Source organism: Asparagus officinalis, chromosome 5, assembly GCF_001876935.1.
Source record: "Asparagus officinalis chromosome 5, Aspof.V1, whole genome shotgun sequence".
Classification (NCBI taxonomy): domain Eukaryota; kingdom Viridiplantae; phylum Streptophyta; class Magnoliopsida; order Asparagales; family Asparagaceae; genus Asparagus; species Asparagus officinalis.
Genome location: NC_033798.1, coordinates 95,032,015 through 95,104,103, shown reverse-complemented (window position 1 = coordinate 95,104,103; position 72,089 = coordinate 95,032,015). Strand labels below are relative to the sequence as shown.

Here is a 72,089-nt window from a genome sequence, read left to right as displayed (position 1 = left end):
ATAGTTAGCATAATGTTGTGCGCGTCGCGGAAGCATGACAACCAAACGGGCGTGCTTCGAGAACCAAATCAAACAAACGTCGAGATAAAGGCCAAACAAATCAAAACAACGGCACAAATCCAAACACAATAGTTTTACGTGGTTCAGCAAGTTGCCTACGTCCACGGGGCAAGAAGGGGATGAGGTTTTCACTAATAGAGAAAGAGTACAAACTGAGATTACAAATCACTCGAAGGAACAAACTAATCTCACCAACAAGCTCTTAATCTCTCCAAACAAAACCCTAAACAAATAGCTCAGAAAATACCTCTTTTCTGTGCTCCAAATATCCCCAATTTTTCTTCTCCACCAATTTTCTCTTCCAATTGTTCCATATATATAGAAATCCTAAAATCATAAACATACTAGGAATTCTAAACCAAAACCAAATCAAATTAGGAATCCTAATAACCTATTACCAAAATAGATTAGGAATCCTAATAACCTCATGTTACTAAAATAGACTAGGAATCCTAATAACCTCATGTTACCAAAATAGATTAGGAATTCTCTATCCAACAATTCTCCACCTCGGCGAAGTTTTCCCAAAACTGAGCCGACACCGACCAAACCAAATGCCTCACATATTGTGTCCAGTACGAAGTGAAACGATCCACAACAACGGACTCAATCCACAATAAGTCGAGACCCAAACGGGAGTACGAACACTCACCCAAACGTCGGTATCTACTCACCAAATCGGCTGCATCATAAATGACTGCCTACGTATCCTCTTGCCCAAGGAATCAAGCCTTCACGTAGTTCACCCAAATGGCCTCAAAAGGCCTCAATCCACTAGAAGAGTTCGCAACCCTTCTCCAATATCACGATCAAGTCTGCGGCTGATAGCACCTCCAATGGCTCCAAACTGAAATAATCCAAACATCTCCACCTGAGATGAACCAATGGCCATATCTAGACTACATCCATCAGTTGTACTCGAATCAATCAACCTATCATCTGCATCCAAATCAACATGATTCCCGATCTGTGTCACATCAGCTGGAATCCCAAATGATGCAGTATGATCTGGAGTTTTCTCCCAATGTGGAGTAGCATCACTCTCCACCCACTGCGATGTTCCAAAGATCTGATCACCACTCTCCACCTGCCGAGAGTCAAACATGACATACCTGCTCAGAACAAAGTCAAAAGCCAATACCTGATAATCAAACACGCCTCTGAATCCCAAATGTGCTATCGGATCAAATCTCACATCCACGATGTGACCAAGTACTGGGTAGCCAAACATCCGACGCAACCCAAAATCTGAAGCAGCTCCACCAGCTCCCATATCTATACATGCAGCAGTCGGCAACCTATACATGAGACGGCCCAAACATGTCGTAGCCTGCACACCAATGCTAATGCTCGACATCAAACGCCGATCCTCCTCCAGAAAGGAACAGCTGCCCAAATCTGCCATCTCGCCTTGTCGCCTCAAAGTTTCCACACCAATAAAGTGTCTCCTATTGCCATGAGCTCGGCACAAATACAGTAGGTCCCTCTTGTACCTTCTTCTACAACCAGAATGAAGTACCTTCACCTTACCCCCAATACACTTCTTCAACTGTTGTTGACTACTAGGACTTCAAAACCAACGGGATTTGGTTGCAACCCACAAATGCCTAGAATAATCCCCAACATAGGAAACCAAAATACCAATTTACCTTCCAATGATGCCTCCTTGGAAGGCCCCTAAATGCCTGAATGAACACCAAATAGAAGACCCTTAAGTTTTTAACTGAGATAAGAGTAATGCTAACGAAGCACAACAAAACAATACGAGATAAGAATTAGAGATGCAAACCGATTTCAATATAAACAGATCTGAAAGTATTTCTCCCTTATCTGATGGAATCTTATACATCTTTTATTATTTAAAAAAATTGTGATCACAATCTATATACTTCTCACTTTCGTACTTGTATCTAATGAACACGACCTTTTATTTCCTAACTGTGCTTGCTAGCAGCTAACTAGTGGCATTCGCAGCCAGCAGTTGCACATTAAACCTACACAAGTTACTTGAGTTGTGAACAATTTGTTGTGCGCGTCGCGGAAGCGTGACAACCAAACGGGCGTGCTTCGAGAACCAAATCAAACAAACGTCGAGATAAAGGCCAAACAAATCAAAACAACGGCACAAATCCAAACACAATAGTTTTACGTGGTTCGGCAATTGCCTACGTCCACGGGGCAAGAAGGGGATGAGGTTTCACTAATAGAGAAAGAGTACAAACTGAGATTACAAATCACTCGAAGGAACAAACTAATCTCACCAACAAGCTCTTAATCTCTCCAAACAAAACCCTAAACAAATAGCTCAGAAAATACCTCTTTTCTGTGCTCCAAATATCCCTAATTTTTCTTCTCCACCAATTTTCTCTTCCAATTGTTCCATATATATAGAAATCCTAAAATCATAAACATACTAGGAATTCTAAACCAAAACCAAATCAAATTAGGAATCCTAATAACCTATTACCAAAATAGATTAGGAATCCTAATAACCTCATGTTACCAAAATAGACTAGGAATCCTAATAACCTCATGTTACCAAAATAGATTAGGAATTCTCTATCCAACACATAGAACTTGAATCTCTTTTTGTCATGCATAGGTGGTTAAAAGTTCCATGCTAGCTAGCACTTTGGATGAAGTTTGAAATTGCTGCATCCAAAGCCTCTATTGCTTCATGCACGTGTGATATGTGAGCTTCAACCTGAAGTGACAATGAAACTCTCCCGTTTTATATCATTCTCACGCTTGCTCAAAGAGCTCCTCTATTATTGACTGTTCTGTCTACAATTGTCATAAATATATGCTTCTTCATGAGGATGTCACTTTGAGTTTTGCTACATGGACGTAAAATATGGGACCAATAAGGGGGACAAGTGAGGTGTCCCCCTCCTATTGGATAATGAGTTGGCCGTCATTAATAATGGCCAACTCATTATCCAATAGAAGGGGGACATCTCACTTGTCCCTCCTATTGGTCTCTGAGGAATTTTTCTGCCACTTTGGTTATTGTTGAGAATGAGCATTAATTAGATGGAGTGTTTCAAAGATGTAACCACAAGCACTTGCTACTGGTGATGTCCCTTCCACGTGGTTAGCGTCAAGCATTAATATTGTTGGGACGTCAACTCTATAGTTAGCATCAAGCATCTTAGCAGTTTGTTATTAGATTTTTAAGTCATCATGTTTATCTCTGTATTCATCATTTTTATCATCAACACAACTAGTTAGTACTGTTATCGCCTTACACAATCATTCATTGGCTACATCGATCTCATGTTTGTTGAGGTTGCTATTACGTGTTTATTGTTCCAAATCGGATAGGATAAGAAAGTTTTATAGGGTGTTTTGCATGGCAACTACCTAGCCAAAGACTTAGGCACTAAACTCTAGTCTTCTTATATATAGATTAATAATAATTAGAACCATGCCGAAAGAAATTAAGGATAATAATTAATAATAATACCAGCTTTCACTGAAGTCTTGCAAAGCCAACTATATATACTAATCCCAACAAAATAACAAACTCCGAACCTCCCAAAGTCTAAATTGACTACACAAATTAATAATATTTTGCACGAAAAGGACTAAGCAATGTCTTCAACAGCCTTAGCTCATCTACCATGAAATCCATATCCTACCGACCAAACCTATGCATGGCTACTAAATTCGTGGAAGATGCTTAGGTTGTCCTAAACAGTACCATGCACTAATTATTTGAGCCCTAAGCTTGCAATGCCGACGACTCAAAGCCCCGGAAGCCGACAACTGTCAAGGACGAACAGGCATCGAACAGAGCGTGCAGCACCGAGAATCAGCGAAAACTATCCAAATCTTGCCGTGTCTCTCGAATGCGGGAGCAGTCTGATGAGGTGGGATCATGTGCGGAGAATTTCAGCTTCGTTCAGGGGTACTTTCTTCGGCTCACGGGGGAGGAAAGAGGTTTCCCTTGGGAATGTTGCTGGGAGAGGGGGAGATGTTGTTTTACGTGATGCTGATGGAAGGAAGAGATGCGGTTGGGTTACTGAGTTCAGTGGTAATGCTAAAGTTTTGTCTAAATTGCGCCCAACTTGTATAACTACTTACATAATTAATTATGTTGAATCCCTATTGGGCAAAAGCCAACCAATTCAATAAAATGGGCTGCTAATTAAGAAATAGAGGCTTTTGCTTTCTTGCTGCTCACATTGATGTAGGATGGAGAGCTCACAAGTCCGTAAGAGCATCTCCAACAGCTTCCCCATTTCCCACTTTTGGAGAATTTAGTTAGATTTTTGGTCCAACAGATTCCCCATCTCGTTCCCCAAAATAGGGATGAAGGAGAAAAAATAGGGAAGCTTCCCCAAATCTACAACATTCTTCAAATTTTGGAGGAAACAAGTGATTCTTCAAAATGGGAAAGCTGTTGGAGTTGGTGTAAAAAATAATTTGAAGAATATGACTTTTGCTTCCCCATTTTGAAGAAAATTTTAGAGAATCTGTTGGAGATGCCCTAACTTGCAGCTCGTTTTTCTAAAATAAATAGACTGTCCGCCTGTACCCAGTGTCATCATCTTGTTTACTTCCCACCTCCCCTAATAAATGTCGGTAATATGTCATGATTTCCTCGTCATAAGCTGCACAGGGCTTTACTTGCTTTTATTAATTTTCCTTTCGGATTGATTGTTGTTACTAGTATCGTTTTATGTATTTTTTTTTCCCGAATAATTTTTCAAAACAGGCCCATTTAGTTTTTTATTTTTTAAAATCGACCGATTTTTCTTTTATTTATCAAAACCGACCCGATTTTATGATTAGCAGGCTAATTACTATCCTAAATAGTCGGGGTTGCCAACCCCGACTATTTAGGATAGTGTTAAACCCTAATTAAAGGCCTTAAACCCTAAAAATTAATGTCCTAAATAGTCGGGGTTGGCAACCCCGACTATTTAGGATAGTAATTAGACTGTTAATCACAAAATCGGGTCGGTTTTGATAAATAAAAGAAAAAACAGTCGATTTTGAAAAATAAAAATCTAAATGAGACTGTTTTGAAAAATTGTTCATAAAAGAAAAAACAGTCGATTTTGAAAAATAAAAATCTAAATGAGACTGTTTTGAAAAATTGTTCTTTTTTTCCCATGTGTAGTTAACAAAATCTACTACAGATAAGTTTCCAAGTTCTTAAAATTTTGAAGAAGGACGTATTAATTAGGTACGTACGACTTTAGCCTCTTCATATTCTCATAAAATAATTTGATGTTTTTGACTGCTTAAATTTCACTTAATTGGTTGAGATCCTCGATCCTTCGCCTCTTGATAAGATTACACTTATGGGGGCGCCCTTATAATACGAGTCACGAATTAAAATTGTCTGTCTGCAAAGCTTTTTAAAGTAAAAGGGTATATCCAAACATTTTTAATTGCTTCTTTCAAATGAGCAGGTACATATGGTTTCGACGTAGTCACGTACGGTTACTAACTCATCGATCCGAACCACCATTATACTTGAAGTCCTTAGTCTTGGGAAGGGAAAATTCTAGCCTATGAATATTAGAACTTTTGATAGTAGAGAGGATCAAAATCTAAAAACAATAATTAAAAACAAATATAGATAAGTATCCTCGTTACAAAAATGATGAATTTCTTTACTGAAAAACAATCGATTAAATTATTATAGTGTCATTTAACATATATTTTGCTCTTGTTTTTGATAAAATATTATGGTGCAGATGAAGTCTACGTTTCTTTCCATGATAAATGCTGGGGTGTTCCGGTTTTTCATGATAGGTGAGCCTCCGTTTTTATTTGCATGATTTTTTTTTCTCAATATTTTATTTTATTTTATTTTATTTATTAGCATGTTAATAATTTGTTTGTTTTTACACAATCAATCCTCTTAGTCTCAAATTTTATAAAGAAAATTAAGGTAATTTGGAGGTGTGAGCCTCCCTAACAATATTGAAGGAGCTCACAAGTTCTAGCTAGGTAGGAGTTTTACAATTTAGAGTCTTTTTGTATTAATTGGATGTTGCTAGGAATTATCCTCCTTATTAGTTCTTATGAAAAAACAATTGTTGAATCGTTACATCTAACACACTTTTTATAATGAATTGGTCAATAGCCAGCTATTTGAGCAGCTAACACTATCGGGAATGCTCATTGATTTCAATTGGACCCAGATTCTAAAGAGAAGGGAGTGGTACCGGTATGTCGTCTCATCTGGTATTAGAACTTTTGATTCCGTAGTGCTATCTTTGGAGGGGTTAATTTGCAAATAGATCACATATAGTTCTATTGTTGCAGATAGACCCCTTTACTATCTGCAATTATAGATTTCCAATTATAGATAGACCCGGAGTGTTTTTTTTTTGTTGAACCCTTTCACTCTCAAAAGAGCTTTTTGTCAAAAAAAAAAACTAATTTTCTTTTACTCTGAGGGTGAAGGAGTCAGAAAAGTTCGTGTGCGGTCTCTACCAGCAACAATAGAACTATCGGGATCTATCCACCATTGGGCGATAGTAAGGTGGTCTATCAACAATTGGGCCTTTTTGAATAAGATTGACCCCTTTTTGTAATGTTAGAAATGTTCCATCAAATCTTTTTTTTTAATAAAAAACCTTCCATCAAATCTTTAATTCAATATCTACTGTAATCTTGTTAATGCTTCAAGATAGACAAGATTATTCCTCTAAAATTTCTAGTATTTTTAACTTCTTGCCACCTTTATCACAGATAACTTGGCCTTACCCTCAACTAATCTTCAAAAGCATATATGTTTATTTCCTTACTTATTCTTTTCTTTTGTTTTTCTATGGGCATATTATGAGGTTGAAGCAGGGAGGTGTTTGCAAAGTTTGATCCTAATGTCGTGGCCAAGATGGACGAGAAAGATATAATAAAGATAACTTCAAAAAAGAAGTTTGGATTAGCCAAGAGCAGGGTTAGGTGCATAATTGACAACGCCAAGTGCGTACAAAAGGCAAGTATTTGGATTTCACATAAAATGGAACTAAAGTAAAAACTAAAAGAAAACCATTATTCTTTAATAAAAAGTCTTAGATTTCTTAGAAAACTCTAATCAACTCGTTACTTAGTGCAATGTATAAAATGCTAGAGATGACAACACCCCAGCTACAACCTAGAGGTTAGCTGAGAAGTTATTTTCAAACAAGGCTTTCTTCTGCATTAATTTCTTTTCGTTTTGTATGAGAAGTAAGAATAAATGAAAACATATATATATATATAAATATATATATTATGGAGAAAAGTGAATCTAAGGTGACACCCTAGGCCCCACCTAAAAACCGGCCTAAATCATCATTTCTTCTTTTGCGATCCGCTCCGTTGACTTGATCTACACGTTCTTTAACCTAAACACACCAATTTTGGGGTGAACCCGTCGTGTTTTGACCCTTTATCCACTCACTGCAATTTTAACGGTTTCGAATGAAATGAATTTTGCACGGCTCAACGAATGGTCAAAACACAACGGGTTCACCCCAAAATTAGTGTGTTTGGGTTTAAGAACGTGTAGATCAAGTTTCAACGGAGCGGATCATAAAAAAATTTAGGAAATGATGTGATTCTAGGCCGCGTCCTTAGGTGGGAGCCTAGGGGTGTACCTTAGATTCACTTTTCCATATATATATATATATATATATATAATATATAATATATATATATATATATATTATTATATATATATATATATATATATAGAGAAGAGAGAGAGAGAGACGAGGAAGAGTAGAGAGAGATGGAGAAACTTGGTACCAAGTTGCTCCAAGCAACTTGGTAGTGATGTGGCCTAATCTTATCCCTACATCTACATTGGAGTTTGTGAAGGGTAGTTGAGGCTCTATCTTCGAGGTGTGATGTAGGGGCAAGATTAAGCCACATCACTACCAAGTTGCTTGAAGCAACTTGGTACCAAGGTTCTCCATTTCTCTCATATATATATAGGGAGAGGTTTTAATAAAAACCTCCTTAGCCTAAAAACTAAAAACCAATATCATCTAATGGCTAGGATTCAGTCAAACAGTCAACAGACACATGCATTAATTACCTCATTAAAAACATGCATTAATTACTTTAACGCAGTGAATCCAGATTCACTACAGTGATTCCAGATTCATTACCTCAACGAACACGTCCTTCACTGCAATGAATCCATATTCACTGTAGTGAATCCAGATTCATTACCTCAACGAACACGTTTTTCACTGCAGTAAATCCAGATTCATTACCTCAACGAACACGTTTTTCACTGCAGTGAATCCAGATTCACTGCAGTGAATCCAGATTCACTGCAGTGAATCCAGATTCACTGCAGTGAATCCAGATTTGTGTTCGTTGAGGTAATTAATGCATGTGTCTGTTGACTGTTTGATTGACTCTCAGCCATTGGATTCATCTAGATCCAATGGATGATATTGGTTTTTAGTTTTTAGGCTAAGGAGGTTATTATTAGAACCTCACACACAAATAGAGGAAGCCACTCCTAGATTTTAATTTTTCTTAAGGTTTTTACATCAAAACCATCTTTACTTTTATCCAAATTGATACTTATCACCTTTAAAGTTTTTTTAATGTAAATCATCTTTACTTACTAACATATTTGGAATATCACACCTTTTTTTACCATTCACCCACAAAAAGTCAAATATTCTCATTACCTCTATCTTATTCCTTCCAACCCCTAACCCTAACCCTGGCCTCCTCCGTCCTCCTCTTCTACAAACCCTAACCTTAGCACATGGCCGCAACCTCACGCAAAACCATAACCTTAACCCCTAGCCGCCACCTCCTCCAAACCCTAACCCTAACCCTAATTCTAGTTCCTACTTGGAAGGAATGGGAGAGCAGGACGTCAGGGAGGAAGATGGAGGACGAGAGAGAGGGGGAGGAAAGACTGGGAGAAGAGAAGGATGAGGAGGTTAGGGTTAGGGTTACGGTTAGGATTTTTGCGAAAGGAGATGAAAAAATAAGAAAATACTGAGGGTAAAACGGTGATTTCGCATATTTTTTAGGTTGACAACTGGATTAGGTGTGATATTGCAAATATGTTAGCAAGTAAAGATGGTTTATATCTGAAAAAACTTTAAAGGTGGTAAGTAGGGGTGCTAAGCCGTATCTGTATCCGAGGAAATATTTGTAATCGTATCGTTAGGATACAGATATGGTTACTCAAATCTATAACCGATATGATATGAATGCGGATATGGTTTTGTAGTGAAATATCTGTATCCGTATCCGAAATATCCGAATACATATTAGTCATACTCTTACGATAGTTTCGATTCTTAGATTATGTATTTGTGGTTAATTTTGATGATCAAGATGTCTACTCTTAATTTTTCAGCTATAATAAACATATTAACGAATTTTTTTGTATCACATGAACTATGTTTTTCTCAATACTAACTAGTTTTCTCATATCCATTTTATATCTGCATGCATATCCGCTTATATATCTGCATGTATATCCGTAACTGTATCCAATTTTAGCGGATATGGTTATGAATTTTCTTTACCGAGGTATATCTGTATCCGTATCTGTATCCAAGATGGGTATGCGGAGATATGATAAGCATCATATCCGAGCCGTATCTGGATCTAAGTATCAATTTGGGGAAAAGTAAAGATTTTTGATATAAAAACCCTTTTTCTTATGCTGTTGGGCTTCATCGTTGGATCCAAATCACTATTACCATTTTATGGGCCTCCCATGACAAGAAGCAAAGAGCAAGGGCGACCATATTTAAATGCCCAAATGCCAAGCCCGTATAATGTCCACATTAGCTTAGCCCATGCAAATTTAACCATCCTAATCAATAGCAGTCTTATACAGATAATAATCCTCTAAAAGGCCCTTAAGAACAAATACGGGATCCAAGGCAATCATCTTCCTTTAAAAAAAAATCCCCCCTTCGTGTTTAGACTTTACGCTCAGTGAGAAAAATCATGTAAAACTATATTTTGTTCTCTTCCGTAGTTTGTTGTTATTGTTGACAAGCTATTTTTAATTTTAAACAAGCGTAGTTTGAACAACTTTACTGTACTTTATTTGTAACATATGTAGCAGTCTATCGAACTTGAGAATTTTTGCTTAAAACATAAGGCTAACTTCTCAATCCTTCCTTATAAATTATGGGATCTACTTTAGATTTTCTTATAGTATAAATACAGTATGAGATCTATAGTGTGATTATCTTACTTGATGCAAAACCCCAACACACTTCGCCAGCTACAGCTAAGCAACACTATTTAATATTAGATACAAACATGTAGCTTTGAGAATAATTAATATTTGTAATTAGTTTAGCATTAATAATACTGTTGCATAAATACCTAAATTTCACCCTTACGCGTGCCCCCAAACAGGTTGTTGGAGAATTTGGATCTTTCAGTGGGTACATATGGAGCCATGTGAATCACAAGCCTATTATAAAAAATCGAAGGCAACATTCATAGAGGAGCTGCACAAATATGGACAAATTTTCAAAACCAACCTATTTGGACTTTTATTCCCAAAAAAAGACCCGTTTCACATTTATTTAGAGAAACCGACCTGGTTTCAGCCTCAGCGCTGAAACCAGGTCGGTTTTTGAAAAAAACTCTCCGAAACTTCACGGGAGTTGAACTCCCGTGAAGTTTTTTGAACTACGAAACTTCACGAGAGTTCAACTCCCGTGAAGTTTCGGAGAGTTTTTTTTAAAAACCGACCTGGTTTCAGCACTGAGGCTGAAACCAGGTCGGTTTTTGCAATTATTTTTGAATGGGGTCGTTTTTTGGGAATAAAAGTCCAAATAGGTTGGTTTAGAAAATTTGTCCGCACAAATATTCCTTCGAAAACCCCAAAGTCTAAAGCCATAAGCAAAGACCTAGTGGGCAGAGGGTTTAGACTTGTGAGTCCAGTGACAGTTTACTCCTTCATGCAAGCTTCAGGCATGGCGATCGATCATGAACTTGATTGCTTTAGGTTCAGCGAGTGTGTCAAGGCGGCAGAGAGATCATGGGGAATGACTAGCTTAGGAAATTAACTAGCTAGTTAGTTTATCTTGAGTTATGAGTATGTATTTTAAATATAAAGCCATGTGCATAAATATATATATGGTGTACGATATAGCGAGATGCATGTATTGCTTGTTATATTTGTTGTTTGCAGAAAATTTTTAAATCTTTTATTATTTTAATGCAAATCACACGTCAATAACCCAACCACCACCACATAAAAAATGCAACACCTTCAGTTTGCTTCATGTTTCCGAAGTCGATCAGTGGACTTTTCCCCGCTACAATTTGAAAAAAATTAGCGCAGAACAGTAAATTATAGCTGCGATACTGCTATCCGTTAAGGCAGGAGGTCACGCTAAAGTCCCTAGAGTAGGACTTAAGCGTGCAAATTGGACCCATTAACACTCATTGCCATGATAATAAACCCCCAACTAATTAAACACACTAGCTAGCTAGTTCTGCTTTTGTCTTTCTCTTCTCGTTGCTTCCATTACATTTCTCTTAAGAATTTCGGTGTTTTTGATTTAGTGTCGACGATGCAAACCTAGTCCGTATGTAAGTACAGAGATCAGTTCATGACAGAGTTTGTACGAAGTAATTGTTGCTGAAGATAATAACACCCATGATGTCGAATGTGAAGACTCGCTCCTAGCGCTGATCTAGGTGTGCTTCTGGACCAACCCTTGATTACTTGAGATTTTTCTTGAACCAATGCTAACAAATTTTGCAGTAATTATGTGAAACTTCAACACGAGATTACTGACTTGGAAATCTAAAAACATAAATCTCAATTCTCATCGCAACTTCAGAGTTTTGATGAAGTAGCATGACTTTTAAGATAATATCAGAGCATTCCAGATTCGATATGCATGAGTCCAGCTTTATGTCCATAAAAGAGTCTTCAACCTGCAAGAGCATGTGAGAGTATAAAAATTAATAGGCTAAATGGCACTTAGATACCACAAAGTTTCCTTGTTTTGGCACTTATATGCCATGAGTTATTTTTTTGTGATAAATAAATATCATAAGTTGTTTAAAATTAGCATGTTAGTATCCTTGAGCATTCAAACGTGAGAATTTTCATCCAAATGTTTCTCTATTATACCTATGTACTAATTTTAGAAACTTTTAACTATTAATACCTATTAAATTGGCTATTAAATCTACCAAATTTCTTTTTTAAACTTATCTTACTTCTACTTTAAAGTTGGGTTGGAATATGTTTAATGATTTAATAAATATTAATGGTTAGAAAGTTATAAATTTAACATGCTTGTATCATAGGGGAACATTCAGACGAAAATAATTTTCATGTATGCATGATCTAGGGTGCCAACGTGCCAATTTTAAGTAACTTATAGTATTTATTTGCCTAAAAACAACAACACGTAGTATATAAGTGTTAAAACGAGGAAACTTTGTGATATTAAATGCCATTTAGCCATAAAAATGTAATTATCACCGTAACTTCGGAGTTTTGAAGTTTTGACGGAGTAACAAGCCTTTAAGCTATAAATCTCCTATATTAAAACCTGCAAATACCCCCGAATACAATCATTGCCTCAAAATATTAATTTTGCCTAGTAAGCTCAACAAGCTAATACGCCTTCCACTTCCAAAATCAGTTAGATCCTCAATCCATTTTACCAAAAGAAGCAAAGTTGCTTTCACTAATCTACCATGAAAACCATATATCTTACCAAACGGAGGAACCAACCTTAAGTCCACACTTTAGCAATTAGCACCTCAACCTCCAACCGTTTATTAAACCACCACCACCACTTCACCCATCTCTCTCACTTCAACTCCTCCTCCTCTCCGACACAATGCCGGCCCCAAGTTTTGGCCGACACTCAATCGAGCGGAGCCCGAGCTTTCGAGACGTCGAAAAGAGGCGAAATGCTGCACAAGGGAAGTGCTCTCTTTCAAGGCATTTACAGAGAGTTTATCCCCTTAGTATACACAAGAGCTCTTCAAGTCTCACCCTCTCTTCTTTGTCACTCTCTCAGAATTCAAATGATTCTTCCCTCAATAGCTCTGTTTCTAGCTTGGATCGGAGGATAAATGCGGTGTCATTTCGGGGCATGTTTCGGTGTTTTGAGAGGAGGGAGTTTGGAAATTATGGGAGAGAGTTCGAGTCGGGAGATGACGGAGGATATTTAGATTATGATGATGATGTTGTTGTTGTTGAGGAGGTCAGGTGTGTAGGAGAGGATGGGAGTTTGAAGAGGTGCAATTGGATTACCAAAACTAGTGGTAAGTTCAAAAAAATAAAAATAAAAAGATTGGTCTTCTTGCATTTATGTACCCCCACACATGTCGTAGTTACCAATTTATCCTCCAATTGTGGGTATTTAGCAAATTATCCTCTCAATTCTCCCACATGGATTTTTTCCCCTCAATTTTAAAATATTACTAATGTATCTCTGATAAGTTCATTGATTTCTTTAAATTTTATAATTAATTTGCAGAGAGAGGAGGCACCACTTATGATAAGGATGGGAAGGGTCCAGGTTTAATTAACTTAATCGGGTTTATATTAGTGATATTTGAAAACTGAAGGGAAATTAAAATTGCCTAGAAAATATTTAAATTTGAAGGATAGATTAGTGAATACGGTAGATTTGGAATGATATATACAAAAGACGCAGAAAGCTTTTATTAGCAAGCTTACCGTCGTACATTGCTATTTTGATAATAGGCATATCATTTCTTAAAATCATAATCGTTCAATAAATATCCAGATAGTTGTGATTTATTCTATTTTATAAATCTTTGCTACAGGGACCCAAAATATGAGACCAACATGGGGGACATATGAGGTAATTTCCCCCTCCTATTGTATAATGAGTTGGCAATCATTAATGATGATCAATTCATTATGCAATAGGAGAGTGACACATCACATGTCCCTCCTGTTGGTCCCATATTTTAGGTCATTGGGGAATTTTTTATTTTATAATTCATAAACTGTATTTATTATTAAAGTTTATCGAGGAATCATGATATTGAATTAAATGGGCGAAGCTTATGATTAAACAGGGGACCTTAATTTGTATTGTCTCGATATACCTATATCTAGACCGTCGGTATCATTAATCTCATAAGTGGTTAATAGGGAAGGCCTCTTTTGTAAGTCATTATAATATTAGCATTCGTAGAGATCGAACCATGTCTATATGTTTTATTGGAGTCATGCATAGAGAAAAACATTTGGAGTTAGGTAGTTAATTATGCATGCTTTTGTTGATGCAGATGAAGTTTATGTTTCTTTCCATGATAAGTGTTGGGGAGTCCCAGTTTTCAACGACAGGTGAGCTCGATCACAAAACTATGCATTATCATCACGCAAAGCATTAGTAATTGGTTGATCCACGTACAGTCGTCTCTTTGAGCTGCTCGCTTTATCCGGAATGCTCATCGATCACAATTGGACCGAGATTCTAAAAAGAAGAGAGCAATACAGGTATTTATTTACAATATTAATTAGACTTTGTAATTTAGACTTCTTCGAAACATTGGCACAATCAATAAAGAGAGTTTGATGTTTTCGTGAACGTAGGGAAGTTTTTGCAAATTTTGATCATCACGTTGTAGCCAAGATGGATGAAAAGGACATAATGGAGATAAGTTCCAACAAGGAGCTCATTTTAGCTGAGAGCAGAGTGAGGTGCGTAGTTGACAACGCCAAGTGCATACAAAAGGCAAGTGTTTCGGACTTTTTCTTTTGCTGGATACGTTACACGCAAAATTTTTGATGTGACGTGTGTATGTATTTAGTTCAACGCTGCTATTTGGCTCGGCGGCCGCCCAGCTCGCGCGCAGCACGCAAGAGAGAAACAGGGGTGGGACCCACCTGTGGTCCCACAGGTGGGACTCTCCAACCCCCTGTTTCTCTCTTGCGTGCTGCGCTCGAGCTGGGCGGCCGCGAGCCAACATCATTTTCCTATGTGAAATGCTATTTGGCTTCGCAGGGGGGCTGTGAGGAGGGGGCAGGCCAGTCGGCCCACAAAGCTGCTGGCACACTGGCCTGTCGCCTCCCTCCACGCAGAGTTGCTCGCGGCGGGCCATTGGCAAGCAAAATAGCAGCGTTGTTTTCCTATTTAGTTAGTGATTACACGGGGTCAAGTCACACGGATGGGGGGCTATACTGGGTCAAGCAGCCAAGCTCACCCGTATAATAATATGGAGATTTTTTGAAAGATCAACATGAATGTATATATCAAACCCTTTTTTTTTTTTGAAATATAAATATGTCAGCAGAATGAACAACAAATCATAAAAAATGCATAAAATAAACAAAAATACTTAAAACAACTAGCAATATATATAGAAGAGTAAACTATATATGAAACAGATAAACGAAGTGAACTACAACACAGAAATCAATTTTTTATAGACGGACTTTAAACTAAAAAATTACAACAAAAAAAAAGCTATAAAATCAAACAAAAGTTAATAGGAAACAACACTAAAGTTGTCAAAAGCAGATCCTAAATTCAAGCACCGCGGGCGATCCGGATGGTTGGGAGGTTTCAATATGGCGCTCACGGTCTTCGGTTCGATTTCCGGTCGCTTAATTATTAAAAAAAAGATCCTAAATTCTTGTAACTTCATAAACCATACGCTAACATAGTTGAGTTACGATATAGAATACTTTGCGATGACCTCTCCAATGATACTAATAGAAAGTCCAAACATACCTAATCCCTTCTCGGGAAATCATAGGTGATCCAATTTAAAACAAAAAGGCCCGTGACTAACACAAGTATCTTGCTTTAATGATGTTAGTGTAGTTGTTAATTATTCTCAAAAACAGCTTTATGCGGTTGTTGAAAGGCGTGTATGTATGCTTCAAAAGTGTATATGATATAAATTCTACTAGATTCCATTATGGAGTAATTCTACTAACAGTACCCTATAGAATTAGGTAGAAGAAAACTTCATGGTTAATTATAGTAGATGCATCCTCTGTGCTAGGAGAGAACATCCATTAATTTGTACTTCCAACGATCTGTAGCACTTATATATACCTGTCGGATTCGAAACCATATATTATTTCTTCTGTTAGATCGAGATATCAGATGATAAACTGAAATCATATGACGATAAATTATCTGGAAAAAGAAAAAGAAGATCAAATTGTCCTCTAAATAAAATGGTTTATGAAGTATAAACCACTGTACAGTCATGGACAAAGAAGTGTATTTTCAATCAATCCGAAATTTGAAACTACTTGTTATACCTGCATTCTACTTATTATATCTGTGACATTAGGTTGCAAAGGAATTTGGATCCTTTAGCGGGTACATATGGGCCCACGTAAACCACAGGCCGATGATCAACAAGCACAAGCACCCAAGAAGCATCCCTCTGAGGACCCCCAAGTCCGAAGCCATCAGCAAAGATCTCGTCAGGAGAGGATTCCGACTAGTCGGACCGGTCATCGTCTACTCTTTTATGCAAGCAGCCGGTATGGCCATCGACCATCTTGCCGACTGTTTCCGGTTTCACGAGTGCGTCAGGCTCGCTCAGAGGTCATGGGGCATGACTAATGTAGCCATGTAGTTAATTTCCTGCATTAATTTTTTTGCGTATGGGTTGCCGTTAAATTATGTAATGAGTAATGAAGAAGAAATTTGTTCATTTAATGCTTTTGTGAGCAATGCATGACATGATATGGAAACACATAGCCCCATCTTGTGCTGTCTCTGATCAAGCCAAGGGGAGGTAAATCTTCGTCTGTTTGTTAGTCGGCCAACTGCACGTTTTCAGCAAGTTTGCTCTTTATTGAAGCATGCATGGTCACGCTTCATTAAAAAAAAAGAGAAAAAATACGTATGAAAGGATGCTTCGGCTGTGTTCATCTATCAAATATACCGTCCCAAAACTCATGTAGTGTTCTTAACTTCCCATCGGTTGACCAATGAGCTTGTGTCGGTCGACCGATAAGAGGATTTTTGTGTTGTTTGTAATTTTCAATTCCATGTTTGGTTCTACACTCCCGAAACCAACAGTTTCTTTCCGATAACGGGTTTAATATTGGTCTAGAAAATGGATCCAATCCTAGAGTTACAATGATTTTGCTTTCCTTTGGCTGATTTTACTAAGAAAACAACTAAACAAGGGGTATAAAGGTAATTTAACCCTAAGAACTGCTAGAATTTTAACAGAATTTTAGGTGAACGGTATATTTGACTCAACGAAGCAATTTGATGGGGCCAAATTTAGAACTATAATAATGTGAGGGGCGATTTTACAAATGCCCATAATCTCAGGATTATATTTCGAAAAAAACCCTTATTATAGACGTATACAACTTTTCTTACAATTTTCTTACTCATCAAAGTATTGGCCCTAGCTTGTTGAAAAAAAAACGAACCGGAACTTAAATTGACTTTGTTAAGTCAATTTTTGACCTTTACCTAATTTTATTTTGGTTCACTTCCTTCGGAACTAACTGGTTTAGGGATGAGCTTGGCATAAAAAAGAAACCAGGATCCTTGAGAATCGAGCCACTTACTTTTATTCCTTAACTCTAGAACACCTTTCTTTAAAAAAATCTGGATCACGCAGTCTAATTGTCCCCAGTCCAAATACAATTCAATTTCGATCCTTGCCATTATAAAAAATTAGTTGAGAGATCATTGCTTCGCATTCCAATCTTTAATTATCTAGTGTGTGGTTGTGATATATTATAAATCTAACATTCAACGTACAACCATATATTGCACTCGTTGCTAGTTTTCACCAAAAAAAATCATAACCATCCACTAGATAATCTATGGTTATGATTTAATAATAGTCTCTCCACTAATTTTTTAGATTTTTTTTTAAAATGATCATTTTTGAAACTTTATTAGCAAAATCAACCTTTTGTGGATTATATTAGCAAAATTGACCTCTTTGATCAATTTTGTAAAATATAGTTTTAAAAATACACGGGACTAATAGTACCGTAATTAGTGCTGGCTAAGCACATGCTAATTAAATTTTAAAAATATATAAGACTAATTAAACTTTATTAGGGTACAGTTAGGCACCACTAATAATGTGGAGCTAGGGTGACAGAGGGTGGCCGTGGCCCCCCTAGCTTTTGCCAAGATACCGTCATATATAGGCCTTTTCATATTAGTCCCCTAACTTTTTCATATTTGAAACTAGTCCCTAACTTTTCATATTTAAAATTTACTTCCCAAATCTTTCCTTTTTAAAATAATCTTCATATCTTTCTTATTTGAAACTAGTTCTCCACATATTTCGTATTTGAAACTAGTCCTCTAAATCTTTCATATAGAAATAGTCCCCCCATATCTTTCATATTTTGTATTGGACCCCCAAATGTTTCACCTCCCTTAAAATTCTCTCACTCCTAATGCACTTGTTTTATGGAAGCATGAACTATATCAAAGAGGCCGGGGTACCAAAAGAAAAAGGAAAAGATAAAATAATTACGACCCCTAATAAAGACGCTTGTAATTGACGACCTCCTCAGCCTGGACCGAGTCCAACCAATCCCCTTCGCATTATTAAGGGAGGAGGGGGAAAAAAAAAATTCCGCGTTAAAAAATTCTCTTTCTTTCAGCGTTTCTTATTTGGTCTTTGTTTCCTTTTTCTCTCCATGTGTCTGCTACGGAGCTCATCACATTCCCTCTCTTTCACTGAAAAGACAAGAGCAATTCCTGCAAAAAACAACATCAACAAGAAATTAGGAGCCGATGCAGCTGATGATTTCGGATTTCAATAGCCTCCCCCTTGCAAAAGAGGTATCCGTTTGAACTTGAAACTGACTGATCTCCTGCTGATTTTGTGGTTTCTTGCTGAGGGAATTGTTGTTTGTGGATCTCTTTTGGTGGTTTTGTTGTTCTTTTTGCCGGTTTGGGGTTGTGGGTCATGTTGATCTAAGGGGTTTGGGAAAACCCCGGTTGTAAATTTTGGTTGCAGTAATTGGGATTTTTTTTATGGGTTCATTGTTATGCACCGATGTTGAATTTTTTATATGTGGATCACAAATGAATTATATATTTGTGTTAATATGTAATTTTGACTAAGTAGAGGCTTGCTGGAACTCAGACTAGCTGATTCTGGTGGGTTTGGGTGCGAAAGAGGGCAGGGTAGGGGAACTACATGACAAATATGACGACTAGGGGAAGAGAGGGGTACACAAATCATGATTTGTGTTTGTTTAGGGGCTGTTTGTTTCACCATTCTTATGGAAAAGGAATAGGATTTGGGTCTGACAATGGTAAAATTGTAAATAAAGGATTTTTTATGAATCCTATTCTTGAGTTTGGTTCCCCAAAAATTTATAGATTTTAGAATCTATAAAGTTGAAAAAGTATGCTGATTTTATAGAAACCCAAATCCTAATGATTTGGGTGGATTTAGGGCAGAAAACTGACGCATTTGTACTATTCTTCCTCTCTTTTTTCGGAATATGTTTCTTCTCAAACCTTATATTATTATGAGACCAAATCCTATTCTCATTCCAAACCAACCAAAAGAAATAGGAATTGGAGAGTTTCTATAAAGTTGGATTCTATTTTTTCATGTTATGAAACAAATATAGAAATGAAAAAAAAGAATTCCATGACAACATAAAATTGTCTTAAAAATTTTTATGGATTAGCTAGGAATCCATAAAAAATATGGGATTCCTAATCATATTCTTGCTCACTTGCCCACTATTGAATCAAACACTCCCTTAGAGTAGAGAATAGAAAGGGAGGGGAACTACATGACAAATATGACTTAAGTATACAGATAATCTTGGAATCTTTAGAAACTATCATTTAAAACTCAATCCCTCCCCTCTCGATCCGTCCACTTTTGAGGGGTTAAGAAAGTTGAGAAAATGTGCTTTTCAGCCCTCCCATCCTTTCCCCTCACTAACTAAAAATTGTAAACAAACACAATTTTTAAGGGTAGCATTTTCTGTGATTCTGGGAACTGGGTTGTCCTTGTTGTTAATTGCACTATGGTAGAATTTTGGATGGAATTGGTACAAGGTCCCTTATTTAGTTCACTCGACTTGAAGACGAAGGGACAATTTGTGTCACGCCCCGAAATTACAGCGAAAATTTGTAAATGCGGGGTGCGTGATAGCAGCGACTCGTGCACGAGACAAGTCTTATGCACGAGTCAAGTTTGACACTTCACATCACATAGTTTATCTCAAAATGTTTATAAACCTGCTGATGATAGAAATCAGAGCAACTATATATATGTATATAATCGGTACTTACAGCCCACAAGCTCACCGTTATAAGCATTTTTTTACAAAACAAAACAAATTGTGTTGAAAGTAACATCAAAAGGAGAGGCTCTCCATATAACGCCTCTTAGCCAAAAGCCCTAACCCAAAAGTTCAGCTAGTATGAAGCTACGTCGGATCTGAAGAAAAATTAAAAGCAACGGGGTGAGCTAGCGCTCAGTGAGAACATTTCCCACTAGAGTTCCTAGATAACTAACAAAATAGTACATTTCCCACTAGAGTTCCTAGATAACTAACAAAATAGTAATAAGCATAATTCTCAGAAATAACGAATTATAAGTTTTGCATGAGAAATTCAAAACAAAATAGTAATAAGCATAATTCTCAGAAATAACGAATTATAAGTTTTGCATGAGAAATTCAAAGATAGTAAAATACGATCCAAATATCATAATATTATCGTCTTCAAGAAAGAATGCAACAATTATATTTTCTTTCTTATGTGCAACTGAATATACTATGGGGTTTCTTGGAATCAAACCCTTTTTGAATCAAGGTAAACATTAAGAAGGAAAAGAACCACTAATTTGTACAAAACCAGAGAATTTTTATTTTCTCAATTTCACAGTCAATTATCAGAACCTTAATTCTCGATGAGTTATTCATGAATGTAAAAGTCACCTCATAGGTCACACTAAGACTACGAATTATAGCTCAGTAGCAAGGGGATGCGTAAAACGCATCACATGACAGATAATTCCCGAGAATTGAATGCACCTAACACTATCATAGGTTACTGGCCAAATACAGAGGGGTCAGAATAAATTTCAGAATGGCCAATACAGAAGGGCTAACACAGAGGGGCCAAATAAATGTGCATTCACCATATGGCAGGTAGAAATAATTTATAGTGGACTATTTGAGGGTTTAAAAACATCGAGATCACATGTCCAATAAGTAATATTTTGCATCTCAGAATTTACAGATATTTTCAAATGAAGTTGACAAGATAAAACTTCTTATCCCAGTTAAGACAGTTTACGATTTTTTTTTTAATCAGATACCAAATCACAGAAAATCTTTGAATCCGTTAAACAGTTGAAATATGTTCAAAATACTTCATCAAAACTTTTAGATAAAGCAATGCTTACAATTGTTGAAACTGCATGAGAGCCAATTCGCTTTTCATAGTTCGTATAAAATCAAATTGATTTTTCATATCTTGTACGAAACAATATCATATTTATGGTTTACGCCACAACAAAGGTAGATCAAATCTTTATATACATGAAAATGATATATTATTTTTCGATTACAAGATAAATCAAATATAATATTCATGCAATTTTATATTATAAAATACTAGTGAGAAATGAACTCACCTTAAGTGGACACGACTTTCCCAAAATATTATCCTCCTGAATATCAACCAGATCCTATAATATAAGATATAGAACTAATTATTAATTCAGAACAAATATATATTATAGGTACATCAATTCATAATCTAGAGCCTAATAATTTTAAATATAATCCCTAACAGTTTAAAATCCCTAAATAGGGTAGATATAGATTTATTTCTAACTTATGATGAGGTAGGGGATTATGAGTAATTAATCCAGCCCAAAAGTGATATCTTTATCTGCAAATTGGACATATTTGTAAACAAAGCAAATAACAAGGGTCCCAAAATAATTTTGCTATATAACTAAAATTTTCCCATTTCCTCTCTCCTTTATCTCTTCTTCTTCCCGTTACTTCTCTCCTCATCATTCATTTTTTTTCTGTTTCTTTCTTCTTCTCTTCCTCTCTCTCTCTCTCTCCCCCTCTCTCCTTCTCTCTTTTCCTCCTTTGCGGCGTCAAGTTGGCGCGGCTGCTCAAGCTCCGCCGCCGGAGGGACCACCCGAGGGTGAGCCCTCCTCAACGCCGACGGTCAAGTAAGTTTTCTTTTTTTCATTTTTTTTGGTCTGGCATCAGAGCATCTATCTCTTTCTCTCTCACCATGGAGGTAGGATCGTAGGCGATGAAGAGCCGCCGACGATAAGAACCGCCGGATCTAGGGTTAGTACTCTCTCTCTTTTCATAAAATCTTAATAGGTATTTCAAAAATCGAACTTGTTCATCATAATCACTATCCTATTAGAAACTAATTAGATAAAAGAGAATAGAAAATAAATTACCTTAGATTCCCTTTTTTTTCACTGTCACATTCCTCTTCTTCTTCTACTTCTTCCCTTTTTTTACCCGAATTTTTCACCTTTTCCTCCCTTAAATACTGTTGGGAGGCGGTGAAATTTTACCGACTTGATAATGCGGTGGAGAAAATCTCTGCCACAAGATATTATAATTATTTTATTTATTTGTTTATTTATTTATATTTTTCTTGCTATTACACTCTCCCCACCTAATAAAAAGTTTCGTCCTCGAAACTTAACATACCTATATTTCGAAAGAGTTCTGTATATCTCTCGCATAGAATCCTCAGTCTTCCAAGTAGCTTCTCTTTCAGAATGATTCTTCCACTGATCTTTCACATATTTGATTATTCGGTGTCTAAGTACTTGTTCTTTAAAATCCACAATACATTCTGGTCTTTCCTCATAGGTTAAATCTGGCTTGAGCTCCACTGGAGACAACTTAACGATCTCATTTGGATCTCAGATGAACTTTCGAAGCATCGATATGTGAAATACATCGTGTACTCCAGACAGGGCTGGTGGTAATGCTAGTCTGTACGTTACTGGATCAATACGTTCCAGAATTTCAAAAGGACCGATAAATCTCGAGCTTATATTCCCTTGAATGCCGAATCTTTTCACTCCTCGGGTAGGCAAAACCTTTAAGAAAACATAATCGTCCACCTGGAACTCCAATTCTCTTCTTCTTTGGTCAGCATAACTCTTCTGACGACTTTATGCTGTGCGAATATGTTCTCGAACTAATTAAATTTTATCAATTGCTTGTACCAATTCTGGTTCAAGAAGTTTCCTTTCTCCAACATCATCCCAATGAATAAGAGACCTGCACTTCCTTCCATAAAGAAGTTCATATGGTGTCATCTGAATGCTAGCTTGATAACTGTTATTGTATGCAAACTCGACCAAAAGCAGATAATCTTCCCACGACCCTTTCATTTCCAGTACACAACATCTCAACATATCTTCCAGTGTTTGAATTGTTCGTTCTGATTGGCCATCTATTTGTGGATGGTAAGCTAAGCTGAAATTTAGTTTAGTCTGCAGAGCTCTATGCATATTTTTCCAGTATTCTGATGTAAACCGAGGACCTCGGTCAGAAACTATTGATATTGGTACACCATACAATCTCACTATCTCATTAATGTATATTTTAGTCAGCTTTTCTCATGAGAATTTCATATTGATAGGTAAAAAGTGTGCCGACTTTGTCAACTAGTCCACAGTTACCCATATTACATCATTCTTTCTCAAAGATTTCGGAAGGCCAGTGACAAAATCCATGGTGATCTTTTCCCATTTTTCCATTGGTGTGTCTAAGTTATGGACTAATCCAGCTGGTCTTTGGTGCTCAGCCTTTACTTGTTGGCAAGTGAAACATTCTGCAACATAGGTGGTAATTTTCTTCTTCATATTATTCCACCAATATATTTCCTTGAGGTCTTTATACATTTTTGTTGATCCAGGATGCATAGTATACAGAGAGTGATATGCCTCTTTTAGAATCTTTTCTTTATCTCTGGTATGTTAGACACACAAACTCTAGTTCCAAACCTCAATGATCCATCTTTATGTATCTTAAATTCTCCTCGAGTGCCTTTTTCCACATCCTTCTTTATCTTCAATAGTTGAGGATCATTCTGCTTGTTTGCTTTAACTTCATCTAGCAAAGAAGGTTGTATTATCATATTTGCTAATTTAACTCCAATTTGGTAGACTCTAATTTTAATTCCAGTACAATCCAAGTCCTCTAATATTTTTCTTTGAGAAGTAATTAGGCAAACTAAATTGCATGAATTCTTGCGGCTCAAGGCATCAGCAACAACATTTGCCTTGTCAGGGTGATAATTGATGGTCATATCATAATCTTTCAGAAGTTCCAACCATCTTCTTTGCCGTAAATTCATGATGGTCATATCATAATCTTTCAGAAGTTCCAACCATCTTCTTTGCCGTAAATTCAACTCCTTCTGGGTAAATATATATTTCAAACTCTTGTTCCAACCATCTTCTTTGCCGTAAATTCAACTCCTTCTGGGTAAATATATATTTCAAACTCTTGTGGTCAATATATATTTCACAATGTATTCCATATAAATAATGTCTCCAAATTTTGAGAGCAAACACTACTATCGCTAACTCAAGATCATGAGTAGGATAGTTTTGTTCATAAGGCTTTAACTGTCTTGAAGCATATGCTATGATTTTTCCATTTTGCATAAGTACACATCCCAATCCTCTTCTAGAGGCATCACTATAGATAGCAAAGCCTGTCTCCCGATTGGGTAATGCAAGTATTGGAGCATACACTAATCGACTTTTTAATTCTTAAAAGCTTTTCTCACATTCTTCTGACCAAATAAATTTAACTCCCTTCTGAGTAAGACGAGTTAGAGGTGAAGCAATACGGGAGAATCCTTCCACAAATTTTTTATAGTAGCCAGCCATACCAAGAAAAATACGGATCTCTGTTACAGTAGTCGGACTGTCTCATTTAACAATAGCTTTTACTTTTTCAGGGTCCACAGAAATCCCTTCCTTAGAGATGACATGCCCAAGAAATGCTACCTTCTCCAACCAAAATTCACATTTCTTAAGTTTTGCATATAGTTGTTCTCTCTTTAATGTGTGCAACACCTGTCTCAATTGTTCTTCATGTTCTTTATTACTCTTTGAATATATCAGAATATCGTCAATAAATACCACAACAAACCAATCCAAGAAAGGTTTAAATACTCTGTTCATAAGATTCATAAATGTTGCAGGTGTATTTGTGAGCCCGAATGGTAAAACTAAAAATTCATAATGACCATAGCGGGTTCGAAATGCAGTTTTTTGCACATCTTCTGGCTTGATTTTTAATTGATAGTAACCAGAATGAAGATCAATTTTGAAAAATACTTGAGCTCCTTGCAGTTGATCGAATAGATCATCAATTCTTGGTAATGGGTACTTGTTCCGAATGGTTACCTTATTCAACTCACGGAAGTCAATATACAATCTCATACTTCCATCTTTCTTCTTCACAAATAACACTGGTGCACCCCAGGGTGACACACTCGGCCGAATGAAGCCTTTATCTAAAAGTTCTTGCAGTTGTATCTTGAGTTCTCTCAATTCAGTAGGTGTCATTCGATAAGGAGCCTTAGAAATAGGACTCATACCAGGTACTAGGTCAATTAAAAATTCAACCTCTCTATCTGGGGGCAAATACTTCTGGAAATTCTCGGACAATTGGTATTTCTTCCAAGCTTGGTTTTTCATCATCAACCATCTCAACTGAAGCCAAATAACACATACATCCACTCCTCAGCGCTCGATGTGTTTTAAGGGCTGAGATGATTTTTAAGGGTTCTTGAGACTTTTCGTCCTCAAAACAAAATTCTGGTTGGTTAGGAAATCTAAATACTACTTTCTTTTCTCGACATAAAATAGAAACATGATTTAATGATAACTAATACATCCCCAATATGATATCGAAATCATGTATTTCTAGCATCATTAATTTTACGGGGAGTTCCTTGTCGAGAGTATAAATTTTACCCCTATAACCTTGATTTGATACTAATATGCTACCCCCGGGTGTACTAACAAGCAATTCTTATTGTAGGGTATCACATGATAATTTGTTTCTCTTAACAAACTGTGCAGCAATAAAGGAATGCGATGCACCGTTGTAGGGTATCACATGATAATTTGTTTCTCTTAACAAACTGTGCAGCAATAAAGGAATGCGATGCACCAGAATCAAATAGTACTCGCTTAACAAACTGTGCAGCAATAAAGGAATGCGATGCACCAGAATCAAATAGTACTCGAGCATGAATCGACGCAAAAGTTAGTGTACCTGTCACCACATCTTTGTTTGCTTCTGCTTCTCAGTCAGAGAATAAATTCGGGCCTTGGTTTGAGGATGCTTGTTACCACCACTGGGTTGGCCAGTCTGGAAAGTATTCTTAGATGGTTGTTGTAGGGGGCAATTTGCTATTTTGTGATCCTTCTAACCACATCTTAAACAAACTCCAGTATTTCTCTGACAGTTTTTCGCTTCATGCCCAGGTTTATGACAAACATCACATCTCAAAGTTTTCTGGTTAGGAAATTGCTCCTCTCTGCGTCCAAAATTTTACTTTTTGTTTTTCCAATTCTTATTTCTTCCACCGCGATTATCCTTCCAGAACCGTTTCTTTGGGTAGGAGCTGCTCGTCTCATTCTTTGGCTTTGTATCAATTTTATTTTTTTCAACTAATAAGGCATTTTTTAATACTTCTCCATATGTAGAAAGTTCAAATGCACTGATCGCCTTTCGAATGTCCAGTCGAAGCACTTCTTCGAAGCGACGTGCTCTATCCTCCTCCTTACCCAACAAGTGAGTGGCAAATTTTGATAAATAAATACTCTTCTTCATATTCAGCTAATGTCTTATCACATTGCTCCAATTTTCGAAACTCTTGTTCTTTTTGTTTGCGAACAGTTGAAGGAAAATACTTTTCATAAAAAATCTTTTAAACTCCTCTCATGATATCTTGTATGCTTTCTCACCCAAGGTTCTGACCTGCATTTGCCACCACCCGGAAGCACGGTCTTTTAACATGTATACTGCATAATCCATATTTTTCTCTTTAGGGCATCTTATGTATGTGAAGACCTTTTTTATTTCTGTGATCCAGTGCTCAGCAATCATAGGATCAGTTGTTCCCTCAAAACTAGGTAGAGATAGTTTCTTGAATTCTCCCATGCCACTTCTTAATTTTGAGTGCTCCTCGTTTTGACCATTCGTCCGATTACGATCGATTTGATCTTATTGTCTAGTGACTACAGGTATCACCGCTTGCAGCAGATCCATTAATGCATAGTTGTCTATTGAGTTCCCCGAGGTGGATGCACGCGCAATTCTAGATCTCATCATTTCACCTATCATCTGATTTAAATCCCTATCTCCGTTAGAAGGGGTTTGCTCATTACCTAAAACCATATCTTCCTATAAATAATAAAATATTTGGGTCAACTATTATACAAGAAATAATTTCTAAGTCAGTTACATATATGCAAATTAAGTAATTATGAACTCAATCATTACTCAACATAATATCACAAATCAGTATTTACAAACCAAAAGTATATTATTAATATTTAACTTTTTAGTTCATACACATATCTGAATATATGAGTTTACATATGTATACATATTTTCTACCAAAATATCCTATCCTACATATACCAAAAGAGTGACTACGAAAACTCATATACTGATATTACAAAATTGTCCTAACAATTATACTCTATTTCCTCGAAGAAGAGGAGCTGCTAGAGCTAGACTCCTCGGTCGGTTCAGTCTCTTCTGTGTCCTGGCTATGGTCGGAGTCTGACATGGGGTCAGGATCAATGCCAGAAATCCCCCATTCTTCCAGATCGAGGTCTGGACCAATCCCCAGGGTATTCGACTCATCCTCTGAGGGGACAAGTCCTTAGTCGTCACTAGGAACCTGGGCTACAAGGAACTCCATATCAGAGGGGTCGGATGAAATTATAATGATTTCTGAAGGTGATGAATCAACTGGAATAACTTCTACTGCTATATCCTCATCCTCAGCATGATCAACGACATATTCTGATGAATCTATCATAATAACTTCTACAGGCTCGATCTCCGATGAGTTTGGGGTCATATGGTTAGTTACTATCAATCTTGGGTCAGTTTCATCAGAAGTATATCCTCAGTCTCTTAAGCTGGGTTCCCAGGAGCTATCTACATAAATTATAGAGCTGGACGGGATAGATGATGAACTGGAAGATGAATTGGTTCTTGCCATCCTACAAAAAAGGGAACCATCCATCAGCACACTGAAGAAAAAGGACAAAGTGAAATAGAATAATCATCTAAGCACTACTTAACAAACCTAAAAGGCTTTACTATAAAATATTTCTATGCATACATGTATATACATATGTATACATGCATATATATCACATAGTTGATCCATACGATAACACTCATCTAGCGCATATACACTATGCTAACGTGCCCTACAAGGCTTTTACCGTCGAAACCTAGGCTCTGATACCATCTTACTGTCACGCCCCAAAATTACAGCAGAAATTTGTAAATGCGGGGTGCGCGACAGCAGCGACCCGTGCACGAGACAAGTCTTTTGCACGGGTCAAGCCTGACACTTCACATCACATAGTTTATCTCAAAATGTTTATAAACATGCTGATGATAGAAATCAGAACAAATATATATATATATATATATGTATATAATCGGTACTTACAACCCACAAGCTCACCGTTATAAACATTTTTTTACAAAACAAAACAAATTGTGCTGAAAGTAACATCAAAAGGAGAGACTCTCCATATAACGCCTCTTAGCCAAAGGCCCTAACCCAAAAGTTCGGCTAGTATGAAGCTACGTCGGATCTGGAAAAAAAATTTAAAAACAACGGGATGAGCTAGCGCTCAGTGAGAATATTTCCCACTAGAGTTCCTAGATAACTAACAAAATAGTAATAAGCATAATTCTCAGAAACAACGAATTATAAGTTTTGCATGAGAAATTCAAAGATAGTAAAATACGATCCAAACATCATAATATTATCGTCTTCAAGAAAGAATGCAACAATTATAATTTTTTTCTTATGTGCAACTGAATATACTGTGAAGATTCTTAGAATCAAGCCCTTTTTGAATCAAGGTAAACATTAAGAAGGAAAAGAACCACTAATTTGTACAAAACCCGAGAATTTTTGTTTTCTTAACTTCACAGTCAATTATCAGAAATTTTAATTCTCGATGAGTTATTCATGAATGTAAAAATCACCTCATAGATCACACTAAGGCTACGAATTATAGCCTAGTAGCAAGGGGATGTGTAAAACGCATCACATGACAGATAATTCCCGGGAATCGAATGCACCTAACACTCTCATAGGTTACTGACCAAATACAGAGGGGTCAGAATAAATTTCAGAAGGCCCAATACAGAAGGGTTAACACAGAGGGACCAAATAAAGGTGCATTCACCATATGACAGGTAGAAATAATCCATAGTGGACTATTTGAGGGTTTGAAAACATCGAGATCACATGTCCAATAAGTAATACTTTGCATCTCAGAATTTACAGATATTTTCAAATGAAGTTGACAAGGTAAAACTTCTTATCCCAGTTAAGACAGTTTACGAATTTTTTTTAATCAATACCAAGTCACAGAAAATCTTTAAATCCGTTAAACCGTTGAAATATGTTCAAAATACTTCATTAAAACTTTTAGATAAAGCAATGCCTACAATTAGTTAAAACTGCATGAGAGCCAATTCGCTTTTCATAGTTCGTATAAAATCAAATTGATTTTTCATATCTTGTACGAAACAATATCATATTTATGGTTTACGCCACAACAAAGGTAGATCAAATCTTTATATACATGAAAATGATATATTATTTTTCGATTACAAGATGAATCAAATATAATATTCATGTAATTTTATATTATAAAATACTAGTGAGAAATAAACTCACCTTAAGTGGACATGACTTTCCCAAAATATTATCCTCCTAATATCAACCAGATCCTATAATATAAGATATAGAACGAATTATTAATTCAGGACAAACATATATTATAGGTAAATCAATTCATAATCTAGACCTTAATAATTTCAAATATAATCCTTAACAGTTTAAAATCCCTAAATATGGTAGATATAGATTTATTTCTAACTTATGATGAGGTAGGGGATTATGAGTAATTAATCCAGCCCAAAAGTGGTAGATATAGATTTATTTCTAACTTATGATGAGGTAGGGGATTATGAGTAATTAATCCAGCCCAAAAGTGATATCTTTATCTGCAAATTGGAGATTATGAGTAATTAATCCAGCCCAAAAGTGATATCTTTATCTGCAAATTGGACTTATTTGTAAACAAAGTAAATAACAATGGCCCCAAAATAATTTTGCTATATAACTAAAATTTTTCCATTTCCTCTCTCCTTTGTCTCTTCTTCTTCCCGTTACTTTTCTCCTCATTATTCATTTTTTTCTGTTTCTTTCTACTTCTCCTCCTCTCTCTCTCTCCTTCTCTCTTTTCCTCCTCTGCGATGCTAAGTTGGCGCAGCTGCTCAAGCTCCGTTGTCGGAGCGGCCACCCGAGGGCGAGCCCTCCTCAACGCCGACAGCTAGGTAAGTTTTCTTTTTCTTTTGTTTTTTTTTCGGTTGGGCATCAGAACATCTCTCTCTCTCTCTCACCATAGGGGTAGGATCATCGGGGATGATGAGCCGTCGACGATAAGAACCGCCGGATCTAGGGTTAGTACTCTCTCTTTCCATAAAATCTTAATAGGTATTTCAAAAACTGAACTTGTTCATCATAATCACTATCCTATTAGAAACTAATCAGATAAAAGAGAATAGAAAATAAATTACCTTAGATTCCCCTTTTTTTCACTGTCACCTTCCTCTTATTCTTCTTCTTCTTCCCTTTTTTTTACCCGAATTTCTCACCTTTTCCTCCCTTAAATACTGTTAGGAGGCGGTGAAATTTTACCGACTTGGTAAAGCGGTGGAGAAAATCTCTGTCATAAGATATTATAATTATTTTATTTATTTGTTTATTTATTTATATTTTTCTGGCTATTACAATTTGGATCATGATAATTGGCGAGGGAAGGCTTATATTATTGTCTTTACACTATCAAGATCTAGGTTTTCTCTTCTATAGCTTAATAAAACTGACTTCAAGAAGATCTCTTGAGGTAGAAGTGTGTTACAAATTCAGCATTCGCTTCCACTATTCATGTAAATAGTGTGCCCTTATATATCATGAAAAACATGCACACATGGCACAAACAGGTAGAATAAGTGTTCTACTGTTAGCATTCCACATACCCTTATATGTGCTTAAACATGTACTTATGACTCAAAATGTAGAATAGTATTTTGTATCGTGAGCAATATGTTAGGAGTTACCTTTTGTCCAGTTGTATCCAGCTAAGTTGGCCATAAACTGGATTTCTCTGTTTTTATGGGCTACCAGTAGATAAATTTCCATATGTCTTTTCATATTCATTCCCCTTGCCCTTCTTACTTCTACTACGGTTATTTATAATTGTTCCCATTTTTTTCACATTTATCATGTTAGCATAGTCCATTTCTATGGCTTGATTTTTTTGTTATGCACCAAAAGCAACTCAAATCTATGAAGAACAATGTAATAGGAGTGACCAAAGAAATAGTAAATTATAATACAAAACGAGAGAACAAAAACACAACATACTATGTCCATTGATTTACTCGACTAGAAGGGTGGGAACGATCATATGTGCATGTTAACTACTTAATGGCAAAAAGAGTCTGTGGAAGTGTGAATAGAGTTATAATAAAGCATACAGCCTCTCATAAAATGGATAAAATGAAAGGTGAGATTCTTAAAAATATAAACCATCTGTTAAATAAAGATGTTTTCAGTCAAAAATATAAGTAAAACGCTATATGTCGTGGCTCTTAAGATTAAAAGGATAAAAGAGGGTGGTTTTGATTTAGGGTTCCGAATAGAAACTTTTATGGTTTTCTGTGTATCTCAACAATGAGATAATCCTTCCTTTTATATAGGCTTTCCAGTAACCACCTCCATCCCAAATCGAATTAGCCTCCATAATTTCCTCTAACCATCCACGAATCCCTCTTCTACAGATACTAAGGAAGTTATGCTAATAACCCAATAATATCTAGGGAATATTCCTTGGTTGGTTTGGTCAATAATTGACCGGGTCATATTAACATCTCCCACTTGACCAAATTAACCAAGTGGTATGCCTTTCACTATTCGTGAGATCAGATGTTTCTTCTTACCATTACTCTCACTATTCATAGAGAGTAACTCTTATTTCATTATTCATAAAATTTTACTTGAACTTATTTATTTCTAAGTCCCATCAAACTTACATGTTTGATGAAAGATTTTACTGGTATTCCTTTTGTCAAAGGATCAATAATCATGTCTGTAGTGGGGATATAAGTCACTTTGACTTCTCTTTTTCTACAATATCTCGAATATAGTGATACTGGATCTCGATATGTTTTCCTTTAGAGCTATTTGCACCGTTATTGATCAAGCTAATCGCTACTTAATTATCACAATAAATATTAATAGGTCCTTCTAACAAATTGAGATATAGATCAATAAAAATCGTCTTATCCAGACAACATGTGTAACTGTCATACTGCAAGCTATATATTCAGCTTCTTGTGTATATCTAGCAGCACACCCTTGTTTCTTGCTACTCCAAAAAACAGCTCCTCCTCCAAATATGAACAAGTGTCTCGAAGTGGAATTTTCATCATATTTATCACCTCCGAAATTAGCATCGGAGTAACCGAGGAGATCAAGTGAATTTGCTTGAAAAACTAATCTATGAGTCAATGTACCTTTAATATACTTCATAATCCTTTTAACAGCTTCCCAATGTGCTGGTCCTGGATTACTTTGATATCGACTGACTAGACTTACAGCATAAGCTATATCAGGCTTGGTGTACAACATTGCATACATCAAGCTTCCAATTGCTTTAGCATAAGGAACATCTAATGGTTTTTACCCCTCTCTAGGGTTTTGCTCTTTACATAATCTCTTTCGCTGACCAACAGAGTTGGCGTCGGATTGAAATTCTCCATTCCAAACCTTTTAAGAACTGATCTTAAATATTTTTCTTGGTTTAAACTCAGCATTCTAGACTTTCTATCTCGAATTATTTGAATTCCAAGAATATATGATGTCTCTCTCATGTCTTTCATCTCAAACTTTTAACTGAGATCTGCCTTGATTTTATTCAACATTTCTATGTCATTTTCAACATGCAATATATCGTCCACATATAAGGATAGTATAGTAAATTTGCTCTTATTTTTCAAGACATATGCACAATTAGCTAATTTATTTTGAATAAAATCAAGTTTAGTGACCGCATCATGAAATTTAAGATACTATTGTCTAGAAGACTGTTTTAAACCGTATAGAGATTTTATTAATTTATAAATTTTATGTTCCTGTCCTTTCATCTGAAAATCTTCAGGTTGTATATATGATATATCGCTTCCTTCAACTCTTCGTTAAGAAATGTAGTTTTAACATCTATTTGGAATAACTCCAAATCAAGATATGCAACAATAATCAAAATAATTCTAATGGATGTAAATTTAGCTACAGGAGAATACATCTCCTGAAAATCTATTCCTACCTTCTGGTTGTAACCATTGGTAACTAACCGTGCTTTGAATTTATCAATAGATCCATCAACATGATATATTTTTTTAAGCACTCATTTGCATCCTATAGGCTATAGCTTTTCTATTTTCTGGTAGATCACATAACTCTCATACCTTATTCTTTTCTATAGAATCAAATTCTTCTCTCATGGATTCTAGCCATAAAGCTGATTCATGCGATTTCATCTCATCAGAGAAGATTAATTGATCTTGTTCTTTTATATTTGTATCTATCGAGAAATAGGATGGCTCACATGAATACAAATAGTAATCATCCATCCATAAAGGTTGTATTTTTAGCCTTTTGTTACCTACAACCGGTTGATGAGGTACATTATTTTCCATAGATATTTTATCATTTTTAAGGTTAGGTTTATTCACAATACCAGGATCATTAGTAGAAACAACATCGTAATAATCATCATCTATTACAGTTAGAGGTTCTGTTTCCTCTAGAACTTGTTCCTCTTCCTCTATGTTCTCTAGAAATGTAGCATCTCTGTTTTTAATGGCCCATTTTTCTTTATTGTAGAACTTATAACTTTTTGACTTTTCTGAATATCCTATGAATCTACTACTTTACTGTTTTAAAATCCAACTTATCTCTAAGTTGATACGGAATGAGAACATGGGCTATAAATCCCCACTTTCTGAGATGATTCAGATTAGGTTTCCTTCCATTTTATAATTCATAAAGTGTAGATGCAACTGATTTAGTAAAAATTTTATTTAAAATATAGTTTGTAGTTAACAATGCTTCTCCCCAAAAAATTTTGGAGAGACCAGAATGAGACAACATGCATCTAACTACATTCAGTAATGTTCTGGTTTTTTTATCAACAACATCATTCTGTTGTAGTGTATACGGTATTGTTGTATGCTTTTTAATCCCATGTTGAATACACTAACTCTCAAATTATTTAGAGTTATATTCCCTACCTATATCAGTTCTTAAAATTTTGATTTTCACTCCAAGTTGGTTTTCAACTTCTGTCTTATATCTCTTAAAACAGTCAAGAGCTTCTAATTTTCTAAATATAAGATAAACGTGTGCAAACTTAAAATAATCATCCATAAAAGTAATAAAATATTCTTTATTACGATGAGTTTTGATATTTAGGGGACCACAAATATCCGAGTATATCAACCTTAAAAGTTCATTGGCTCTTTATCCGCCAATAAAAGATTTTCTAATCATTTTACCAGTTAAACAATGTTCACATTGTGGCAATTAAATATTCAATAGTGCAGGAAGTAAGTTCATTTTTATAATTTCTTTTATTTTTGAAATACTACCATTTCCTAGTCTAGAATGCGACAATTCAGACTCTAAAATATAACAGGACAATTAGTTCAAATTCAAAATTTTATTATCAGAATTATTATAAACTATTGGAAGAATGCATAATTCATGCTTGGACACATATTTTCTCATAGCATATATTTTATTATTTTTGCCTACAGAAACCCGATTATTGTAGAACCCAACTCCCAGTCATTTCTTCATTAAGCTGGGAACATAGATCAGATTGCGCCGAATTTCTGGTGCATAGAACATATCTTTGAGGACAAGAATATTGTCCCTAATATTCAATCTATACGAACCATTACCTTCTACATCTAGATAGGTATTATTTCCCATATAGATTATATGTTCTCCTTTCTTTAGCTTGGTGAATTCTGTGGCTCCATTCTTATCCTTTGCGATATGTCTAGTCGCATCGGAGTCGATCCACCAACAGCTTATATCCGTCATCAGAGTATTGTATTCTGTCACACCGACGAATTCTCTTTTGCTAGTACCCCCTTATTCTGGATGCTTATAGCCTTCCTTATTCTCCTGTTTTTCACCTTGCGGGCAATTAGGCTTGAAATGCCCAAACTTTTCATAATTGTAGTAGGTTTCGTGGAGTATTTTCTTTCTCTTGAACTGTTGCGATTTCAGTCCTTGCGGTTGTGGTTTACTAGGACCAGAGTTTTTATAGCTTCTAGCATTATATCTTTGGCGGACATAATTTAACTTTTGCTGCACCATATTCAGTTCTGGTTCTTTCCTACTGGCTATTAAGTCATGTTATATCGCTAGGTGCATAGGAAGATCAGTGACATATTTAATGATAGGGTTCATTATTAATGTGATGGCAGCCACAGTAAGGGAAGGGGGTAGACTATTCAAAATGGTTGTCACTTACATTATTTCTGAGATTTCTATCCCAGCAGTGGATAAGTCCTTAGCCATGACAATCATCTTGTTAATATGTTCTGTTAATATGTTCTGTGATATTGTCTCCCTCTTGTATACGATAAGAATTATACTTATGCAAGGGGAGTTGAATGTTAGCTTCAGAGGTGGTGTCGTATTTTTCTTTTATAGCATTCCACATATCTATGGAAGTCTTATAAGTTTTAAAAATTTTGATTAAGTTATCTTCCATGAACATGAGCATTAGACTTTTTGCCTTTTTATCTTTCGACTCACTGTTCAAACTCTTTCTTTTCTTCAGGTGTAGATTTATCGGTAAGGGTTGGAGCAATGGTTTCTATTACATCGTCGATATTATCATGAATAAGAGCATATCCTATTTTTTTATGTCACATATCATAATTATTGTCATTAAATTTATTAATTTTTCCTAGTTCTGATAGAACTAGTTTACTAGCCATTCGGTAGAGAACTAAAATTAAAATTTAATTTTAAAATATGTATAAGGTTGGTATATAGACAATTATACTAAAAATAGAATAAAGTTAAAAAAATAAAATAAATTAATTAATTAAAAGAACCTGATTGTTTCGAGTTGAGAAAGGAAACTCCAATTCGAGCGAGATCGTAACCTAGTGGTGTTGAATGGATAAGCACTTGTCGAAGTCGGTTCTGACTGGATTTAGAGATAATCTGCTGCTGTCGTTGAATTGCACCGGATAGAATTTGCGAAGAATTGTTCGGACAACCCCAATTGATTGAAAGTGGATTTTGAATTGTGCAAGGGGAAAGCAAATTTTCCCTCAAGCTAGAAATGGCTCCTTTTCAACAAAAAAAAAATTGGAGGGGCCGAACAAAAATTTTCTTTGAGTCACTGCAAAAAATGGAGGGGCCGAACAAAAAAAATTGGCGTTTTTTAAAATCTTTCTCTAGCTTTCTCTCTAGCTCTCTAGCCTTTTCTCTCTCTAGCTTTCTCTCTCTTGCTCTCTAGCCTTTTCCCTCTCTCTAGCTTTCTCTCAACACACACCTAGCAGGAGGTGATTTTCTCGGTCAAAGTGAAGAAATGAAACCAAGGAACAATGAACGAAAGATTAAAATAATAAAAAAAACTTGGGAAGCGAAACAACCAAGGTTCACGTGGAAGTGTACGAAATGATTAAAAACCAAGGTTCACCAAAGATTAAACTAGCAGTGTACGAAATGATTGATGGGCAAAGATTAAAATTTAAAAAAACAAAAAAATGAGAGAACAACTTCCAAAGCTTCACGTGGAAGTGTGGCTGAGCACGGTTTTTGATTGAAACAGAATACTCTCTTTTCTCTATCGTACAAAAGAGTGAAACTAGTTTTTTTTCTTATGGAAACAGAAGGGAACGGATCTTTGATTGCTCTGATACCAGTAAAAGGATAAAAGAGGGTGGTTTTTATTTGAGGTTCTGGATAAAAACTTTTATGGTTTTCTGTGTATCTCAACAATGAGATAACCCTTCCTTTTATAGAGGCTTTCCAGTAACCACCTCCACCCCAAATCGAATCAGCCTCCATAATTTCCTCTAACCATCCACAAATCCCTCTTCTACAGATATTAAGGAAGTTATGCTAACAACCCAATAATATCTAGGGAATATTCCTTGGTTGGTTTGGTCAATAATTGACCGGGTCACATTAACAAAGATCACTTAAAATTGTAAATCTTCTCTCTCATAAAGATATTTCGTTTGGTGGTAATGTTAGTTAACAAGTGCTCCATCACAGATTCAACAGTGACCTACCATTATTTTCCACTCATATTTCCCCCTTTGGAATTTTAACCGACAACATATTTCAGTTGGTGGTTGCAAGGAATTTTAAATGCTTAATGCCTTGCTTTCATCTATATGTGTATGTTTCTTCTAGGAGTTCACCAAGTTTCTGTTGGTTTTATCTATATTATTACCTTTCCAATTGAGTAAGCTTTTTTCATGTTCTTCTACCCTGTGTTTGATTTCTCAGTCGACCAATATCATAAAGATACATTAACTACCACTTATTTTGAAAACATAGAACCATGCCACTTTATCTGACGTTGATATTGATCTTGTGGCAGAAAACTTGGCATTTCTGAAGGCCTTCAAGATGTTTGGTTTGTCTCATTATCAACATATCATAGGCAATGGCAAATCAAACTAACATAATCATTATTGGGGTCTCTGTCGGTGTTGCGGTTGGAATCTTGGTGGCATCTTGCGCATTTATTGCTATAAGGTTTTATAGAAAGCGGTCTCATGTCCAAAATCGTTCAGTTGAGAGTGCATCTACTCTTCCCATTCGTGTAAATGGGATCGATGCAAGTATTGATTCTAGTGCTTCGATCGCAGTTTCTGAGATTGGGCATGGTTTACATGATATTGGGAAGAAAAACCACTATTGGGGTCGAAGAGGAAATCCAAGCAAAGATCTACTTCATTCCTTATCAGGCATTCCAAGATATGTGTACAAGTATGCAGTCTCCAACCTTATTTTTTCTTCCTTGACTTCTTCTCTGATTTTAAACTCATTATTCTATAATGTGCCCCAATTGATTCTTATAGTTTCCTCGATGAGAACTCTGCTTTAAGTTCAAGGAGTGAAATATGATCCTTTTGTACTTTATTAGTTTTCAGTATAGCATTTACCAATTTCCAGTTACACTCTTCTTCTTATTATTACTTATAGTCCTGAGAAGTGCACTGCCCTAGCAAAATCAAACGTACTTTATGCAATGAGGGATTAATAATTCCAAATGGGAAAATCCCCAAAATAGTCAAGTATGTTGGCTCCTAAGTCATGGTAGAATGGTAAAATTACCATACAAGTTTAATAAGGATTTTTTTTTAATTCATTTGAAATAACTACTTAGAATTTGAGTGAAGTATGCTGTTTTACCAGAGAAACAATCTCAATTTAAGTTTAGGGATTTCAGAAAGTGGTTCAAAAGTAACGACTTAGTAGTAGCCTATAGGTGGTCCTTGTTTTGATTCTTTGAAGAAACATCGATGATGGCTTTAAGCATACTGTACTTTGAACTGAAAATACGAAGTAGTATTAAATTTCAGAAGGATTTTGCTGAGAAGTCTTGAGTATTGGCTGGAAGAGAGAGTACAATTATGAGGATAGGGTTTTTGCCATTTGAGCTGTTAAGTTGAGATAATCAATAATGAAAGGTAGCCTCTTTTTCACTTAAGAAAGGGGTATTCTGACATTGTTTATGAGCACAAAGGCAAAGAAAATTTATCCTCAGGCCTTTGCGTGCTTGTTTTTCAGTTTTAGGATGGACTCAATAGATATTGAACTTAACACAATTTACATAATCTATATATAGTTTAAAATGAACTACAAAATTTACATATTCGCTGTGGATTTTCGTACAATGTATTGAAATCAACAGTTACTCCAGGGTTGAGCTTCTTCCCTCAGTTGCATATGCAACGTAAAACTAGATGCATTGTGGTACTATGAAATCAGTCTTTTCCTTGGCCAATGCTTCAAGTTCTTATGATTTTCTTTAATCCGCTTAGACATAGGATGCTTTTGTTACATATTTATATCATGAATACCTTTGTTTCCCAAACTCTGTGAAAATACATCTATGTCAGTGGATTTGCCTTGTGATTTAATTATGGATGGTAATAAACCCTGTTGCTTTATCTAGGGACATTCAGAAAGCTACACAGAATTTTACAACTATTTTAGGAGAAGGATCTTTCGGTCCAGTCTACAAAGCTATAATGCCTACAAGTGCAGTAGTAGCTGTAAAGGTGCTTGCAAATAATTCCAAGCAAGGGGAGAAAGAATTCCAAACAGAGGTACTTTCGGGTCTACAAACTTAACATTCTCTAAGCAATATCTTTTTATTTCCTCAGGGATACTGCCTTTGGAAAGTATTTGCTATTCTTTAACTTTCTCAAGGTGCTTACATTTGTTGTGACAAGCTCACTAATCGAGCTAAACTGTAACTCCTCACAGAATGATGCTCTGAATAGAAAACTTGAAACATATCACAATCATACATGATGAGTTGATAGAAATGCATATCTATGTCTGCTATAATTTTTCAGTTCTGCAAAAAAGTAATGACACGATCATTAACCTATTTCTTTTTGTTCAGAATTAGAAATTGTAACATGCTTATTCTTGTTTTATGGTTATATTGTCGGGACGCCATTAGTTTTGCAATCATTTAATATGTGGTTAAACAATCATCAAAATTCATTGATGTTTTGTTTCATATAACTTTTAAAACATGTAAACCAACATGAAGATAATGGACCGTCCAATTTTAATTTGTACTTTTGGTCATCTATTTTGAGCCCACCAGATTCGTACATAAGGAAACTCAAATTATTCACCTTTAGAATTTTAGGCTTCCTAAGTATTGTCAATCAAAATGAACAGAGTGAGCCTCTAATTCAATTTCAATTGCAAATATTTGCTTTTGAATATTTTCAGAAGAAACCAAGTAAAAGTCTACGCATAGATCATCAAGGTTTTACTTTTACCAAAATGCAGTGATGAATCTACTTTTGGTTGTATTTTTTTGCTTTTATAACAGTAATTGAAGTCTTTATTTCATCCTACATAAATTGATATGTCGATGACTAAAAGATGTTTCTCTTGTTCCCATGATATAATGAACAAAACACTTTGATATGTAGACAACAGCATTTGAATTGTTGGACCTCTAAGCAGGCTTGGTTATTGAAGTTATAAAGTTGATCGTGTTTGGTTAAGTTGTTTGAGGATTTGGCTCCCTGATCTGTTAGTAATTAGCAAATGGCCAATTGATATCTTTCTGAACCGATGGGATTTTAAGGGGCTTTTGTATATATACCCCTCAAATCTTCCATATTTGTAATATTACCCACCAAATCTTGGTATTTGCAAAATTAACCCCCAATTCTCTCATGTTTCTGCCCTTCCAACTTAACAATATTGGTTTCTCAATAGGACAATGTAAAAAAAACTGATAATTTCCAGTACGTTTGCAAGATTTTTTGTTTAAAAACTAAAATCGTTAAGTGAGAGGGGTAGAAAAACTCAATGTGAGAGAATTAGGGGGTAATTTTGCAAATATTAAGATGTGAGGGGTATATATGCAAAAACCTTTTTTTAAAAATTGGAAGGTGTTTGTACAAGACACTTGCAGCTGTATAATGAAATGCAGTTGACTGTTGAAATTGTGTTTCCGCTTAGTATATAATATCATACTCCATTATGTCCTGCAGGTTTTGTTGCTTAGTAGACTGCACCATAGGAATCTTGTGAATTTGGTTGGATACTGTGTGGATAAAGGCCAGCACATGCTCATCTATGAGTTCATGAGCAATGGAAGTCTGGCTAGCCTATTGTATGGTAAAGTTTAAATCTGCATTATCGATTAAAGAAAGTTTATGCACATTGACTTTATCTTACAAAAGAGTAACTTTTGCATCTATTCTGTTTACAGTAATCAGGTTATGCATTGATTTACATCATTAATATGGAAAAGTCGTCCTTTTGATGTTTTTCATATGTTCAATAGCGAGTTTGGAGAAATAAACATTTTCTGGGTAATATAATTACATGAAAATGCGAGTGAAACATTATTCAATGTTATAATCCTATCGGAGGACTTCATTAGTTTATCTATTGGTATCTATCGATTTATAGTCATCTTGAGGATATTACAGAACTGTAAGTATGCTCTTTTGCCTCGAGTTTCAAGTGTCATCAGTCCTCTAGATCCTTAATTTTCTCTTTGTCAAAATGTAAGTTCTTTCATATCTCCTATAGCCTGCTAGCAAAATCTCTCTCTCTCTCTCTCTCTCTCTCTCTCTCTCTCTAGGTCGTCTATGTTATAATCCTTTTTTTGTGTGTTTTTGGTCGATAACGCATGTTTGTGTCCATATTTTAAAGGCTCTCTAGGTCGTCTATGTTATAATCCTTTTTTTGTGTGTTTTTGGTCGATAACGCATGTTTGTGTCCATATTTTAAAGGCTCTCTAGGTCGTCTATGTTATAATCCTTTTTTTGTGTGTTTTTGGTCGATAACGCATGTTTGTGTCCATATTTTAAAGGCTCTCTAGGTCGTCTATGTTATAATCCTTTTTTTGTGTGTTTTTGGTCGATAACGCATGTTTGTGTCCATATTTTAAAGGGAAAAGTTTTGCTTAAATATATTAAGTTGCAACCTGCAAGCTATGAAATTGTCTCTCTCTCTCTCTCTCTCTCTCTCTCTCTCTAGGTCGTCTATGTTATAATCCTTTTTTTGTGTGTTTTTGGTCGATAACGCATGTTTGTGTCCATATTTTAAAGGCTCTCTAGGTCGTCTATGTTATAATCCTTTTTTTGTGTGTTTTTGGTCGATAACGCATGTTTGTGTCCATATTTTAAAGGGAAAAGTTTTGCTTAAATATATTAAGTTGCAACCTGCAAGCTATGAAATTGCTTCCTTAACTGTGATACTATGATCTTGTTTTGAGATGCTTGTATATCTTGAACTCCAATTTCTGCTGTTTGGCCGGATACGTACTTTAGAAGCATCAGCTCCTTTTTTAAGTCATTGTAGTGTACAACCTCTCAATAAATCTTGTTATTTGAATCTTCTCATTTTGTGAGTGAAAGCAAAATTTGATGGAAAACTTTAAATTGCAACTAGCGATGTAATTAGGAAGCCACCAAAAGTTTATATCCATATAATTCTATAATTGAAAATTCTGGATATCCAGTTACATATATGTAATAATATGACCCTAGAAGGCATTACTATTTGGAGACCAGATAAGACAATGTAGATACCCTCTTTCAGTGTTTGATTTTAAACTATGACATAAATAGTAACCGTTTAATATGGGTTTATCAGTTTTCTTCAGGAAACTTCAGTCTTACATAACTCCATCTTATACTTTCTTTGTTGTTCAACCTTTATTTGTTGTTATAACCTTCTATGCCTGCAGAGGAAAATATGCTCCATAGACAGTTTTTTTTTTTTCTAAACATCAGAATCTGTAAAGTCTGTTAAATTGCATGGTTCATGAATTTTTTTCATATTTTGTTCCGTATACTGTTTTAATATGTATTGCGACTGCATTAATGTTTGTCTCATGTGGAGATGTAGGCGATAATACCCGAAACTTAAGCTGGGAACAAAGGCTGCAAATTGCACTTGATGTTTCACATGGAATTGAATACCTACACGATGGGGTATGTAATGATTATGACTGTGGTTTTATATCAGAGACTGTTAATCTTTTTCTCGTTCTCATGTGTGTCATGTTTCTTGAAACAGGCAGTTCCACCCGTTGTTCACCGGGATCTAAAATCTGCCAATATTCTTCTTGACAAGTCAATGAGGGCTAAGGTAAAGCACTTTTGCAATATTTGCATTTACCCACTCCCATCTAAACTCAAAAACTTGATAAGATAAATTCAAACCTTTTCATTTGCATGTCATATAAGGGACATGTTTTACCCTAGTCTCGTGGAATATTAGTTTACCTATTTACTACTTGTTTCTTTGTTTATGGTATGTAAATAATTATTAAGGTTTGGTTAAATGCCACCGTCTTACTAACCTGTTCACTGTTCACAACTTCAATTACCTCTTAAACCTACAACAGAGACCTTTTGTAACCGTATCATCTCAGCAGCATATTGACTTTGAACATGAAATGTAATTTTAATGAAGTGTGAAAAGCAATGAGCGTTAACACATCTTAATCTTTCTTCCAGTTTTTAGAAAATGAAGTTTTAACTTCATGTGTACGTACTAAGATCGATCATTGAAATTAAGAGATCCTGACATCATGCTCGATGTTTGCAAAAGATTCCTGATCTTTGTCGGCTAATAAAAAATTCTCTAGTTTAATCCATGCTTCAGTAAATTAAATAAAACCTGAAATCTCAGTTTTTCAAATCTGTTGTCTCTATAACATGATTTTCAAATAAAGAGAATACCACTTAATTACTTTGCACTACCTAAATTTGCAAGCATGGATATGGCAGGTAGCAACATGATTTCTTAAACTAAACTAGATAAATATTTGGAACTTTTCGTTATTATTTTATGATTTTCAATGTTTCTCCTCAATATCACTTTAACACGGTGAAGCTTTTCATGGTGTTCTTTAACAGGTAGCTGATTTTGGGCTTTCCAAAGAAGAGGTTTATGATGGAAGAAACTCGGGTCTTAAGGGAACGTATGGCTACATGGATCCTGACTACATGTCAACAAACAATTACACAAAGAAGAGCGACATATATAGCTTTGGCATAATATTATTTGAACTTCTAACATCCATAAATCCTCAGCAAGGTCTGATGGATTACATCAATCTCGTAAGTTCTTATTTCATTCATGGTACATATCTCTAAATATAGTCTAAGGTATCCATGAGAACGGCGGTTAGTGTTTTAAACGGCTAAAGTCTTTAACTATAAGTGATATTGAATAGATACGAGTAACATCTTTCATGCAGATGGGAATGGATTTCAGATAACTATTCCTGACACGCAAATGTATTGAATAGTTCCACGTGATGTATATGATAAAGGGAGCTCTGTTATATAATACTTCCTAGGAATTCAAGAATTAGTCATAGCTGACAACTTTTGGGGGTTTTTCGATATTAGTCCCTTAAAATCTTTCATATTTTGAAATGAATCCCTCAAATCATTGAAACTGCTATCAGGTCTCCCGATACTTAAGCTATTTTGAAATTAGGCGCTCCACTCAACAGCAGAAGTAGCAATTAGAGGGATTATTTGAAACAACTTATGGGAGTTGGGGGGACTAACTTCAAAATTTGAAAGATTTATGGGACCAATGTCGAAAAAACCCATACTAAATGGTACCACTTGCCCATTTGAATGCTATCCTTCATTTCTTTCAGGCGGCAATTGGAGGAGAGGGAAAGGCCGATTGGGATGAGATAATCGATAGCAAGCTATCATGCATGAGCAATATCGAAGAGATCAGGCAATTAGCTGATATAGCTCACAGATGCTTACACAAGATTCCGAGGAAACGCCCTTCAATAGCTGACGTTACTCATGCTATATCGAGAATAGGAAGAAGACGTCTAAATAGGGATGAAACCCTGTCAATAGCTGGAAGCATCAATGCGTTAGGGTTTTTGAAAAGGCTAGAACGTCAGCAAGTCGAGCTTAGCCACTTGACCAGCATCAAGGAGTCCCCAGCTGCTGTCGTTTGACTTGTTGAAAGATGGTTCTCTCTATATATATATCAGGCTAAGAGCAGCTTCTATAAGGGCCAAAGTGATTTCATATTGGGTGAATATGGGATGATCGGCTTCGTGACAATTTGCTAACCTCCTCCTCAAATTTGTACTTGGGCATTTGCCATATTGAGCTCGGGTACAATATATCAAGTTTGAGCAGTGTCGACTTGTTCTGAAATTTGAATGGGCAGAGAACAGTAAAATCATTGATATGAAGATAAAGAAAAGTTTGTACAGTGGAAATTTTACAATTTGATGAATGTTTCTGGACGGTTCAAAGAAAGTTACCGGCTGGCGACCCTTGGTGTTTTTCCTAGAGTAGCATCTAATTGTGCTCTATTTCCTTCCTTCTTTTGATCAATGAATCATTTTGAAATTTTCAACAAATACCTATTATCACTCTTTTTTTTCCCCTTCCTGGGTCGATGATTCTGCCAGTTCTTTTGCTTTCCCTGCTATGTTTGCATGTATCGTGTCGTCTGTATTTCTCGAAATGCATAAGAATTAGATGCTGATTGTGCTTTTTTTTCTCCTTCAGTTATCATTCTTCTTATTATTCCTCGTCTATTTTGTTATGAATACAGAAAAAAGTACAGGTTCTGTAGTCATACATACAAGAGTATAAATTATTCGGTTATGTTTGATTTTGCTGTCAACCAGAACAAAGTCTCTATTGATCCAATGAGAATATTGTGCTAGATTTACCTTTAGATAATCGTACTCTTCTACACTGAGGAATACTACGTGCTTGCACTATGGATGATCCGCAGAGCAAGAGTTTCAATTGGTTTGTAACCTGAGGAATACAAGTCTTCATGTGGATAGAAATTAGCATGCGGTCGCCGAGGTGTGTTGCGGGGAAAAAAAAAAGCTCTTGATATTTTACTATATCAACATCATGATCCCTGACGTTCGAACGTAGTCATGTCTTATCTGTCGCGGGTGATCTGGACCATAAAGATGTTCCAATATAACACCCACGATCTTGAAAAACAATGATAGGGGCATACTCTCTACCATACTTCCAACCACACCACCTCTTTTGTTACAGTACACGGGGCCCACATGAGATTTTAATTTTTAAAATTTTATGTGGACCCTGTGTACTGTAGCAAGAGAGGTGGTGTGCTTGAGAGTGTGGTAGATGGTGTGCCCCTAGTGCCTCTCGATCTTGAATTGCACCCAGATTTTGTCAAATATACCGCAAATACCTGGTGGGCCCCACAAAGGCACGTGCCATCATTTGTATATCAAGCTCTTGCAATTTTTGGACATCTGGTTGGGCCCACAAACACAAGTGGCTTATTCCATGATGTATAAAGAGTTCGGATAAGAAATACTAGGATGTAGTTCTTTGGTAAATACGTGGAGCGTTAAGTTGTGGAAGTCGTTAATTGATTCCACACAAATCACCATAAAAAAATCAAAACCTAAGGGGCTGTTTGGATTGATTTTTTAGATAGATAAAATGGGGGAAAGCTGTCAAAAATATTAGTTTTTTGATAGCTTTCCCCCAAAATCACCTTTTATAGAGGTGATTTTGGAGGAAAGCTGCCAAAAAGCTGACATTTTTGTCAGCTTTCCCCTCTTTTACCTATCCAAAAAATCAATCCAAACAGAGTCTAAGTGTTATTCTAGTCTCTCGTGCCAACCTACTAATTGCTAGGTTTATTCTTTTTCTTTTCCTCCTCTTGTTGCCACATCATGCGTTTCTTTTTTAGGATGAAGCTGTTCTTCATGCTAGGAAAAGTATTCCTACTTTAATTTATTAGGATAAATATATTTTTTTTTACCCTGTTTATAACGGCAATTATAAGAAATATTGAAAATTATACATTTCTTAGATCTTATGAGTGCAAAAGCACTCCATTAGAACTTATAAATATTTATTGATAAACACAAAATTATCAACACGTAACTTTTATCACGTGCTTAGCAATTTGGTAAAATGGGTGCAAATATATTGCATGTTAATCACATGCTAAGGGGGTGATAAACAGTTGATGAAAAATTTAACGGAATCTAAACTAAGTTTCAAAATGAGATGTTAATCACATGCTAAGGAGGTGATAAACAGTTGATGAAAAATCTAACGGAATCTAAACTAAGTTTCAAATGAGATGTGATTGAACTTTTAGGGTACCAAAATGTTATATCAATACTTTGGGGCATCAAATTGAAACAAGATCAAAACTTTGGGGCACCAAAGTGAAAAGGGAAAATTTGCAAAATAGACCATTTTTATGAAATATATAGCGAAATAGACCACTTTGAAAAATAATTAGCAAAATAGACCTCTTTTGAAAAAAAAAGTCTATTTTGAAAAATAAGGCTCAGAAAACATACGGGACTACTAGTCCCGTATGTTTAGAGCCAACTAATCACGGATTAGTGACTCAGAAAACATACGGGACTAGTAGTCCTGTATGTTTTAATCACGGATAATCCGTGATTAAAACATACGGGACTACTAGTCCAGTATGTTTTCTGAGCTGTTTTGCAAAATAGACCTCTTTTTTGGCCTGTTGGCCAAAAAGATAACTATTTTGCTAATTATTTAGCAAAACTGTCTATTTGTTAAATAATTAGCTAAAACGGTCTATTTTGCAATTTTTCCCAAGTGAAAATAATCCAACAAACAACCAAAAAAATTCTGTGTTCCCCTCACGAATCTTTCATATTTTGAATAAGTCCTCCACATCATTGAATTTACTATTAGGTCCTTTAATTCTTAAGCTATTTTACAATTATTCCGTCAAATTATTAAAACGTCCAAATTCATACTTATTTTTAATCCTTCAAATTAAGAGTAGAATTAGCCACTGGAGAGATCTAGTTGAAATAATTTATCGGAATCAACGACCACATTAAAAATTTCGAGGTGCAAAAACTCCGGGAGCAAGCATGTGCAACACACTTGCGCTCCTCCTCACTAGTCCTAGTCCTAGTCCTGTACAGAAAAAAGCTGATATCAATATACAATCATCATCATTTTATCTATACACTAGGAGATGTTTGTTTCAAATCCTATAATTTTAGGACATTGATTTCACCATGGGATTTAAAATCCATAGGTGTTTTGTTATGGGTTGAGATTTCTAAAATGTTATTTGTTCCATAAATATTTTGGGATTTGGAATACTATAATTTATAATATTTTATTTGTTTCAATCTCAAATTATAGCATTATCAAATACCAAAATTTTGTAATATGATGAATATACTATCTTGGTGAGGTTACCTCCCACAAAAAGACATAATTGGGATTTGTCAAATCCTCTCCAATTGAGAGGTAAGCACACTCATTTATGGGATTTGTTAAAATCCTCTCCAATTGAAAGGATTTAGCAAATTTTAAAAATTGGGCACTTTTGTACTTTTGGGATTCAATATTCTAAAAAATTTCTTTAAAAAAACACCATATATGTTATCCCAAAATACAAAAAAAAAACTCACTTTTTGATCCCAAAACTTATAATCCATACCAAATGCCAAAATTTTTGGTGAAACAAACATCCCCTCAAAGCTATTAGGTTTCGTACTGTTCATTCTACAGTGCATCTTAATAGAATTAATAAAAGCATTATGCGGACTGGCGAAGGACCAATCCTTATCTTAATTGGTAAGACTTCAGCTTCCAACAAAGACGGCCTCAGGCTTGATGCACGCCACAGAAGTTTGACTCCGTTTCTTTAAAAAAAGACATTTTATTTTATATTAGTCTCTTAAAATTTTCATATTTAAAATTAATCCTCCTCAAATAATTGAAATTGCTACCAGGTTTTCTTTATTTCACTCTGTTCGTTTAAATTTTGGTCTCTTATATCTTTCATAATTTGGAATTAATCCCTCAAATCATTGAAACTGCCATTAGGTCCAACAACTTTTAACTTACTTAGAAATTGGTCCCTCTGATCGTTAAAATTATCACTAAGTCTCCTAATTCTTAAGTTATTCTAAAATTACATTACTCAATGGTAAGTAGCAACAACTAAATATGTGGGAACTAGAGAAGCTAATAGCAGTATGAACAATTTGCGGGACTAATTTTAAAATAACTTTAGCAGTTGAGGATCTAATAGAAATTTTAATGATTTCAGGGACTAAATCAAAATATGAAAAATTTAAGGAATTAATATCGACAGCCTAAAAGATAGGTTTTTAGCTACAAACCCATACTTTCTCCCCATTTATTTTCAGACCCACGCACGTCAAAAAATCACTCTTATGCCTAGACTAATTCATCTAAAGTTTTTACGCAGTTTACTTATGAGCTCATTCATTTCCCAAAATGTTTTTGTCTGCTAAACCCAAAGTTTTACCCACATCTATGTTTAGATCCACCCACCTCGAAGAACTCTTGCACCATAGTATTCCACCTGATTTTTTTTTAAAAAAAAACTCATTTTGTACCTCACTAGATTAGTATACAGTGAAAGATGCATTTTCCCACAACTCTCTATTTTTCATAAGTGATCAGGCACACAATGTAACTGAATATACCCTGCAATTTTTTTCCTGCACCCCATAAATCACCACTTGCCCTCACTTGTGACATCGCAACCAAAAGCAGAATCTGCTTCCTATTATTTAAATTAAAGAACCCAAACCAAACTTCTGTTCCTCATCCGAACACCCTCTTTTGCCACTTGACTCTGGTCGTGTAGCGAGTTAGCGGCTCATGACTCGTTGCCACGTTATCCGAGGTGGTGGTGATAAGCTCGTTTATTTTCTCAAACACGGGCCCTGCTCCTTCAAAAGAGAGACCTTGGACTTGAAAAAGGCCAAATACATAGAGATCATGAGCTTTGGCGCGTAGAGTCATAATACTACGTGACACGTAAATACGCTCTAATTTGGTCGGAGATCTTTGATTTATAATTTTAACTTCTTAAAAAAAATATGTAGTTCCCACATCCGCACTTTTATAGCCAAACAGATGGATATTTTGTACCACACACATATGTTATGGAAAGGGGAAAGAAGTTTACTTTCAGCAAGGACATTTTTTAAAAAAAAGTGGGCTTTTTATCCTACAGCTTGATTCATCGGTTGCACTTTTTCTTAAAACAGTATGGAAATATCAAAGGACAAAGATGCATACATTTCTATTTGTATGTTTAGGGTTTAGTGGATTACGCCTAAACACAAAACTGAAGAAAATGCAGGTTCGAAACATGTAACAAGGTCTGTAAAAGTTTAAACCTGAAATGCATAAAACATCCTTGCACTCCAAAAACACGTGCCTCTTATTCTAAATTGCTTGACTACATTAAAATACTCTCCAACTGCGTTAAGAACACGCATATTATTTAAACGAAACCAACTTCAAGACTGCCTAGCATGTTGCACGCTAACAGCCAACTGTACCTTGAACATCAAAAGGAGCTGCTCAAAATCAGATAAAGCATCACATTGCATGATAACAGACAAATACGACGATGAACGGAGAGGAACTACTCAAAATCACAAGCCTGGTAGAAGTACAATTGGGAAGACACGGTGAGAACGAACCGCCGACGTAACTACCTCACACACTTATAACCCTGCAGAATCGAGATATCAATAAAGCCAGTGGAAATCATAGATAGGAAACGTTCTCAAAATGTTCAAACATGTCAAAGCAGCCTGTACTGGAACAAAAATATACACAACAACTTACATACCAAGTTTTCCGATTATATTAATAACAACATATGTTCTTCTAATATCAGCATTACATAACAAGGGAAATAAACGAAAAGAAAAGGTAAGCCATCATACTCACCCCTGAACGAAATTGAGATATCAACGTGCATTTAGAAATATATACAGAAGCAGCAAACACCACATCTTGACTCCTACACTTTTATTCCCAAACACCACCCGCCACTCTCTACCATTCCTTACACCTACACTATTCCAAGGGTAACACAAACAACAAACAAACATCAAGCACAACAGCAACAAACCAATCTTCTATCTTCAATCTCCTCTTTTACACTCTCATCTCCTTACTTTTCTTAAGCTTATCCTACTCAAAACTGGCAAGAAGTGCCGAGCCTCTGCCTCTGCTTCTGGCCAGCAAGCCCGCACTTCCTCTCACGAAATGCACCTTGAAGCAGCTCCTGGAACTTTTCAAGGAATGAACCCCATTCTTCTTCGCTCATATCCGCCACCTTCACAAAGCTTGCACTTGTAGGCAGCTGTTCTTTTGCACTCCTCCTGTCTCCGCTAGTATTCCCTCTGCTACTGCTGTTGCTCTTGCTGCTAGCTACGCTGCCACGTGGAGCTTTCTCTGTGAGGCTCACACCCTTTAATGAGATGGATAGCTTTGGAACAGCAGGATGTAGCTTGTGTGTATGAGTGAAGAAATTAGGTTTTTCTTCACCGGCGTGACTTTCAGTATCACCGTCTTCTTCCTCCTCCTCCAAGCTCTCCAGCTTTGAAAATGGATTCTTGGAACTCCCTCCACTGAGCCCAAAATGGTGTGGTGGTGGTGTTCTGGGCATCATGGGATCAGTCTCCTCACAATCGATGTCAAATTGGATTTCATCTTCGTCTCTTAGTTCAATTCGTGGAGAGGGCACTTCTCTTTCTGCTACTAACTTTCTTGCTTCAAGACAAACAACCTCCAGCGCGCTAGGCTCTTCTTCCCTGCCTGTAAATTCTCTGCTCATCATCTCCCCAATTTCAGCTAAACAAAGCCCAAAAGCTGCTGCTTCCTTAAGAAAAATCGTGCAGAGAACCAAAACACGAAGACAAGCTTCACGTATCATCGGTAGCTCCATCCGAAGCATATCAGAATCTTTAACTGGATCGAGATTAGCAATGTACTGGAGCTCATCATCTGAGAAAGGGATGGATGCTTGTGGCCAGTGAATCCACTCGAAATAAGGATCCTCCAAGCTCTCCGGAAGGCAGAGGCCATGATCAATTGGTATGAGTTCCATTTGACCACCAAATCTACCGACCCCACTTTCAAGTTTCCTCACTAGCAAGTTTCCAGCGTGCCTGTCGGTGTTCAAGATTCTAACATCAAGTATCCCAATTCTATGCACAGCAGCGACTGAGAAACTCGAGGTACCATGATCACTAGCATCAAAGTCATGAGGAATAAACTGCTGAAATGAAGCAATCTTGCTGATAGGCCTCTTTTTCCTTTCATGAGCCTTGCTATTGCTACAGTTGACTCTGTCATTGACATTGAAAACTGAGTGAGTTATCTTGACAAGAACAGTAGGAGGAACATTGGCAAAGTTATCATAGTCCAAAAGGTATGCTGCAACCTCTCTGAAGCCTGTCTCTCCAACCCTCACTGATCTTTTCAAGCCTGGTTGACCAAGAGCTTTACCAATGAAACCCTTAGGATTGTTTGGGGCAAATGGCTCTTCATCTGTTGGCTTGACAATAGCGACACTCTCACCCCTGCTGTTCCTAAAGTAGTATGCACCCCCAAGGCCACTGTGAACTGGTAAGGGGTCTACACCACTCTTTATAGCTTTAACAACATCCTTAACGAGCTGCTTAGTTCGGGAACAGCCACTTGAGCATCCCAGGACTTCAATCAGGCCACTCCTGTCTCTTTGCTGCAGATCCTTTGAGGTGGGAGAGAGGCAAGGAGTTGAAGAACTCCTGTGAAGCAAATTCCTAGTAAGAAGTAAGGGTGAATCATTTCTTACGGCACGGAGATCATCCTTTAGCACGAAATCCCCAAAGGTCAGTGAGCTCTCATCAGTAGGAACATTGAGGGCTAACTGAAGCTTCCTTTTTACAGTATGGGCATTATCCCGACGATCCAATTCAATACCTAAGACACAGCCAGTATCGGTTTGAACAAAAACACGTCTCCTGCCAGCAGGATTTCCTTCAGATTTCTTTGGGCCATGGTACTCACTACTGAGAGCTCGATTTAAAACTGCAACTGCCACTTGAGTCTGAACAGGGCTATCTAAGTTAGGAGACATGGAGCAGGGGAGAAGTGGAGCCGGCTAGAAAAAGGGTGACCTTTTTCCTCTTCTTCTCTCTAGAGCGCACGCCAAACACAGAGGCTGACGCGGTCAAGGAGAGAGGAAGATGTAGTGAAGAAACGATCATGTAGCAACAGACTAACAATTGGACCACACTCAAACCCAAGACAGATAGCAAATAGAGTTGGAGTTGAAGATGAAATGAAACGCTCCCCCTTACATTGGGGAAGCCATTTGTTCCTACTCTGGATAGAAACTGACAAAACTCTGTGCACAAAAACATTTGACCATGGTTAGTGCCATGGGATAAGCAACCTAGTTTCATGTGAGAAAATGTAACACCGTGCAGAAGGAGGGAAATTACAAAAAAGAGTATTAAAACATATAAGAAGTTCCTCGCAGGGAAAGCAATTGATTCAATTTATGTACATGTTAAAATCCACAAATCCAAGAACCACTATTATGCAGGCTAAACTATCATGCTAACATTATAATGCCCTGATAGGATATCTCATATACACATGCATGTACGTGTATAATTACCAAAAATTGGGAAGATGCCGATTTGGCAAATAATATAAATATCGAAAACAATATTGACAGAAGATTAAAGTAATGTTACGAAGGGACAATTAAGCACTTAATTGACTGTCGTTAGATAATAGCCTCAACATTATTGCATTTATATTCTGTAGAATGAGCAACAGAATTTAAAACATAACAAACAAAAAAAGAACAAACTGTATGCTCCATGCAAGACGACACTGACATTTTTCCTAAAAGAACAAAAGTAGTTTGAGAAAGGACAAGTTAAAACTCTCAAATCCTTATACACTCACCAAGCGAACTTTACACAAATCTAGGTAGAGCCTTTCACATGTATCTAGATGATCTACAAGAAAATCACCAATATAGTCTAAAACCAAAATAGCAATGTCATCTAAGGAGCTGTTTGGTTCGATTTCTATATAAAAAAAGGAAAAGGAAAAGCGCCCAAATTTTGATTTCCTTGTATTTCTATAAAAATTTGTAGGAAAAGTTTATAGAACTCAAAAGTAGTTCTTGTTTTTTGTTATTTCTTTGTTCGGTTCAAAACATGAAAAGTTTCTAACTTTATAGAAAATAGGCCGTTTTCTTTTTCTTTTGTTTGGTTGAATATCGCTTTATAAAAAAATTGGTTCCAAACTAGCCCATGGGAAATCACTTGGGGGTGGAGAAATGGAGTACTAGTGTAATTGATTATTTTTTTAATACAAATGTCAGAATTCTAGGCAATTTCCTCCCATTAGGGGAGGAAGTTAATTTCTATAAAATACCCCACTTTTTCTACTTTATAGAAAAGATTTCTATAAAATCTTTTTTGAACCAAACACAATTTATAGAAATCTACAGAAATCTATTATTTATAAAAATGTCATTGTTTGGTGTTTTCTCAAAACTTTTTTATAAAATAGGCGAACCGAACACCCCCTAATACTAGAATGAACAAAGTTTTGATACGACAGAAGTATTTTCTTATATTAGTTAAGAGGAACACAATATAAAGTTTGTATCTGACTATATGTAGCAATAGTTATATGGACATAAAAATATTAAATAGTAAAAGCAAAAAGTCCGAAACTTCATAGGGAAAATGCCACAAAAAAGGGGAGGCATTTTGTATTTTGTTTAAGAAAAGGGAAGGAAAAAAGACAACTTGATTCACAAAACAAACAATACTAAACATTTCAGCTAATAATAAAGTAATGAATTCCAAAAGGATTTACAAAGCTCTTACAATAATAAAATACATACTTTTTTTCTAACCGGTGCATTAGTAAAAGCGAGCAAAAAAACTCCGATTCATGAACGATTACAGATCGAAGTTGAAGATGCAACAAAAAGAACTTTAGGTATTGAAGCTAAGCATTAAGCAACAAAATATTCAAATGTATAGCATATATTAAAAAGTTCAATAATTTCTGTCCAGATCCAAGGGCTTCTGTCCCCTAAGATTCTAATATCAGAAAATCAAAATACTTAGGAAATTGTTTTTCCCCCCTTAAAAAGGTGTTTAATCAGATGATGGATCTATCTATTAATAAAAAAATATCCTGCTTTCTCGAACTATTCACCATTTCCAATCTCATCAAAAGACTTTTCGTCAATGAAGCAATCACGCCCAAATAAATAAGTCAAAAAAAAAAGTAGCCAAAGGCTCGATTCATTTGCGCCGTGAACTCTACTACAGTAAACAGAAGAAAAAGCCCTCAACTCATCAAATCAATCCAGCTCTAAATCGTACAAAGCCTTAGATTCACATCAAAATCTCAATAGACGAGAGAGAAAACGCACCAGATAACGAGATCTGGTCAAATAGAACCCCGATCGCCTCCTTCGTCGGCGACCGCGACGGAGATCAGAGATCCACGGCCTGGACCCAAGCAGGATGAGGAACTGGGGTTCAGATCCAAAGAAGCGCGCTTGAAATCGAAAGAAAAGTGATCGCTTTTGCCCTAAAAATCTCGCGCTCAACTCTTTGTACTTTTGCTCTTCGCTCTTCTTGTCCCTCTCCTCTCGCTGTGGGCTCGCGCTCCTCTATAAACTCTCGCGAGGACGAACGGGGGTTAAGAAACTAACTGGGGTTAAGCCAATGACCGGTTACCTTTTAATGTATTAATTGCCTATTTTTCAGAAACGTACATGAAGTCTTTGGTTTTTGTGTCCTCGGTACTCGATTAGGAGAGTTTCCCTGTGATCATTATTTATGGACATAATTACCCTTCTCCGGAGTAGATGGAGATCAAACAATTTTTCTTTTTTTCTTTTTTTTCTTTTTTAATGTATCATGTGTTCTTTAAAGTTCAATATGAACCTAATCTAACCCCCCTAAGTCTAAGTATCTCATCAATTAGGAAAAAGGGAAAAATGTGTCAATGCCTCAAAAGCACTAACTTCATGTGCTGCAGCCACTTCACTTTTCTCACATGTGGTTCAGCCTCTTAAAATGTGGCATCTTGTGCTGCAACCTTCTTTTAGCATTTATTACATGTCAACTACGTAAAAATTCCCAAAATGTAATTATCTCATCTCCTCAATCCCTCAAAACCCAGCCCCCCTCTCTCTCTCACAAGCTCTCATCTCCTCTCTCTCTCTCTCTCTCTCTCTCTCTCTCTCTCTAAAACCAAAGGGCTTTCTCAAGCTCGTCGTCCTGGCCCTCGCCCTCCTCGCCGTCGTCGCCTCCGCCCAGGCCCCGACGCTACCCCCATCCCAACCCTCAAGCCCTCACCCAAACCCTCACTGAAACCCCCCCTCCCCCACCTAAAATTTTCAGGTGGAGGGTGCAAATAATGGAGAGGGGAGTCAAGTTGTTGCAGCTAAAGCCTGGAGGCGTTAATTCTATTATTCAAGTCACTGCTCTTAAAGACATGCCAAAGAGAGAGCTTAGAGTTTCCAATCAAATCATGTCCCTGTTTTAGGATAATTATCCTGAAATGGTTGCTCGAAAGGTGGATTTTTGGGTTTTTTTTTGATGATTTTTGTGTTTGGGTTTTGATTTTTATGGGGAGATTTGTGATGGGTTTGTTTGAAATTTTTTTGTAGGTCTAATACATGAAATTAAACTTAACACGAACTTTTATTATACTTAACACAGTTAGAACTAACACAGTTCGTGTTAGAACTAACATGAACCGAGTTAGAACTAACACAGTTCATGTTAGTTCTAATTCATGTATTAGACCTAACACGAACTGTGTTAGCTCTAACTCGGTTCATGTTAGTTCTAACACGAACTATGCTAGTTCTAACTCGGTTCATGTTAGGTCTAATTTTATGTATTAGACCTAACACGAACTGTGTTTGTAAGGACCGTGAATTTTTAATACTAGTTAAAATACTTTTCTGGTATTTTAAAATATTTAATTATGATTTTTAAAAGAATATTTGTATTTTTCTCGAATTTCTATAATTTTCTATGATTTAAAGTTTAAGTTTTATATTTATTTAAATGATTTAAATATTTATAAATTTATTTAGCGCAGTAAAAAATTTTTAGAATTTATTCGTTGTGTTACCGATACTATTACGTATCATTTTAGATAATACATGGTATTATTATTATTATGTATATTTTTATATAATACGTTGTATTATTAATTACGTATTATTTGTATAATTTTTTGTATTATTTCTACTGTTGCATATTATCGATCGTATTAGTACAACTGGTACGTTTTACTGTGTATATAATTATCCCATAATTATATGATTTTAAATATAATCCCACATCATCAAACCCAACCGCCACCTAACATTTTTTCTCTCTCTCTCCTCTCTCTCTCTTCAACTCTCTCTCTCTCTCCACACAATTCAGGACCACCGCCTCAGCCTCAGCTTCGCTGTCGTCGGCGCGAACACCAAGACCCGCACCACCCGACCACCCAGTCCGACCACCGCCCTCATCGACCGCCTCAAGCTTGCCGCTCCCTCCCCTGCAGATCCGTCCGACTGCCCCATCTCCTCGACCACCGCGCCGGCCAGCACCTTAGACCCCGCCTCCGTACCCTCCACGATGAACCGCCTCCTCCTGCCAGCACTGCCAAGCACCGCCCAGCACCACCCCTTCGCGCTCGCACCCGCTCTTCCCGCCGCCGCCTGCTTCTCTCCGTCACACGCACCCCGACAGCCGACCTCACAAGTCCGCCGTCGCCTCCAGCCCCTCTGCACCTGCCCTTTGACCAAGGCTCTCTTCTCGCGCCGAGCACGCAATAGGCAGCCCTCGGCCAACTCTCCTCGCTACACAGCCGCCTTGACCTCCTTGCTCCAGCCAACGCAGCCACTGCCTTTCCCACGTCGCCTCATCAAATCCCGCAGATCCCAACCACTACACCGACCGACGCCTTCAGAGCCCCGACACCCACGCAGCAGTCCCTCTTCTCTAAACAAGCGCACACGATTCGCGCCGTTTGCTCTCGCCCTCGAACCTTAGCTTCGGTCGACGCCACCGTACGATGCTCAGTCACAGTCCACCCCTCGTCGTCGACGAGCGTCGCCAGATCCGCAGAGTCCTACCGGAGCTCCTGTCGACGCCGCGATCTACCGCTGTTCCGATCGCCCCTGTTCGCCGCCCCGACAACCACCTGAGCCGCTCCCCCTGCCCCGTCAGCCCCTTGAACCACCTCCAGCAAGTCCTCTTCCTCCTCCGTACGCCGTCCTTCGCCGGCGAACTCCAAGACCCGTCGCTATCGTATTGTGCTCCGTCACAGTCCGCCCCTCGTCGTCGACGAGCGTCGCCGAGATCCCGCAGCCCCTCGTCGGAGTTCCCCGACGTCGCGCACCACCACGTCAGATTCGACCCGCGTCGTTAGCGTCGATTCTTTCGACAAAACCCGAGGCAAGATCCCGTTGCTCAGTTTGTCATTCTTTACATTTTAGATTGTTATGAATTATCTGCATATTCTGAATTGTGAAATAATTATCTACGTGGGTTGCTTGGTGAAATAATATTAGATAAATCATGATAATCCGATAAATAACATTTTCAGAATGATTATAATCTTAAAAGAAGATATTTCGATATCAGAATTATTTTGAGATGATTATGCTAATTTAAAAAGAATTTATTTTGAGAACAGAATCATTTTAGATAATTATAATAATTTAAAAGAAACTATCTTGGAAGAAGAATATTTTTTAGAATAATTATAAATAAATTAAAGGAATTTATTTTGAAAAGGGAATTATTTTAGATTAATTTTAATTAGAAAAGAAATTATTTTGTAAGAGGAAATATTAAAAAGAATGTTTTTAGAATTATTTAAAAGGAGTTATTTTGGAAAATGGAATTATTTTTGGATAATTATAACAAGAAATAAAAAATTTATGTCGGATAAGGAAATCATTTTGAAGTAAATAAATTTATTAATTTAAAGGATTATTTTTTAATGTGTGATTCTCATTTTAATTATGTGATATGCCATGATATCGTTGCGCATGATTGTTGTACTTATTGTTTCCTATTGTGTTTGAGAACACCTAGCAGTTCATGACTTAGTGGCCTCGTGCGTCATGAACAGACTTAGTGATATGTGTGAGTGTGTTGACTGAGTTTAGGTGGTGAACCCGAGTTAATAGAAATTATGATTGTTGATTTAGACAAATAAGAAGAGTTGGGATGGGGAAGTCCATGTTCATGTGATCGGATATAACTGTTGATGTATCTTCCAGGCTCGCCCCATGATCCAGTGTAGCTTGGGGTTAGTTTGTTGGGTCAAAGTGAAGCCAGTGTAGTCACTTTGGTCCATGAATTTGATATTCACCCGGGTTTTTCTTGAGTTCGAACCAGGCTGAAAACGGATTGTGTGTAGCCCTCTGACCGATCCAGTGTAGCGGCGTATTGGGTGCACGTAGAAGATTTGTGAACAGTCAGTTATCCGATGATATAAGTGTTGATTCTATGTGAGATGTGGACCAGTGAGTTGAGATAGGATGGTTAGTTACATGACCTCGATTCTTGGCTAAGTATGATTCTTGTGAGATGTAGGCCAGTTGTGTTTCTTTTCATACATAGATCGGGGCTAATATTTAATTATCTACAATTTGAGATATATGGTATATACATGAGGGTTTCCTTGTTTGGATTATTTCGCTCGACGTACTACGTCTCATGTTATAGATTTTTAAGTATTAATTCCATCTAGTTGTATGACCTTGTGACTTGGATGATTTCTGATCGCTAGCCGCATGATCGTCTTCTTACTTGATTGATTTTATTGGATTTCCCGTTGCATGTTTCTTTATCATTTCTGTTGTTATATCGTTTTCGCATTGGGTTTTCGTTCGCTCTATTTGTTTTGTGGGATCTTGCCGTGTCCCATGCACCCTGACGTACACCTATTTTCTCTGGTGTACGTCTTTTGTAGTTCTTTCCATTCCTGCTTGAACGATGTATTTTGTATCTCTTCAGTATTCATTGTTCAGATATGTATAAGGGCATGTTTGACCCATATATTATGTCTCGGATGTTATCCTATTTGTGATATGATATTTTTATTCTGAGTTTGTCTATTATATTCTTGCTGATTGTGACCGGGGACCTGTAACTTCGTATTGTATTTATTTCTAGACGCTTAGCGTATTGGATTGAGAAGAAAAGAAAAAAAAATAGTAGTGTATATTTCTTCTCAATCTAATACGTCGCGGGCTTGTTCACGTTCCGATTCCCCGATATTTTGGGAAACGGGGCGTGACAGTGTTAGTTCTAACTCGGTTCATGTTAGTTTTAGTTGTGTATTAGAACTAAACACGAACTGTATTAGTTCTAACTCGGTTCATGTTCTCCTCTCTCTATAGAGGGTTTCTCTGTAGAATCTTTTTCTGGATACTCTGATATTTAGTGTCTTGGAAAAGTCAACCATATCTCTTAGTTATTTTAAGCAGCTGTGTTTACAGTTTGTTTCTCTTTACATGCAATGTTTATTAGCTTCCTTTATTTAATGGTGCAGATACCTTCCAGACACCATAGATGTAGCTGGTGGGAGGCAACAAAGGTCATCATCAGGCTGTGAATGTTAGGATTATAATCCCATGGACTTTGCTCCCACCATTTGTTATCTAGTTAAAATATTTCCAGCGTAGCCCATTATTTGTTGTGTTTATAAAGAGAGTAAAAAAGAAAATAAAAGGAATATCATGCTCCAAAGAGATTGCGACTAATGTTGGCATGTAATAAATGCTAAAAGAGGGTTGTTGTTCAAATATTTCGTAATAAATGCTATCCAAGGCTGAGGTTTGAGGGATTGAGGAGAGGAGAGCTCGTGAGAGAGAGAGAGAGAGGGTTGAGGTTTGAGGGATTGAGGAGAGGGGATAATGATATTTTGGGGATTTTTACTTAGTTGGCATGTAATAAATGCTAAAAGAGGGCTGCAGCACAAGATGTCACATTTTAAAGGGCTGAACCACATGTGAGAAAAGTGAAGAAGCTGCAGCACATGAAGTTGGTGCTTTTGGGGCATTGACACATTTTTCCCTAGGAAAAAAAGTATCATTATTTATGCACTTATGACCATGACTATTTGGTCTCGTCTCATGAATGCTATACAATCTAGCTATTATAGAATTTAATAGAAAATTAATAAAATTGGACTCATATTATTATTGTAATCTCGTGAAAGAACCAATATTTGTAAAATTACTATTTAGATATTACTTAGTAGTTTTTAGAAAATTTGAATTTGTTATGATTTTTTTTCTACATTTTTTAGACTCAAAAAATTGATAGCTAGTTAAAGGAACAATTAAAAATCTATAAAATTTAAATTGCATTGAAATATTATCCACATTAAACACCACTATTAACACCATAAAAAAGGCTAACAAACAATGCTCTCAATGCTACTAAACAATAAGGTCACAATAAGGAAACCTTGATAAATATGTCTTCACAGGTCACAAGGGTGTTTTAGGGATTTAGATAAACTTAAGGTCCGCAGGCAGCTCAATATTCCCAAAATTATAAAATTTACAAAAAACAATTTGTACAAGGCCTTTCGTGAAAAAATTACACATTTGTTTAACTTCACTTATGTTTCCTCTGTTCAGAAGAGTCTGGAAGGGGAAATCGAGCCGTATGATGAGCGAAAGAGATGGTCTATGCGATTCGTTTGACGTCACGTCATTATGCTCGAAAGAAGTCACCGGTGGTGACGTGGAGGTCTGAGATAGCCTATGGAGCGGTCGGATTACCGCTTAAACAAACGATTGCAGGCCTACGCCCTCTGGGCTGCTGCCGGCCAAGCGCAGCATTGATTGGGCGAAGGAATGCCCGTGCTGATCCGATATCTCTGCGATTGATAGAATGCTAGGGTGCATCCGGTTCGGATACGTTCGAATACGACACTCATCATATCCGTTTCCGTTTTTTAAAAACAGATACGGATACGGTTCGGATATTCATCGATAAGAAAAAGATATTATTATATCCACACTAAACAGAAACGATTACGGTTCGGATACTAGAGAATCGGATACGGATATTAATCAAATATTTGGGAAACGAATATGAATAGGGTATGAACTATATATATATATATTATATATATATAATATATATGATTAATATATATATATATAATATATATATATAATATATAATTAGAAGTTTTCTGGTGCGAACACTGTTCCACAAGCAACAAGTGCGTACAATTGCACAGCACCGTTGGATTTCAGAAGAGTAACAGTGACCATTGGATCTCTCTTTTTACAATTCCCAAGTTACTATACATTGCCATCTCTCTTCCCCGTACCCTCCAGACCCTAATCCCTCTCCAGAACTCAATCCCTCCTCCTTCAACTCTCCGCCTTCAGCCTTCATCGGGGATCTTAACGTCGAGCTCGACAAACCCTCGTCCTCCGCGTTCAACGACTCCGACCTCGTCCTCCGCTCCCTCTCATATCGCCGCCGTCCTTCAACCCAATCTCTTGCCGTCGAGCAACTCTTCGCCTTCAGCCTTCATCGGGGATCTCAACGTCGAGCTCGACAAACCCTCGTCATCCGCGTTCAACGACTCCGACCTTGTCCTCCGCCTTCAGCCGCCGACCGAAGGATCCTCCTCCACCTTCAACCTCCTTCAGCCGCCGACCGATTTGCTCTTTAACCTTCAACCGCGTCCTCCGCCTTCAGCCGCCGACCGACAACTGCCCCTCCTTCTTCAACCTCCTTCAGCCGTCGATCTCGCCTTCAACCTCCTACAGCCGAAGATCTCGCCGTAGAGCTCCTCTCTCTCCTCTCCTCTTTGCTCGACTGAGAAACTCTCAGGTTCGACCTCTTTCCATTTTCTTCTTTTTTTAAGTTTTTCGTGCCTTCAATTAATTGTAGAGATATTCGAAGTTTGAGAATTGGCAGAATTTGATTTCAGTTATGGGCATTCCTTACAATTCTCTCTGTAGTCTGGGAATTTTGAGAACTTGTTTCCTGTTGTAGTCTGTTAGGTGTGAGAAATTTGTGATGGGGAACATGAAAAAAAAGATTTCCAATATTAGTTGTATGTATGTATGTATGTCATTTTGAGCTCTCAACAACATAAAGAAGCAGAATCAGCTTGTAGCAGAAGTAGCAACTTGTTACACAAAAAATTTGATTGCACTTATTTCGCTTATTTCAAGGCTCTGAACTAAGTAATGTAGATTCCCAATATTAGCATTTTCATGTTCAGTTTATTAGGTTCAACCAATATCAACATTTGGGCTTGCTCCAGAAATTCAATGGAAATTGGTATAGATGGGCAAAATAGTTCAACCAATATCAACATTTGGGCTTGCTCCAGAAATTCAATGGAAATTGGTATAGATGGGCAAAATATTTGGTCGTGTTGATTGAGTATCTGTTTATGCTTTGATCTTTTTAACTCTATGTATCTGTAGTTGTGGATAATGGAGTCATCTTCAAGCACTCGTCGTGGATTGATGTGCCATTGTGGAAGGAATGCTATACTCTCCAGATCTGGAACTAAGACGAACCCTGGTCGATTGTTTTTAGGATGTGATAATTGGAAAGTGAATAATTGTGGATTCTTCAAATGGGTGTCTGATGAAGAGGAGTTTGAAGGTTCAAAGGCAGGGCTTGTTCAGACGAAGCAGTCGAGCGTGATGTCGCAAGTTTCAAGTGCCGTGTCAATTGGAGAAATGCGGGAAAAGAGAAAGATTGAAATTGATATTATGGATTTGTTGAAGCTTGCTGTATTTGTTCTTTTAATTGGTATTTTTCTTGGATTTGTATTTGGTATTTTTATTGGATTTGTGCTAAGTAGGGTGAACTAATGTATTATTGGATAAGTAAGATTTGTATTTGAGTAATAGGTTTCTTATTGCATGTTAAGTTGGCTATATTAGTTTTGTATGTTAGGTTTGTATGTTGCTATATTAGTTGGCTACACAAGATTTGTATTTGAGTACTTTGTTGCAAATCTTTCAAATTGGTATAGATGGGGGGAGTACAGGAGATGCTTCTCCCCGATTGTTTATTTAGTCAAGTTTGTCCTACGATCACATAGGTGAATTGTTACAACCATTTTAGGTGAATTGAATGTGGCTTACTCGATAATTTTATTGAATATGGTTTAGATGATAATTTCATGGAAAATTTTGCAAGAGTTTTGCTTGTTTTTGTCAAGTTTGAACCCTGTATTGTATCTCATCATAGTACACATATAATAACGCCAAGTCTCATAAATAAATGCAGCAAAATCATGTAACTATCAGCAACATACAATTATCACAACCAAACTATTTATGTGACAGCCAACCAAACTAAGATCAAATTAACAGTGATAGTTACCCAAAATTAGCACATCGTCACCATAGCTTAACATTATATACTACATCAACATACATAATGCTTGATATATGTGCAAGCACAAAACTAGCACATACATAACCAAAAGTCATTGTTTGTTCACCCATCTTTGCAACTTTCATCCTTGCAAGTTCCTCATCCACTGCCTGTATCAAATAAAGAATGCAGAATCCTGTATGAAAATATTACTTGGCGATTGAATAGAACACTATGGCTAAGATTAAGTGAGGTAGTCACCTTCAAATAAAGAATGCAGAATCCTGCATGGCCGACATATTACCCATTTGTTCAATCATAGATTTGCTCTGCCAACCTTGATCAAACTTCACTCAATAGTGAGAACTTCATCTGTATTTAAAAAAATTAAAAAATAAAGTGCTTCATCACATTAAAAAAATCACATTATATAAAAAAATGGCAATGTACAAGTTATCTCATGTGTATTAACCATTACCTTCCTCACATGAATCTTCTAAATCATCAGTGCCTTCATCAATATTATCTTGTTCCATTGAATCACTAAAAAAATTGATGATAGCAAAACACATTAAAGATCATTGCACAAAATTTAAAAAAGTTTAAAAAAATAATAGAATTAGTAGTACTAAAACAAATGGTACACTACCTTGACAACTTTAGAGGGCAATTTCTGCTATCATGATTTTGTCCTCTCTTTCCACACAATTTGCATTTCCTAGGCCGACATTTGCGGATCTCTCTCGATGGCTTTAACCTCTTCCCCTTAGGCCTTCCTTTTGTTCTTGCTTAACTTGGTTCATGAACCATATCTTGAGAACACTCCGCATTCATATATTGTCCTTCCACATCTTGTCCAATTTCTTCATCATTGATGAGCTTCAAACGTTGCACCTTATTAATAGCATCCATCATCATTGCACGCATTAATTCATATGCATCATTAGAAGATAGCCCCTCTTCAACCATTTTATTGGCTAAGCAATTTAGTTCACTAAAACGAGAAGCAAAATTAATTGTGATATTATCTCCAATAATATTACCATCTCTAAGAACAACCCTTTTTCTGACATTTCGGCACCATCTTCTTAGAATATATTGCTCCGGTAACTCACTATGATTGGTAATTTTAAGATATGCCAAGATATGTCGGCATGGAATGCCCTTGAATTCAAACATGAGACACGAACAACGGACCATTTTAGTTGTTTTGCAATATATAATATGTCTCAATCTTTCATCATGACCACAAAAATTCAATTGGAAAGTACTTTCTCTTTCATTTTCTTTTATCAGCTCAATGTTATACATTAAGCTAGGTTGAAGCTCATCTTGAAAAATATAAAAGATTTTTTTAGTGTAGATTTGGGCCATTTGTTTTTCCATTGACCACAAAGTCTTCAATTTTGGCTTTTTCTCCACTGTGCAATGATCTTCTTTAAGCTCCCCCTCTCTTTGTCTCGCCAAGACCCTCTGAAAGATGATCACGAAATCATGAAGTGAATTTTTCCTTGATACATGTATTTTTAGCAATGCATTCATCCCTTCACTTCTTTGACTGCTAGACATTCCAGCCCAAAAGTGTTGTTTATGATAAACCGGAGCCAATTTTTCACGAATTTTATAGATATCCTTTAGCCAATCATGCGTTTCCAATCCATTTTTCGCAAGAATTGAAACCCAATTCTCTTCAAAAGAGCTAGCAGTCTCGGAGTCCTAAATATTTTCTTTGAAAGATTTCATAAATTCCATATTATAAGCCCATTTACCTAACTTCTCAGAAACTTTGTCCAAGATATGCCAAATGCAAAACCTGTGCCGAATTTCTAGAAAAACTGTTCCAATTGCCTTGCATATGCCAAGACATTAATCTGTAATCATGCCCGAAGGAGGATGACCCATTGCTTCAATCCATTTGTTAAACAACCATACAAAAGAGAAGGAGGATGACCCATTGCTTCAATCCATTTGTTAAACAACCATACAAAAGACTTCGCCTCTTCATTTGGGATCAAGCCACATCCTAAAAAAACACTTTGCCAATGGTGATTTATGCCTACAAATGGCACAAATACCAATCCATATTGATTTGTGTTATGCGTGGCATCGAAGGAGACAACATCGCCAAAGTATTGATAATTCAGTCTAGCAATGACATCCACCCAAAAACAATGAGTTGGGCGCTTCTCTTCATCAACTTCATAAACATAATAAAATAAAGGATTCTTCTCTTGTTCCGACTTAAAATGATCCAACATCATTTGTGCATCATGACCGCGCCTCTCCTCTCTCAAATCTCTTTCATAATTTCTGACATCGGTCTCAATGCATTCAATTCTATGAAAACCTCCGCTAGAGTTTTCAAAGAAGGCCATTTGTTTGTTTGTTGGAATGTTGACTTCTCCAAACTGCTTCATCAAAGTCTTCTTCGCACTTGTTACCTCACGGTTTCCCCTTAGAAAATGAGTTCTACTCGGTGAAGTAATTGTATGATTATGTTCTTCCACGAACTTATGGACACTCCATATGCCAATGTTTTTGTCTAATTTCAAGCGAATCAAGGCCTTACAATTTGTTCTAATTGTACCACATCGTCGAATTTCTATCGATTTGCTCTTTAACACTCCTTCTTTCGAACAAACATAACTTTTGGAAATTAACTCTCTATCCTTCCCACAATTTGTTGTGCTATTACGAATATCAAAACCTCCAGCCTTTCCGTAATTTCTGTAGAATTTTTCAGCGTCCTCTAATTTGCCGAAAGTCATTCCTATTTTTGGTTTTAAGTGCTCATCAACAATTGGCACAATTAAGTTATCTAGCTGAGAGATTTGTTCTTCAACAACATGGGAGCAACCCTCTTCAGTTTCCATTGGATCAAACATCAAGAATAATATTTACCTACAAAAATAAACATCCAGAACAAACATCAAGAACAAACCATCAAAGACCATTGTGCACAAAAATAAACAAATGAATCCATGTTACATATACATATTTGACAGTAAACAGTAAACAGCCGCAAATTGGATTATTTGACAGTTACATATGATATTTGACAGTAAACATGCTTCTATATATATTTGACAGTAAACAGTAAACAGCCGCAAATTGGAATATTTGACAGTTACATATGATGCTTTTTTTTACATATGCAAACTGAAGTTACAACAACTTAAATTCGTGTGAGCTACAATATGTCAGAAACCAATTCCTCACACTATTTTTACACATGGTCAGGCTCCAATTCTACCAGCAGCTCGGATGAGCTTGTTGAGCTTGTTCAATTGGACAAAATTGGACAAAATTGGACAGAAAAGAAATCGGGCTCCAATTCTGCCAGCTATAAGAATGAGCTTGTTCAATTGGACAAAATTAGGCAAAATTGGGCAGAAAAAGAAATCGGGATCCAATTCTGCCAGCAATAAGAATGAGCTTGTTGAGCTTGTTCAATTGGACAAAATTGGACAGAAAAGAATAACAGTTGAATGGATTATTCAATTTGATAAAATTTGAATTACAGAACACAACTAATCAAACAACTAATTTAGGTCCAACCTGGACTTGTTCAGTGCCGACGGGGGTGAAGAACAGAGGCGATATGAGAGGGAGCGGAGGATGAGGTCAGAGTCGTTGAACGCGGAGGACGAGGGTTTGTCGAGCTCGACGTTGAGATCCCCGATGAAGGCTGAAGGCAGAGAGTTGCTCGACGGCGAGAGATTGGGTTGAAGGACGGCGGCGATATGAGAGGGAGCGGAGGACGAGGTCGGAGTCGTTGAACACGGAGGACGAGGGTTTGTCGAGCTCGACGTTGAGATCCCCGATGAAGGCTGAAGGCGGAGAGTTGAAGGAGGAGGGATTGAGTTCTGGAGAGGGATTAGGGTCTGGAGGGTACGGGGAAGAGAGATGGCAATGTATAGTAACTTGGGAATTGTAAAAAGAGAGATCCAATGGTCACTGTTACTCTTCTGAAATCCAACGGTGCTGTGCAATTTTCGCACTGTTGCTATGCGAAAACAGTGTTTGCGCAACCAAGAAAACTCTCTCTCTCTCTCTTCTCTTCTCTCTCTCTCTGACTCTCTCTCTCTCTCTCTCTCTCTCTCTCTTATATTATATATATATATATATATATTATAATATATATATATTATATATATATATATATATTATAATCTGGTTTTTCATATTAGAAGGCCATGGACACTCAGAGATTTGAGAAGGTTGAGAGAAATAAAATTATGCACAGAAAATTAATGGCCAAAAGCAGAGGGGCCCATAGAGCTATTCATTTCTCTCTATCTCTCTCCTCACTATAGAGTGCCCACGGGCACTCTATAGAAAACACTATATATTATATATGAGATTAATGTATATCCTTATCATATGGAGGCGGATTTCCTCCTTGACGCTATGTACACAACCTCCATCATCACTGATAAAGTAGGATGAACGAGTGTGTGAGTTGGGTGGGGATTTTGGTGCCTACTTTATGAGATGGCTGGAGATTGTGTCAAATAGGCGACACGGAGGGAATATATATATATATATATATAATATAATATATATATAATATATAACTTATATTATATATATATATATATATATATATATATATATATCAATATATATATATATAATATATTATATATAATAATTACATTAACTTCACAAATAACTAAAAATTAATATATTTGCAAGCAAAAAAATCCAGAACGTTGTTACATAGATTTAGATATGCACTCTCTCGTGGTATATAATTTTCAAAACTTGACATTACAAACTTACAGTTACACATCAATGTGCATTCTCTATTTATTTGTGTGTTTGTGGGTATTGGGAATGGGGGTGGAATTGGCACTTAGGTATCACTTAAAATTTTTGAGCACTAATTTTAGTAGCTTGTAGTTTCTAATTTCGAAGCAAGTTTTAGCTTATAACTTACTACTTTAATTCAAGGTGCATGTGCTCTAGAACTTCACAAATTTTTAAGCTAAATCATTTGTCAAACAAACTAGGTCTTTTCAGTTTTCAGTCAATAAAGGATAGCAAATTAGGGCTTTTTATCAAATAAATTAGGACTTTCCACTCAACGAAGGGCTAGCAAATTAGGATTTTTTATCATACAAATTAGGGCTTTTCATTCAACCAATTAGAGTTTCGGATTCACCTTAGTGTTAGAACAAACTGAGGAGGAGAATTTTCGGAGGTCACTGTTGATGGTCGATCGAGCTTGAAGGCGGAGGCTTGAAGGCGGTCGAAAGCGAAGCCTTGGAGACGGCTAAAGTCAAAGGCGGTGGCTTGGAGATGGCGGAGGTTGAAGGTGGAGGGTAGAGGACAAAGGCGGAGGGAGAAGGTCGAAGGCGAAGGCTTGGAGACGACTAAGGTCGAAGGTCGAAGGCGGAGGACGGAGGTCAAAAGCAGAGGCTTGAATGGAGATGGATGAGGTCGAAGGCAGAGGCTTTGTGACCGTCAATTTTAGGGCAGAAGAACATCGAAGGATTTTGATCACTGATATCGGGAGAATTTTCATTTAATTTAATTTGGGTTGGGTAGAGGATAAGATGGGTTGTATATGATACGAGTCGCCGTGTGAGCACCTTTAATCGCGGAATTATCAAAGGTGGTTTTTGAGAAGAAGAAGAACAACAAACACACAAAACAATTCAATTGGCGAATGAAAATGCCTTCTCTAGATTATGAGTAATAAAAGATTACAAATCTCTCTCTCTCACAATCTCACTAGAACAAAGAACAAACTCTTTATTCTCTCTAAAACCCTAATCTCTTGATTAGAATCTTCAATCTGATCAAAACTGATCTTCTCTAATCAACAACAGATGTTTAGAAACCTCAAACTATCTCTATTTATAAAGTACACAACATGGATGACAAACTTATAAATAACCAAGCCAAATACAATCAGGATTCGTCTCAAAACAGAGTCTCAATCAGCTCAGGAAAACCCAAAAAACCCGATTCGGTCGATTAACACACATGTCGCGGTCGACCGGCCAGAGGGTTGGTTTCAAACCCTGTAGGCAGAACCACGTCCGGTCGATCGACCAATATGTTGTGGTCGACCGACCAGAGGACTCATTCCTCACCCTATATTGTGCACTAATTCGGTCGAACGACCAGTGTGTCGCGGTCGACTGGACAGAGCCTGAGCGTCAGTTCCCTGATTTTGTTATCTTCTTACTTTTGGCTTCTTTCGCCACCACCAACGACCTCATCCACGCCTCTATTCTCAAGATCCCATGAAAATCGTCTATCCTCAAGCTGAAATTGCTCTGATACCAAATAAAATTACCCTAGGGGGTGAATAGGGTATATGCTAATCTAATCCGATATTAATGCTAATTTAAAACTTATTAACTAATTATCCTAGCAAGAATGATATTCAAGAAGATTATATACAATGATAATAAATTAAGGGCGAAATAAACATGAGAAATGGCGAAATAAAATAAAATAAATAATGAGCACAAATAAAAAGCTAAGCAAACTCAAATACATAATATAATCACGGAGTTCGGTCCTTCCGACTTACGTCTCCGCTTCCCACTCCCAGGAAGAATTCCACTATCGCAATGCATTTTCAACGTTCACCCAAAACGTTTACACTTCACAATCTCGGTTTTCTAGCTCACCGAAAACTTTCACAACTCACACTCTTGCAATCACACTTTACACCCTCTAAGTGTTGGTCTCTAGCCCGTGTCGTCTTCCTCAAATGTTTGGAATTATCACCTATCTCTAGGCTTTACTACCGACCCCACTCCTCTTGGAATCCACCACGTCTCTCCCCACATACTCCCTCGGTGTACAAGTGTATTACAAAATGATCTCATAAATAAAGCTCAATATAAGATTTGTTCTCTACAATAGATGAGAACTCAATGTAACTCACTCTCAATGATATACTCCCCACAACCCAAATATGCTCAATGTGATAATACTAAAATCTCAAGGGGTGTGTGTAATCAATGAGTAAATCAAATATAAACTCTAACTTAATAAAAATGATAATCAAATGGTTATAAATGTAATGCTAGAATTGAGTTTAGAAAATCTTCTCTGGAAATCGAGAGAGAGAGAGAGAGAGAGAGAGAGAGAGAGAGAGAGAGAGAGAGAGAGAGCCCAAACACCAAAGAGATTATCTCCTCCTCTTATGAAAACAACTTCACACAAAACACACTTGAAACAAAACTAAAACAAAATTTTAAACACCCTTAAATTTGTTTTTAAGAGAGAGAGAGAGAGAGAGAGAGAGAGAGAGAGAGAGAGAGAGAGAGCCCAAACACCAAAGAGATTATCTCCTCCTCTTATGAAAACAACTTCACACAAAACACACTTGAAACAAAACTAAAACAAAATTTTAAACACCCTTAAATTTGTTTTTAAAACTCTCTTGGTAGTATTGAATATTAAATGCAATGGGGTATATATAGGATAGAAGAACATAGCCCAAGAAATACACAAAAACCCAAAAAAATCATAAAACAACAAAATCTGGAAAATAGTCGTTACTGTGTATTGGCTAGTTTATAAGTCGACTTGTCAGAAGTTATAAGTCGACTTGTCAGATCAGTAAGTCGACTTAACAGATTAAAAACACTATCTACAAAACAGCTCATAAGTCGACTTGACAGAAGGCATTT

The 72,089-nt window shown here is 36.6% G+C and overlaps 5 protein-coding genes across 6 annotated transcripts; 3 read left to right on the top strand and 2 right to left on the bottom strand.

Moving 5' to 3' along the window:
- On the top strand, window positions 3,796-11,084 carry LOC109842202 (DNA-3-methyladenine glycosylase-like). The gene is made up of 6 exons (XM_020411106.1): window positions 3,796-4,096; window positions 5,772-5,829; window positions 6,164-6,247; window positions 6,880-7,021; window positions 10,426-10,502; window positions 10,865-11,084. Exons 1-6 carry the CDS (start codon window positions 3,796-3,798, stop codon window positions 11,082-11,084), a joined length of 882 nt encoding a protein of 293 aa, XP_020266695.1.
- Window positions 12,835-16,709, top strand: LOC109843077 (DNA-3-methyladenine glycosylase-like). The gene is made up of 5 exons (XM_020412009.1): window positions 12,835-13,314; window positions 14,314-14,371; window positions 14,441-14,524; window positions 14,621-14,762; window positions 16,336-16,709. Exons 1-5 carry the CDS (start codon window positions 12,885-12,887, stop codon window positions 16,624-16,626), a joined length of 1,005 nt encoding a protein of 334 aa, XP_020267598.1. The 5' UTR covers window positions 12,835-12,884; the 3' UTR covers window positions 16,627-16,709.
- On the top strand, window positions 18,546-45,738 carry LOC109840244 (calcium/calmodulin-regulated receptor-like kinase 2). Of its 2 annotated transcripts, none has more exons than XM_020408813.1 (8): window positions 18,546-18,824; window positions 38,023-38,414; window positions 39,607-39,760; window positions 41,180-41,306; window positions 43,044-43,135; window positions 43,221-43,292; window positions 44,066-44,269; window positions 44,824-45,738. In XM_020408813.1, exons 2-8 carry the CDS (start codon window positions 38,089-38,091, stop codon window positions 45,142-45,144), a joined length of 1,296 nt encoding a protein of 431 aa, XP_020264402.1. In that variant the 5' UTR covers window positions 18,546-18,824; window positions 38,023-38,088; the 3' UTR covers window positions 45,145-45,738. The 2 variants fall into 2 exon arrangements, with proteins under 2 accessions (XP_020264402.1, XP_020264403.1); XM_020408814.1 differs by having other exon boundaries at window positions 18,547-18,824; window positions 43,050-43,135.
- On the bottom strand, window positions 50,819-55,689 carry LOC109840243 (phosphatidylinositol 4-kinase gamma 5-like). The gene is made up of 2 exons (XM_020408812.1): window positions 55,455-55,689; window positions 50,819-53,387 (listed from the first exon to the last, which is right to left on the bottom strand). Exon 2 carries the CDS (start codon window positions 53,115-53,117, stop codon window positions 51,189-51,191), a length of 1,929 nt encoding a protein of 642 aa, XP_020264401.1. The 5' UTR covers window positions 53,118-53,387; window positions 55,455-55,689; the 3' UTR covers window positions 50,819-51,188.
- Window positions 66,306-67,301, bottom strand: LOC109842201 (protein FAR1-RELATED SEQUENCE 5-like). Its single transcript, XM_020411104.1, has one exon. The coding sequence runs from the start codon at window positions 67,299-67,301 to the stop codon at window positions 66,306-66,308; it is 996 nt and encodes a 331-aa protein (XP_020266693.1).

Bases quoted from the DNA above. Each gene is read 5' to 3' on its own strand.
- LOC109843077 (XM_020412009.1), top strand. From the start codon at position 12,885: ATGCCGGCCCCAAGTTTTGGCCGACACTCAATCGAGCGGAGCCCGAGC. The intron at 14,372-14,440 runs GTGAGCTCGATC...ATCCACGTACAG, and splicing joins GTCCCAGTTTTCAACGACAG to TCGTCTCTTTGAGCTGCTCG. The intron at 14,525-14,620 runs GTATTTATTTAC...TCGTGAACGTAG, and splicing joins AAAAGAAGAGAGCAATACAG to GGAAGTTTTTGCAAATTTTG.
- LOC109842201 (XM_020411104.1), bottom strand. From the start codon at position 67,301: ATGGAAACTGAAGAGGGTTGCTCCCATGTTGTTGAAGAACAAATCTCT.
- LOC109840244 (XM_020408813.1), top strand. From the start codon at position 38,089: ATGGCAAATCAAACTAACATAATCATTATTGGGGTCTCTGTCGGTGTT. The intron at 38,415-39,606 runs GTATGCAGTCTC...TGCTTTATCTAG, and splicing joins ATTCCAAGATATGTGTACAA to GGACATTCAGAAAGCTACAC. The intron at 41,307-43,043 runs GTAAAGTTTAAA...TCTCATGTGGAG, and splicing joins TCTGGCTAGCCTATTGTATG to ATGTAGGCGATAATACCCGA.
- LOC109840243 (XM_020408812.1), bottom strand. From the start codon at position 53,117: ATGTCTCCTAACTTAGATAGCCCTGTTCAGACTCAAGTGGCAGTTGCA.
- LOC109842202 (XM_020411106.1), top strand. From the start codon at position 3,796: ATGCCGACGACTCAAAGCCCCGGAAGCCGACAACTGTCAAGGACGAAC. The intron at 4,097-5,771 runs GTAATGCTAAAG...ATTATGGTGCAG, and splicing joins TTGGGTTACTGAGTTCAGTG to ATGAAGTCTACGTTTCTTTC. The intron at 6,248-6,879 runs GTATGTCGTCTC...AGGTTGAAGCAG, and splicing joins AAGAGAAGGGAGTGGTACCG to GGAGGTGTTTGCAAAGTTTG.